The sequence below is a fragment of the Callospermophilus lateralis genome, chromosome 6 (assembly GCF_048772815.1).
Source record: "Callospermophilus lateralis isolate mCalLat2 chromosome 6, mCalLat2.hap1, whole genome shotgun sequence".
Lineage (NCBI taxonomy): Eukaryota > Metazoa > Chordata > Mammalia > Rodentia > Sciuridae > Callospermophilus > Callospermophilus lateralis.
Window position 1 is genome coordinate 59,569,017 of NC_135310.1, and position 61,193 is coordinate 59,630,209.

General features: G+C 40.1%; 1 protein-coding gene and 1 pseudogene across 2 annotated transcripts; one reads left to right on the plus strand and one right to left on the minus strand.

Moving 5' to 3' along the window:
• Window positions 1–10,849: 10,849 nt before the first annotated feature.
• On the plus strand, window positions 10,850–43,308 carry Popdc1 (popeye domain cAMP effector 1). Of its 2 annotated transcripts, none has more exons than XM_076858386.2 (8): window positions 10,850–10,905; window positions 14,891–15,127; window positions 17,564–17,688; window positions 20,469–20,656; window positions 21,383–21,491; window positions 28,055–28,222; window positions 29,107–29,248; window positions 42,461–43,308. In XM_076858386.2, exons 2-8 carry the CDS (start codon window positions 14,902–14,904, stop codon window positions 42,583–42,585), a joined length of 1,083 nt encoding a protein of 360 aa, XP_076714501.1. In that variant the 5' UTR covers window positions 10,850–10,905; window positions 14,891–14,901; the 3' UTR covers window positions 42,586–43,308. The 2 variants fall into 2 exon arrangements, with proteins under 2 accessions (XP_076714501.1, XP_076714500.1); XM_076858385.2 differs by lacking the exon at window positions 10,850–10,905 and adding an exon at window positions 11,251–11,462.
• Window positions 43,309–53,036: 9,728 nt separating this feature from the next.
• Window positions 53,037–53,513, minus strand: LOC143402427 (ATP synthase F(0) complex subunit C3, mitochondrial pseudogene; annotated as a pseudogene).
• Between the last annotated feature and the right edge of the window lie 7,680 nt (window positions 53,514–61,193).

The following is a 61,193-nucleotide window of genomic DNA, read 5'->3' on the forward strand; positions in this document are numbered from 1 at the left end:
CGACACTCCCGCGCAAAATGATTGTTTTTCCCACAAACGTAACATTTTCCGCGGGGTTTTCGCCCTAAATCCTGTGGCTTTAAGGTTTCTTTTAGGGCTGCGGCTAAAGCTACAGTCTGTAAATGTGTAGAGTCCACATCAGAACACAAGCGAATGAACTCAGAAACTGTGCCTTTCTTACGGTGCGGTCGGAGAATATCTTGACAGTACTTATTTGCGTTTTCAAATGCTAGTTGTCTGACTATGAATTCACTGGCTCCTGGATCTCCGATCGACCTGTTTGCAGCCTGGTACAATCGGGCTACAAAATCTGAATAATGTTCATTGGCACCTTGCCTGATTTTGGTAAGGACTAAGTTGGATTGGTCCTTAGAGACTATTTGTCTCCAGGCACGCTTTGCACAATCAGTTATTTGATTGTATATTACAAAGTCATAATTTAACTGCCTTTCTAAATCAGCAAATTCACCTGTCCCTAAAAACATTTCGACTGGTGTTTCTATATTACGTTTCCTATTCAGTTCTGCCTGTTCAGTACAAAAATCAGTCCAATAAGTTCTCCAGAGCAAGAAATCTCCCCCGCTCAGACAGGATCTGGCTACAGAAATCCAGTCGCTAGGAGGAAGGGGCTGGGAGCAAATATTATCTATCAGACTCTGTACGAAAGGCGAATTTGGACCGTACGTCTCACATGCACTTTTTAGTTCCTTAATGGTTTTAAAAGGAATTACAGCATGAACTCTAACTCTCTGATCTTGCTCATTAACTTGCTCAAAAACGGGAAAAAGTTGAAAGCCACTAGTATCCTCCCCCAATTCCTGAGCCTTCTTAATACCTCGCTGGAATGGGGTAAGAAAAGTCATCGTTAATCCAGCGTACCTGTTAAACTTTGTTCTTTTAGCGGGTATGGGCCGAATTTGAGTAGCCTGGGCAGGCGGTGTTAAACGCAGCCTGTCGAAATTTCTCTGTAAATCCCGAATTTCAACATCTGATTCTTCTCCCTCTGACTCTGAGACAAGGTCGGATTCTGCGCTATCACCATTTTGAATTTGGGCTTCTAAGTCACGTGGCTGAGAGGAACTCTGAGCCCCTCTAGGAATCTCTTCCGGATTTTCCTCTCCAGGAAGATTGTCTACCTCCCTTGGAGGGCTCTCTAGGACCTCGGAGGTATCTCCTTTCTGATGTTGCTCTCCATAATCTCCCTGCCGAGTAACCTGACTTTGCAAGTTTAAATTTACATTTTTAACTTTGGGCCTGGCCCCTAGCGCCTTCGTTTTTAAGCGGCTTAAAGGAAAAGGAATTAACGTAGCCTCAGGCGGATTTTCCATTTGAATAGACTTAATGGCCCGTTGAATGCCTTTTAGCAGGTCTTCAGGGGGCCACGAATTCTGGCCCATATATTCAAAAAGACAAACTTCCAAGGCCGTCCAGGTTCTCTGAATATTATCTATGCCTCCAGGTAATTCATTTGAAAGACAGACCTTTTGTAACTTTCTTCCTAATTTCTCCCAAGTAAGTAAATTTGGAGACTCTTGTTCACAAAACCAAGGACAATATTTACCTACAATCTCTAAGAATTGTAATAACTGAGCTTTCTTTATCTGTTTTCCTTTCTGATTAATTATACTGTCTAAAATAGTCAGATACATTTCCTTATCCGTAGAAGTTGAATTTCCCATTTTAATTAATTTAACGTCTCTTTCCTTCAATATCTTAAGGTACTTTTGTGAACCAAATTGTCACCACTTCCTTTTGTGACCCAAATTGTCACCACTTCCTTTATCTTTACTTTTTTCTTTATCTTTATAGCGCGCTCCCACTCAATCTAGCTAATCTAGAATGCCCCCCTCGTGGGCGCCAATTCTACCACGCGGCCAGCGCAATGGTTTCATTAATGAGGTTCTTGGCATAAAAGTTAGCTAGCGAGATCGAAATAAACACACAGACTCAGTTACCTTTTTCTATGACCAGGTCCGAGACGGCTCCCCTCTCTGGTTCCCTCCTCTAACCGCCCGGCAGGGCAGCAAGGATTACTCAGGGCTAGCAGGAGAGAGAGAGAGAGAGCACGCCAGGGAGTAGCCTTTTATTGGGGAGCAAGAAATTCAGGGGATAATTCCATCCAATGAAGGTTGAAGGGGGAGCCGCACTCCAAGGTCAGGGTCAGTGATTGGGCCTCCGGGGTCAGTGGTCAGTTACACCCCCACACGGACAGGTTCTCTCATCAGGAGAGGGCCGGGAAAGCTCCGACACAGCCAGAGCGCCTCAGACCCTAACCGGGAGTCACCCAGTCACGTGTGAGAATGGCTTCCGACACAGCATATTGTTGGGTCTTTTTTTTTTTTTTTTTTTTATCCATTCTACTAGTCTGTGTCTCTTAATTGGTGAGTTTAAGCCATTAACATTTAGGGTTATTATTGAGATATGGATTGTTCTTCCAGCCATATTTGTTTATTTATGTTACTTAACATGGTTTGTTTTTCCTCTTTGATTATTTTTGCCCCTTTACTGTACTACCTCCCACTGTTGGTTTTTATTGTTATTTTCCATTTCCTCTTCCTGTAATGTTTTGCCGAGGATGTTTTGATTAGATGGTTTTCTAGCTGAAAATTCTTTTAACTTTTGTTTATCGTAGAAGGTTTTAATTTCATCTTCCAACCTGAAACTTAATTTCGCTGGATACACAAATCTTGGTTGGAACCCATTTTCTTTCAGTGTTTGAAATATGATGTTCCAGGATCTTCTAGCTTTCAGAGTCTGTGTTGAAAGATCAGCTGTTATCCTGATTGGTTTACCCCTAAATGTAATCTGCTTCCTTTCTCTTGTAGCTTTTAAAATTCTCCCCTTATTCTTTATGTTGGGCATCTTCATTATAACGTGTCTAGGTGTGGATCTCTTATGATTTTGCACATTCGGCGTCCTGTAGGCTTCTAGGATTTGGGATTCTGTCTCATTCTTCAAGTCTGGGAAGTTTTCTCATATTATTTCATTGAACAGATTGCTCATTTCTTTGATTTGGACCTCTATACCTTCCTGTATCCCAATGACTCTTAAGTTTGGTCTCTTTATGTTGTCCCATATTTCTTGGATGTTCTGCTCATGGTTTCTTAACAGTTTTGCTGAACTGTCTATGTTCTTTTCAAGTTGAAATACTTTGTCTTCGTTGTCTGATGTTCTATCTACTAGGTGTTCTACTCTGCTGGTAGTATTCTTATTTGAGTTTTTAAGTTGGTTTATTGCTTTCTGCATTTCTAGGATTTCTGTTTGTTTGTTTTTTATAACCTCTATCTCCCTGTATAGTTGATCTTTTGCTTCTTGGATTTGTTTATGTAATTCATTGTCAAAGTGGTCGAAGTGGTCTTTCATTGTCTGATTTTGCTGTCTAATGTCTTCCTTGAGACTCCAGATCATCTGAAGCATGTATATCCTGAATTCTTTATCTGACATTCCATCTGCTGCAGATATTACCTCTTCTAACGTTGAGTTGACCTGCATTGCTTGTGGTCCTTTCTTTCCTTGTCTTTTCATACTATTCGCATTTCTTTCTGCTTGGTGAAACTGTTGTGTTATTGAATTTTCCCCCTATATATTTATATTGCTCTTGTATAGTTGCAAAGTCTCCTTCGCAGGCGCAGGCGGCAGCTCTGCCCCTCCTCCAATTGGGGTGATGTGTCTACCATGCCGGCGGGCCACTGGGCCTGTTCTGCTGGTTGGTCACAGGTCTGCCTACCTTGCAGGCGCTGGCGGCGGCTCTGCCCCTCCCCCAATTGTGGTGATGTGTCTACCACGCCAGTGGGCCGCTGGGCCTGTTCTGCTGGTCGGTCACAGGTCCACCTACCTTGCAGGCGCGGGCGGCAGCTCTGGAACTTTTTATTTTAAGACAGGTTCTCCCTAAGTTGTTTAGGGCCTTGCTAAATTGCTGAGGCTTGACTTGAACTTGCAATCCTCCTGCCTCAGTCTCTGAGCCACTGGGTTTACAGTGAGCTTTTAAAAGTAATTGTAGAGTCTTATCTGACTCCATAGCAAACAAGCTAAAATACATTATTCCTATTTTATAGATAAGCAATTTGCATAGTTTTTAGTCTTAGGGCCCCTTTATATTTTTAAAAGTTATTGAGCAAAAAAAAAGAAAAAACTTCTATTTTTATCAGTATTTAAGATCTTAAAAATTATAGGTAAGAAATTATAAAATCATGTTTACTTTAAAATAACAAACTCATTACATGTTAACATAGATATTTTAACAAAAAATAATATATTTTTCAAAACAAAATAATATGTAGAGAGAAAAGATACAGCCCATGGAAAACACTGTACACCCACAGGAAAATGAGAATGACAAACAGAAAATAACATTTTATTATTATTATTACAATGAAAATATTTCTGGCCTGTGGACCCCTGAAGAACCTTGGGACCTCACTCTGAGAAACACTGTAAAAGTGACGGCACTGAGGCTTGGAGAGGTAAAGCATATGCTTAAGATTATCCAGCAGGTTAATAACAGAGGTGGAACTAGAATCCTGTACCTTCTTGCTCCTTTGAGGAACACTTTTCATACTATAATATTAATCATTTATTTCATCAAATATTTATTTTATACCTATTTATTTATCACCAAGCATAGTGACTGGCATCACCATTTATTTATCTGACCCTGCAAGGCAAAAAAAAAAAAAAAAAATCAGTATTGGGCTGGAGCTGGAACTCAGTGGTACATGAAATATCAGTGTAATCCTTAATTCATACATTTGTCACCCATTCCAAACTGGTTGACAAAATGCTTTATGAATCAGAGCTGGGAGCTCAGTGGTAGAGCACCTGCTCAGCCAATGCTGATCCCAGTACCATAGGGAAAAAAAAAATAGAAAGGACAAAAACATCATATCTGGCCTTATTTTCATGTCTACTGCCACTGCCTTAGAATAAACCACTAATATTTTTTATCTGGGTTGTTCAAACAGTTTAACTGCTCTTTGTCTTTCAATTCGACTCATCTTCCTCTTTGCATCTATCTAGAAAACTAATCCTATTAATGCACTAGCCTGCTTATATTCCTCTTAGGGCTCTTAATTGACTAAAGGATAAAGTCCAAATTAGAAATGCTCCATTTCTTTTAGATGCCATCTTCTGAGCTTATAATATATTCATATATTTCCCATCAGATAAAATGGTGGATGTAAAAAATCATAAGAAATCCCTAAATTGAGATATGCAGTAAAAATGCACACAAGCAGTGTTGTATATAAGCCAAAATTATCTTCTGTCAGAAACTTTTACCCAAAGTATTTTCATTCCTTTCATATATTAAAAGGAGATTTGAAGACTAAAATCCCACTTTTGAAAGCACTTCTGTTTTTCTTCTTTCATAGAAGTGTGTGAGGGTGTTTGTAATTGTCAAACCGAATATCATCATGATTATTGTGTGGAGCTCTAGATTGTGCTAAATTGATCTTAGATTAAAGAAATGTTTCATCTTGTTTACTATTTTTTATGCAAAATGATGAAACTGCAAGTATGTGGCTTATAAATATTTTATCAGGTATTATATATGTATTTAGCTAGAGAGGTGTCTTATTCTCATGAATTTATTACAACAATTTAAGTAGTAGTAATAATAAAATTTTGCATTTAAATAATTCTTTTCTCCTGGGAATTCTGAGTGCTTTTGCACATCAATTAATGTTGGATGGCAGTATCATCCTTCCCAATTTTATTATTCCATCTTTCTAATGTGTTGCTTTGGGTTTTGTTTCAGCCCTATGTCAGTTACTTGGCTGGCTATTATCCGGCCTCCCATTTACCTCCAAAACCAGCCAGTTTTGAGAATTGATTTGTAAAACAATGATTTTATACAATAGAAACTCCATGATTGAAAATTCTGCTTTCACCAGATACAGTTTAAAAGTCATTCCATGGCTTTACTTTCAATGATAGTCTCATCTATACCATCGTATTAAGAATTGTAATTAAGAACTGCCAAAAAGGAATTTTTCTACCATTTATATCTTTTCCTTTCTAACCATTAAGTACCTCATATAAACAAGTTACTTACATATGGGGAAAAAAAAGTACCTTAACAATTCCATCCTTAGGGACTCAATGGCTGCCACATTTCTCTTCCCAGAAAGTAGAGGTGCAAGTTGATACTGAGATTGTCTTCCGGGATCTGTGGATTCATAGGAAGTCACAAAAGGGAAAGAACAAGAAACAAGAGAGGTTGTCACTACAGTTGCTGCCAAACCTTTTTAGTCTGCCTTTTGGGGATAGCTGACTGGGCCTAGATCAGGTTTTGTTTTGAAGATCCAACTTGGCTCCCTGCCTTTGGGGCTTCTTTGGGAATCAAATGGAATTCAGAGCAACTTCTCTGATCTTTTTAAAAAAAAATTTTTTTTAAACATGATTCTGTTCTGCCTGGTTACTTATAATTAATTTCTTCATCTTGAAATAATGTCCTAAAGGATTAGGAAAGCCTGTTAAATGCTTCACCTGGGGCCTTTGTAATTATTAACATTTAAAATTTAAAAATTCACAAATAGAACTCCTTTGTTTTAGAAGAAAAGCCACGTAAGAAAGAATAGACAGAGGGAATTTCAACGCTCTAATCTTTGACATTAAGTCACTGTATGCACATTTCTGCCAACCCAAAGATGGGTGAATTACTGTAACTTAGCTCTGCCAATGCCCAGTCTCCAGGATCTATATTCTTGCATATTTCATAAGTTTGCCTTTGAAGTCAATATCTCATTTCTGACTACTCCAGGGAAATTCCAAACCACTGGAAATTTTAGCATGCAGCAAAGTCTTGTAATTTATAGCAAGTTTTGTTTGAAATGTCTTGTGTGTGCTGTATTTCATGTATTTAAAATAGTCAAATGCATAGAAAATGAAGCTACACCTTAACTATTCCACGTGTTCACAGGACAGTTTAATTAGTTCTTCAGACCAGGGAATTTTGATGACTGAGATTCATTTCAATTAAACAAGTAAACTGAAATGCAAATAATATTCATTGATTGTATACTATTGTGTACGCTGTGTACTATGTGCAGAGTACCTCAGGAGGGATAGAAAAGATACCCTATGGTTAGAGTAGGTAGCTAGACAGACATGAGCAGGGGAGGTGGGGAAAGGAAATTCAGGTGGTGCCCCTGGGCCGTGTCCCATGGCAGTTACACTGCCTGGGAATTGCCTTCCTTTGGTCAAACAGCTCCCTGTCAATCTGGAGAAAATGGATTAGTCAGAGTTTCAGGGACCGGAGCATGCTCAGAAGCACAGAGACGCAGTCCTTGGGTGATCCAGGGTTCATTGTAATATCACTACATCATGGTCCCCTCCCTGAGACCTGACACCCCCGCCACACACACACACACACACACACTGGGTTTCACTACAAAAACCCATAAGACAGCCCCCTTTCTCTTGGGCAGATCAACTCCACATTCGCATGCTTCTCTCCTTGATGTTCTGCCTCACCACAAGCCCAGAATCAATGATGTCCAAGTGACCGTGGACTGAAACCTCTGAAACCACGAGCCAGAATAAATCTTTCATCCTTTAAGTTTATTTCCTCAGCTATTTTGTCACAGTGATGGAAAGCTAACTAACACATGTATCATTGTTGGCTTTCTAATTGTGACAAATGAGCCACACTAACATAAAATGTTATCAGGGTAATAATGAGCAGGTGAGAGAGTAGGTATATGGGAACTTTCTCTACTATCTACTCAATCATCACTAAACTTAAACTGATCTAAGAGAAGTCTACTCATATTTTTTAAACGCAAAAGAAATTGAAGAGTAAGCAATGAGGTTAGTTGTCAAACTGGTCAATGAAAAAGTTAATGCAACATTTAATGAGAACCTGGAGCTGGGTATATTGGAATATGATGATAATATTAGCTAAGGAGGCTTAGGCAGGAAGATTGCTTCAACCCAGGAGTTCAAGGCCAGCCTAGACAGTGTACCAAAAATGTGCCCCCAGTCACAGAAAGAAAGAAGGAAAGAGAAAAGAGAGAAACTTGAGTTCAGAAAGAATCTAATTAAATTGTTTACTGATCCATCTTTGAATAGCATTGTCTATAGACTGTATCAGAAGAAGCTATGGTCTCCATGAAATTAGGAGTGACAATTGAAATAAAGCCTCCACTGATGTAACCCATGGGCATGTACTGGCTAAGAAAATACTTCTATTTGACATTACATACATACCACTAAGACCAGTGTCTCTTTCAGGTCTTGTTTTACTTCCACAAAACTATCTGTCTGAACTTTGAAGTCTCATCAGGATTTTGTCCAACTGGTAGAGGTAGACTAGAATAACCATAGAGAAATAAAGGCAGAGGGGCCGGGATATAGTTCTCACAAGCACAAGACCCTTGGTCTCAATCCTCAGCACCACAAAAAAAAAAAAAAAAAAAGAGAAATAAAGGTAGAAATAACTGTCTATGCCAATCCAAACTATGGTGGCCAGAGTTTTTACAAAATAGACAGGCTGCCCTATATTGTGTTCTTTATGCATCTTGCTCTTTTCATTGTACACATCTGTGTGAGACACCTCCTTGCTTCACATAATTCTCAAGTAATGCTCAGATCCTTTCAATTTGGCCTTTCTATGGCTAGCAGGAGGAGACCAGGGAGGCAAACCCAGGGTTTTTTGTCCAGAATTTTTATTTTGAATTTATATTATAGAGTTGGTATTCATGTATCTACGATAAGTAATTAAAACACGGTAAGATACTTGTTATAAACTATGGTTTTAGTCCTAAAAGAGGGTGTGAGCCAGCTTTCCATTACAGTAAAAAAATACATGAGACAAATCAACTTTAGAAGTGAAAAGGTTTGTTTTGGTTCATAGTTTAAAGGGGTTTCACTCTATAGTAGTTGGCCCAGATACTGTGGGACCTGTGGTGAGAAGCAGCATATCATGGCATAACTGTGAGTTGGAAGCAGCTGCTCACCTCATGGTAGGTGGGAAGCAAAAAAAAGAGGGGTGGGGCAGAGTTGTGGCTCAGTGGTAGAGCTCTTGCCAGGCATGCTAGAGGCACTGGGTTTGATCCTCAGCAACACATAAAAATAAAATAAAGGTATTGTATCCACCTCCAACTAAAAACTAAATGTTAAAAAAAAAAAAAGTTTTAAAAAAGTGTCTTGTTTTAAAAAAGAACAAAGAAAGAGGGAGGAGGGAGTCTCAATATCCTCTTCAAAGGTATACCCCCAATAACCTAGCTTCCTCCAACTATACCTATCTCTCCTAAAGATTCTACTATAGGCTGGAGACCAAGTCTTTGACACAGAAGCCTTTGAGGGACATTTCAGATCCAAACTATGACAAATAGGTTACAGAAAGAGGATGAGTTTGTTTCAAAACTTCCCTTTCATCAAAAGTCTACCAACCAAGAAAAGTCCGGGACCAAACGGATTCTCAGCCAAATTCTACAAGACCTTCAGAGAAGAATGAATACCAATACTCCTCAAATTAGTCCATGAAATAGGAAAGGAGGGAACCCTTCCAAACTCATTCTATAAATCTAGTTTCACTCTAATGCCAAAATCAGACAAAGACAAGGAAAGAAAACTTCAAATTCCCTGATGAACATAGACAGAATAATATACTAAACAATGTATATGTGAGCTTGCCATCACTGTTACAAAATACCTGAGAAAATCAGCTTAAAACGATGAGATGTTTATTTTGACTCACAGTTTCAGACGTTTCAGTTCATGGCCACTTGATCAGGTTGCTTACCTGTCTGTGACCATACAGTACATAAAGGTGGGAGCAGGAGGAGGAGGTGAGGAGGGAAGCTTCTTACCACATAGCAGCCCTAGCAGCCCACAAGCAAAAGGTCAGGGTCCTAATAACTCCTTCAAGGGCATGCCAGTTTTTGGACAGCAACTATGGTAACTTCATCCCACTAGGCCACACCACCTCCTAATAGTATCACAGGCAGGGAACCAAGCCTTCAACATAGGGGCTTTTGGGGGTTCTCCAGATCCAAATTATCCCACACACTAAGCTAGTACTGGGGACAGAATTCACACCTTGTTGGTACCACAGTCCATATTCATGAAGGCCAGGCTGCATGCCTCTTCGCTAGAGACTTGGCCAGTGTCTTCCAGAACTCTCTCTCTTTCTTTGAGAGAGAAAGAGAGAGAGAGAGAGAATTTCAATATTTATTTTTCAGTTTTCTGCGGACACAACATCTTTGTTTGTATGTGGTGCTGAGGATCAGCCCTGGCCGCAAGCATGCCAGACGAGCGGGCTACCGCTTGAGCCACATTCCCAGCCCCAGAACTCTCTTTACAATGTACACGTAGTGGTCTTTTTTATACTTGGATCAATTATATTTGGCACGCATGAATGACCTCATATTCCAATAACTGGGGAAAATTCTATAATATAATGGGACACTTCTGGTGGAAACTGGATCCCTGTCTCACAGTTCTCATTTGTCCTACAACTCTTCCCAACCAATGTCAACTCTTAATTTCTGTAATTTTTCCTGCATTTCTTACCTAATATTGTTGTCCAGTAAACAGTCAAGATTGATTGGAGCATAATTTCATATCTTACTTTTCTGTCCCAACTCTATGTGGCAAAAATGCAAGGTGGGACTTTGCCCACAACCAAGGGCCCTGCAGCACCTCGGGAAGGCCAATTTCGGATAAGTACCCTTCTTGGAAAAAGAAAATAATAATAATAATAATAAATAAGGTGGCATGTGTCAAAAGTCTGTGTTGTGTGGCTTCTAGAGCCACAGCAGCAGGGCGGGGCACTCGCTGGAAGGCGGTGTCCTGCGTCTTTGTGAAATCAATGTCCAGCCTCCACCGCCAGACTCCGAAGCTCAGTTGCGCGCTCTGGGGACCATTCCCTGCTTGTGGGCGAGTGTCCTAGAAAAGAGTTATGTGAGTGGGTCGTTCAACTTTGGGGGGAAATGAAGAACGAGTTTTCCTATCTTGTCCCTAGTTCTCGAATTATCCTCATGGGGATGGGAGACCAAGACCCCTAGCCCCAAAAGGCCGTCCGCCCCCATTCATGCCCAAACAAGGGCAGAATTCAGAAGTAGAAAGGAAGTGAGGAAGAAACAAGCGGGCGTTTCAAACTGATAACACGTGTGTGCAGAAAGGCCGCGGAGCTGGTGCTGGAGCTGGCACAGCCGCGCTGGGAGTCCGGGTCCGGCGCTGTGCTCCGCCTGCCTGGGGAGAGCCGGCGGCCGGCGCGTGCGCGGTGCGGCCCCAGCCCCGGCTGCCGCCGCCGCCGCCGCCGCCGCGATGCCTATTTTAGTCAAAGCCGCGGCGGGAGCTGGGACCTGCCCGGGGCGACCCTGTCTCCGAAACCGCCTGCCGGCCGAGGCTCGTGCTTTGGGCGCCCGTCGAGCGCTGCGTCGCTGTTCCGCTGCCCTGCCTTTCCATCGCCAAACTTTGGCCAGCGACGCCCGGGCTCCGTGCCGGGGACAAACCAGGTAAGGAGCGGGAGGGAGGCACAGCTGCCGCCGGCTCTCCCTGGGCGCCGCTCTTTTGCAGCCCCGAGCTCCGCGAGCTAAATCGGGAAGCGAAAGTTGTACCCAGCTCCGCTGGGAGCAACTTTGTTGGCCTCCGGGGCAGCTGCCAGTGTTTCGCGCCCCGGCCAACAAGAGCGCCGCCCTCTGCCCTGATCGCTGTCCGCGCCCTCGCGACGCTCCCTCTCCTTGGAGGCCACCCATCTGCTCTGATCTGGGCATCGCGACCACCGACCCTTCGATGTCAGCTGCCAAAGCTCGGGTCAGACAGTGCCCGCGTCCCCAGACGCTTGACCCACCGGGTGCCGGCTCCCGCTCTCTGCAGCGGGCAAATCCCTTGGCGAGCTCGGAGTCTCTCTCCATGGGGATCCCGGGGCTCCCGGTCCCTGAGCACTCCACGGCTGCCCCGACCGCGGAGACTGCGTGCAGCCAGGTGCAGGGTGTCGCCCATCCCGGGGCCGCGGGAGAAGTGCGAGGTGGGGCACTGTGCTAGCACCGCACTTCTCGCGGCACAGGATCGTTTAGTCCCAGAGATCAATTGACCCCGACCGTTCTTTAAAGAGCAAGGTGAGCGGGGCCTCAGGGGAGCAAATGACTCGGTCCTCGCCACTTACTCCGCTTAGTTCCCGAGCCTTTGGGAATTGGGTTCTTGGCCAGACAAGTCTCAGAAACTGCCGGCTTTGGAGCATGAATAACTGCGTAAAGACTCTCAGCCATAATGCCATTTGCCATTCCGGAGATGTTTGAAGATTCAGTTAGAATAACAAAATTAATTAAATCTATTAGCAAGGTTTTACTCTATGCTGTTTATCTTAATTTTTGTAGTTTGGTTAAGGTTTAACATTAGCTTCACCATTTAGCTATTTAGCCTTGCCAATACCTACTTGAAAAACAAGTTATATAGGATTTTACTAGAACAGGTAATTTAAGGAATTAGACTTTGAGGATCTGATGAGAAAAAGATAACTCTTCTTGATTTAGTCAAAATTAATATGAAAGTTTACCAATTTACCGGTCTAACCTTCCTCATTACACCCATTCATTCTCTGTTTAGGGGCAGTTCAACATAAGACATTTAAGTCCACTCAGTATTAATCAAAATAAGCTGAAACCCATAAGATCCCATCAATATTTAATGACAAGTGGTAAGTGGCATTTCACAATGGATATATATTATATCTGTATATCTAGCTGTATCTCCATATCTTTAATAAGGTGTGGTGCACCAAAATATGTTTTAGGATAATCCTAAATTTTTAAATTTGCCATTGATATTTTTTGGTTCCTGTGTCCTGGATTGTAGTTTTCCCGGGCCAGAAATTGGGACTTTTAATGCCACTTTAAGAACTTTCAAATGCCTAAAATTGAATCACAGTGGACTTAGTAGGCAATATTAGTATAATGCAGTGGCTGCAAGGGGGAATGTGATTAAGTCGTTACATAAACCATAGACCTTTAAAACTTGAAGGAATTTCAAAGACCATCTAGTCCAGCTGCCTCTATTCTAAGGCAGAAACAGACTGAGGAACAGCAGTAACTTTGCCTGGCTTATGTGGCTTCCTGGTGGCTTGTGCAGAAGCTGACTGTCAGCCTAGGAAAGCTAGGCACTCTCTTGTCTTCACCAGTGAAAAGTGATTTCTAAAAGTATGTGTCATGTTTATATCCCTTCCATGTGGCTTTCATCTCTGTCTCAGTGGCATTCTTTATAGAGGCTAGGCCTTGTCATGGATGAATAAGCATTACCCCTTCTTCATAGAAGACATAGAATAGTTGGAACAAATGGGACAATGGAGATGCAGATACGTTCTCGAGTACCATAGAAATGGTACTTGTTATTCATTTATGTAATGCTAGGGGACCTGACTTTAGCTTATGAGTAGTAAGGGGACACTTAATATCATCCACTCTCCTGCAGAAATTATGAGATGAATTTTGATTTAGCTCTCAAAAGCAAACTTGGTATAGAGTAATTAAAATAATGATTCCTCTCCATCCCAATAGTCTTTTTCTTCATTTAGACATTTCAAAAGTAGTTGAATTTTTGTTTTTTTCCTTTTGTAGCAAATCAACATTTAAGACAATTATTTCTATTTGTGAGCTATTTCATAATTACACGAAGAGATCTTTAATTTGACTATCATTTCATTGACAGTTCATAAATTTGTATATTTCATGTATGTGTGTGTTTTGTCATCTTAAGAAATGTCAAATTCATTCATGTTTGTCTGTTAATATCCTTTCAAAATGCCCAACCTATTTCAATTATTTTACCACCTAAAATCTTTAATATGTTAAAAAAAACAATGAATGGAAAAGTAATGTTAATTGTGTGGCATTATTTTGAAAAAAAAAGTATATATTTCTAAATTAGAATTAAAGGTATTCTGGGTGCCCACTTGTCATTCTTTTCCTAAACAGATTAATTCATGTGTTCCATAAACCTATATAGTTTTGGTCAAGGACCAAATTTGTATAATTAATAATAAAGTTTAAGGACCAGACATCAAAGATAGGTAATATAGTCAGGAAAGAGTGCTATTTTGTGTTAAGTTTTATATAAGCAGGCATAAAATATATGTTCCTTGAAATGTATTTAAATGAATCTTAATATTAGTCAAATATGTATCCATGACCCTCCTGCATATAAATAAATTGTAAGTTTACAATTTTTTAATTTGTGAGATGCCATCAACTAGAATTATTACTTCTTTATGTATTATATCTTTACATATATATAAATAATGTATCTGATAATATTATATGCATATATAATTACTTAGTATGAATATAATGTTATATAATGATTTAATGATGTTATAAAAATAGAGAATTCAAATATCCCAAGCCTTCTAAATAGCCTAAGATTCCAAATAGCAAATTTGGGGGTATCAATTATCTTTGAAAGTATTCAAAAAATCAGTTTTCCAGTTATTTTTCCTGTGTTTAGATTTAGTATCATCATTGTGAATATGATGAAACACTGTACTGAATAAAGTTGGAACTGCTGTGGTTTATGAACATTGGTGATTTTCTTATAGACTTGTTAATTCCCTTCACTCCTCCCCATCAAGTACATATATATATATACATACAAATACATAAAATATGCACATACACATCGAAATACATGGAGAACAGTTGCGCACTATGTGTAGTATTTTATATATTTCATTTAATTTGAGCATAAAACAAATGAGGTATTATTAACATCATTTAACAGATAAGCAAAGAGGTGTATTTAATATTTGAGCCTATCTAATTCTTAAGCACTGAAACAGACTGTTTACCAACATTCAATTCACAGAAATAATTTTGGCATAGCCCCTCTCACAGGGGTGATGTGATATAGTTGCTATTTATATGATTTTTCTTTTGTTTATTTGTTTTTACAGGAATTTTCAACATGAATTTTACAGAGTCCAGCCCTCTGGCAGAATCAACTGCAATAGGTTTTACACCTGGGTTAGAAAGTCTCACACCTGTGCCTTCCAATGAGACCACTTGTGAAAACTGGAGAGAGATACATCATCTAGTTTTTCATGTGGCAAATATTTGTTTTGCAGTTGGTTTGGTTATTCCAACTACTCTTCACCTTCATATGATATTTCTTAGAGGGATGTTAACTATAGGTGAGCTGCCATCAGATTTTATATAAATGGGCTTGACCGGGGCTTCAGAGTATTCCTTGTCAGGTCTATAGCATACCCCAAACTCTAAATCTTTATCATCAAATCAGTTCTGTATCAGGTAACTTAGAACATAGGCCTTCACATACTGTATCTCCCTTTTTAATTTGAAAGACAATTGTGTTTTCCTATATTTAGATTTTCCAGATATCAGAAAATTTATGCATATGCAAAAGTGTACACGATTGTGTGATTCTTACCTTATTTCCACTGCTTGCTAACTGTGTTATTTGGGCAAATAATTTAGTTTTTCTGTCACCTCAGTTTCCTTACATGTCAAGGGTTAAAAATAAAACTATTTCCTGGGGTTGTTTTAGAGAGTTAAATGAGGTGTGTCTGTGAGACATATATTTGCCTTAGAATAGTACCTGGCACATAGTAGGTACTATACAATCTCAATCATTATTATTTGAAAAGATATTTGCTATGGCCAGTAAAGCAACATTGGGAATAAAAACAATTACCCACATACAATAGTTTCTAGTAAAAATTATTCTAGGTATGTATATGGTATAGATAGATGGGTAGATAGGTAGGAAGATTTGGCCTAGTAACCTTGATAAAACAGGTTAAGTTGATTCACATCAAAATATTGAAACAATTGAGTCTATTATTTTAGCCAGTAATTCTTGAAAAATTATTCTCTATGAAATTATTTCTGTGATTATCCATTTATTCAGGTGTATTTTTGACACCTGTAATGTGTCCGATCAAGATTGAGGAAGGCAATCTCCATCCTTCTAAAGACTGTCTTGAGGACCAGGAGAAAAATGATGGGCAGTTACAGTAGGAGGGGTCGGAGTCTGTGACGCAGGTGTTTTCCCAGTGTCTGGATGAGGGGGAGTGTGGGGAAGATGTCAGCATTAGTAGGAGGTTGGAGCAAGGTCCCACTGAAGGGGTCACACAACAGCTGGCTTTTAAGATGAACAGGACTTCTTTGAGAGTACAGGGTCCCTATTAAGGGGCACAGAAGAGAGGAAAGGAATTTCAGCATATCAGGGTGAATGAGGAGTAGCTCTTGTCCCTGAAGTATATGAGAAATGACAAGAGGAGGCTGGAAGGGTAGCTAGAAAGTAGCTTGAGTGTCTTCTGTGGCTGTGTGATTCAGACAAGGTAGAAATAGTAGCAGAAGGAGCAGGATGTTAGGTTGAAAAAGAAAAAGCAAAACCCACAATTTTTTTTTAAAAATCTAATTATGAATCTTAAAATCAGAGTTTAGAGATGGAATGGACCAAAGGGATCATGTAGTCCAATACTTTATAAAGAGATAAGTGAAGACACAGACAGTAAAGTGATAGGCTTTATTCAGATGCTCTCAAAAGTGAAGTTAAAAATTGATGAAGTTAAAAGTTGCAAATAAATGACTTTTTAATGTCCACGCTTAGCTTTTGTGTGCACATACTGATATATTTGTCTCTTAGTGATTGTTTCATATTAGATTTAAAATATTCACTCTCCCACCATAAAATTGAAAGAAACTGAGGATATTTTATATAAGAAACAAGAATTGATAAGAAAAAAATGGGAAGATTCCAGCAATTGAATAGATAATTGCTGAGGTAAATTCAGATGACTAAAACATTTTGTAAAACACTTGGGTTCCCCAGTAATCACAAAAATACAAAATAAAATATTTAATTCCTCACTATTAAGAATTTTCAAATTTTACAATATTAACAACTTGATACTGATATTCCCAACTAGTAGGTTCATTCCCTAGATTCAGCTTCCACTAATTAATCACAAGCATGAAGTTGTCTACTAATTAATCACAACTTTATACTGACATTCCCGACTAGTAGGTTTATAAATTTGTACAAATGTTTTGAAAAACAGTTCTTCAATATTATCCAAAACTAAGCAGTTCATTCCTAGTCACAAATAAAAGATATGGTTTTATATATAAAGTTGCTTTTGCTACTTATCAAAAATTATAACCCCCCAAAATATCTGTCAATAAATATCTGTCAATAAAATATCTGTTAAATAAATTGTGTTTTAATCAGTTACAGCCATTAAAAACTACATTTACAAAGAGTTTTAAAGATGGGAAATCATTATAATAAGTTTTAAAAATAGGATTTAAAATTGTCTGCTCAAAAAAAAAGTATCTGTACCATAAGTTTTCCATCAGGTAGAACTACATGAAAGTTTTAAGGCAGTATTAAATATCAGCTGTGATTTTCTTTAAGTTGTAGAATTATGAAGTTTGTCCCCTTTTAACAAATATTTTTTAATAGAAAACCCAAAGGAAACTTAATGCAATATTCAGTATAAATACTTCTAAAATGTGTTCATTTACATAGAGAGGGTAAATTTGTCAAGCCACTTGCGGAAGTCGTTCTAGATATCTAACATGATAACTTTGTTGTCCAACAGGTTGCACCCTTTATATCGTCTGGGCCACTCTCTACCGATGTGCCTTGGATATAATGATCTGGAACTCTGTGTTCTTGGGCGTCAACATTTTGCATCTTTCATATCTTTTATACAAGAAAAGACCGGTAATTACTAAAATTATCTAAAAGGAAATATTTTAAAGATAAAAGCTTTTAAAAGTACTTTCATTCAGACTTGAAAGTGAACATCTAACACATTTATTCCCTTTAATATCATTTCTCTGAAGATTAGACTTTCTGTTTATATATTGCCTGAAAGTAAAACATTCTAGAACTGTGAAATTTGTCCTACAAATGAGTTTTTAAAACTTTTTAAATCATTAAAACATGAAAAAACATGAATAATATTATCTTTTTTAAAATCTATTACTTGATTATATCTTTATCTATTGGTACTCAAATGTCACTTGGGAATATCTTTGCCTATTTTTAAAATGGCTAACTAATAGCCATTAGTGATAATTTCATATTAGATCTAAAATATTTATGGCAGCTTCCATAAATCTACTAATGATTTCCTGAGTTCATACTTTTTAAAAAAAAATTTTAGTATTTATTTTTTAGTTGTACACAATACCTTTATTTTATTTATTTATTTTTATGTGGTGCTGAGGATCGAACCCAGGACCTCGCACGTGCAAGGCGAACGTTGGACCCCTGAGCCACAACCCCAGCCCCATGAGTTTATACTATTTTCTTAGTGTAGTGGTTATGTATTTTTTTCATATGCCCAAATTGTTCATTTTGGGTGAATAGTTGCCAAAACACCCCTATTTAGCTGTTTATTTTCAGTTCTGATTTATCTTGTGTTTTCTTGGTCATACCCAAACAAAAATAGACTAGGAAAACAGCAGGGCTCCTAGAAACTACTTGAGGATGATTCCTAACGGTCCTATGCACAAACATTCAGTGAAGGATGTAGCCCTTGCTCTAATCATGTCCAAGTTCAGACCTGCTCCTAGAGAGCTGCTAGGAAACACAGTGATTTACAGGAAGCCACAATTTGAATGATACATTAGATGTATACAGTAGGCATTCCAGTTTGTAACCTCCTCAAACATAGTAACTCAGTTTGTTACTTTACTGCATTACTCAGTTTTCTCTAGGTCATGCTGGCTAATAAGTAACCTGAAAATCTCAGTGATATATAATAGCCATGGGCTTTTTTCCTCATTCATCTAATGTGTTGACTCACAGCGGTGTGCAGCTGTGATTCTGTCTCATTATCATATTCATTTCAGGGTCTCTGAAGAAGCAGGTTCTGTTTGGGCCATGCATTCTCATGGCAGAGGGAAAAGTTCAAGAAAATAAAAAAAGAAAATACCCATTGTTTCCTAGAATGTTTGCTCAGAAGAGACACATGTCACTTCTGCTCATATTTCATTAGCCAAAGCAAATGACATGGCCATGCTTGACAATGGGTGGATGCAGTAAGGGCAAGTATAATCCTTTTACAGGGGTTGGGAACAATAATATAATCTAACACACTTAACTGTTGTAGCTTGTTTCTGTCAAGCATGATTGGCACACAGTAGGTGCTAGGAAAAACCTTGAGGAGTGGATGCTTTCAAAGAGGAGCAGAATTAAGAAGGCTTCGTAAAGAAATCTGGTTATGAGCTGAGACTTGTAGGATAAGCAGAATATGAGTATGTGCCTCTAGACTTCAGATCTGACTGTGCCATATTGGAGAATGTGCATGCTAGAAGAAAGACATGTGCAAATTGACTTAGATGCTCATTACTAGAGCTCTGGAGTTGGGGGAGGTAAGTGATTGTAACAATGAGGATAACAGTTCCTGAATACCGGAACTTATTGGAACCCCAAAATACAAGGTTCAGGAGTTGCTGATGTGATTGAAGCACCAAAAAGGTAAAGTACTTCACATCTGTGCTTTTGTTTCTTCTTTGGGCTATCAGCCTATATTCTGAAAAATATAAATTCTGGTTCTTCATCAAAATGAAACAGAGGACAAGTAAGATCACTGAAAATGTTGGAGCAATGACAGGTTGGAGCAGCTCTTGTGAACTGGTCTGTAAGCTTCCAAGTGCATCTGCCAGAGCTTTAACTGGGACAGAGTTCATTCACAGAGCAGTGCAGCTTTCCATCCACCCAATTAGTGTGGCTTCCAGAGACATTGCTGGGCCCAGAGATGGGGCAGGACCTGGGCCTGGGAGAATCTGAAAAAAGGCGATTAAGCTGTTTTGCTTTTCTCTTCCTCCAGTAGCCAGCCTTATTCACCAGTGGACTTTCTCCATTCTGCAGAGTTCATTTTAGTTTAGGATGAGATCCCTGCACTGAAACTGAAACCCCTTTTTGCCCTTCAGTTTGCTGGAGAAGACATAAATGTGAAGCAGTGATTGCAGTTATAGATGTTTATTTTCCTATATTGGTACATTAAGTAATCGTTACAAGGTGATTAAGTGCTTAGAGTATCTGACTATTATTTTTGTCAATTTGTTTTCACATTGATTCTTATTTTTATATAATGTATTTTCTTGCTATAATATTTAAAAGTTAATGTAATTTCTTTTAGTGAGACAAAGGTTTTGTGTTATTCGTAGAACGTTCTGGGGTTGGGAAGGTGCATGTCCTGATAATATTCAGAACCTTAACAGCTGCATCAGGGTCCATAAAAAGAGGTGTGATCAGTACTGTCAGTCTTCCCCTTGTGCTCTCAGAGTTGTGTTTACTGCAAAAGTGCTGTTTTAGCACATAAAGTATAAACTCGCATCACTACTTACTCTCTAAAACTCCATTGACCTACATGCAGAAGAGTGATGGTGTTTACTGCAGATTTGTTTATTTTCCAACCACATTTAGACCACAGAAGTGAGTGTTTGGAGGTTGTTGCTTTAGTGCAGCATCTGGTCATTGCTCCATTTCAGGTCAAGATTGAAAGGGAACTCACTGGCATCTACCGGCGATTATTTGAACCACTCCATGTGCCTCCAGATTTGTTCAGAAGATTGACTGGACAGTTTTGCATGATCCAAACCTTGAAAAAGGGGCAGACTTATGCTGCAGAGGATAAAACCTCAGTTGATGACCGTCTGAGTATTCTCCTGAAGGGAAAGTAAGTGCTAAATGGAAGCAGGAATTCTTAACTTGCCTTGAAATCTTTCCATGACCCTTGGCAAGGAAAGGAGTAGAAGGACATATTGCCAACTAATGCAGGAAGCAGTCTCAGAGTATGGTGTTGATGCAATTTTGTTTTACAAGTCAATTCTGGCACTCAGTGGAGCACCATGTTAAGGCTAAGTAGACTTTACTACTCTGAATCTTGTAGATGTCAAAGTTTTCAATTGCAAACATTTTTAACTATTTTCAAATTTTGTTAAGTTAATGAGTCAAAATCAAAATAGGTTTAAATTTGGCTCTAACATTTAAAAAGCTTATATGTGCTATAGAGGTGATTTGCTTATTTTTGAATATCACAAAAATATATCTTCCAGGGATGTCAGTCTTCTGGGGAAAAAGTCAGTTTGTGTCATACGGGTGTAATTATTAATAGCATCCCTTTTCCTCTTAAAAGTCTCCCAGTTTGAGTAACAAATTAAATAGTCACTCCAGCCATAAGCGCAATGATAACCTGTTTAATAGTGAAAGCTAGGGTTTTTTTCCTTCCATTATTTTTTAAATGATGATGTGCCTCAGGAAGAGCTTTTAATCATGTCTATCATTTGTGTAATCTTTAAAACTTTTGCACAAAATATAATCCTATAAACGTATATGGTAATTTGAAGGATTGTCATGTTATTTTGTGAAATATATGTATATTAACATTGATTTCTGTTATCAGAATGAAGGTCTCCTATCGAGGACATTTTCTGCATAACATTTACCCCTGTGCCTTTATAGATTCTCCTGAATTTAGATCAACTCAGATGCACAAAGGTGAAAAATTCCAGGTATGTTTGACATGGTTTTTAAAAAGATAAACACTAATTCATATATCATCAAAATCTAATGAATATTAATAGAAAAGTGACCATGGTTTATTTTTTTTAAAAAAGAGATCATCACGTAGCATATATAGTATAATCCCATCTTTTTAAAAAAAGGTTTAAAATATTGTATGTATATGTACAAATAGAGGGCTAAAAAGATATCCAGTGTTAGCCAGGGTGTTAACACTGTTATTTCTGTGTTGTGAGTTTACTTGCTTTTTAAGTATTTTTTCCTTTTTGCTTATTTGAATTTCTATAGTTTTCCTATAGAAAACATTGAATATTTTTATTATAGGAAAATGTGAGTTGTAGATAATCGGTGTTCCTGAAGCATGTAATTGATTACTTTTATTAGGGAAAAATGGAAAACCAGTTTTGCCCTAGAGAATTTATTTTGTTGATACTTGTGGGAGAAAAAAAAAACAACTAATCACTACCCTTTTATACTCAGTGAATATGTTTAATGGCAAAGAATAAAATCCTTCACAGTAGCAATAATTTGAACATGGCCTGTTCAGTGTCATTCCTTCTGTGTGTATGTGTGTTTCATTGCACCCTTTCATGACCCTTTGTTCTGATTTGTTTCTGTAAGTGCCCAGCCCTCCTCTTGTATTTTTTATTAGTAGGACCAAGAACATGGTTGAGGATGTCCTTTAGTCTCAGCCTCAGGAAAAACAGCAGTAAGAAACACCCTGAGAATAGGATTGCTTATGAACAAGATGATACAAATATTCAGGTGGGAAGTGGAATTGAAGGGCATGTTCCCAGCTAAGGGAGAGGAAATGGCAGTATTTCTTGAGGGCAAGATCTTAAAGTCTTGTTTTGAGATGCCACAGAGTGAAGATAAGAGAGAAAATTTGGAGTTATATACTTAAGTTTATTTCATTTACAACGACTTCTGCCCTTCCCTACTCCCATCTGGCCTAAGTAATCACACAGCTTGTTAAATTTAGGTGCATGTACTAGGAGGTCTCATTTAAGTTCCCCAACTGTGTGTGTCAGTGTTCCCATGCTAACGCCACTTAAGATACAGAAAGAGAATGCTGGTGCTGTATCCTGGCCCCTCTGGTTGACGCTATCACTCTTGTTATTGTGGGGGTCGGCTGTGGGCTGAGATTTATGTTCTTCTTATATCTTTTATCACCACCATCTGCATACTGGAGCAGGGCCACTTCTTTCTCCTCTCCTTTCCTCTGTCCTCCTTATAGCTGCTTTTTTCAAAGCACAATATTTATCTCCTGCATCTGTTTTTGTATATAGTTGCAGGTGGTTTTATGAGATAACCCAGTCTCATCCTGAGGAGACTGGGATTGAGGACTAAACCTTTGTTTCCAGAAGCAAGTGTTGCCTGAGAGGCCAGGCATACAAACATTATCACCGTTTTTTCCACTGGATTTCAAATTATATTATAAGTGAGTTAAAAAGAAAGAAAGAGAAAAAGAAAACTCATTTCTACTTATAGCTGTAATTTTCTTTCTTCTTGGGGACTAGGGTTGGATTTTGGTAGTTGAGAATTTTTCCTGATAAATAATGTGGAGATTCTAAGAACATGACCAAAACTGAGATATAGTAGCTTGAGGAAAGACACTGATTTGTCCTTGGCTAATCCCAGTCAGCTTTTCTCTGCATAGAACCTGGGTGGCATTTCATGATTGGCCAGTGGGTAAAAATTACTCTAGTATCAACCAGCCTGTGCCTGTACAGTCAGAGCCAACTCCAACAGGGTAAGTTTTGGGAGAGATGGCGCTTTGTTTATAAAATGTTCCTGTTGACAGATATTCAAGAATAAGAATTAACTGGTGCACATTTGTGTAGGAGTACTCTGTATATGGCCTCTTACTGAAGCAAGTTTACAAATGAAAAATACAATGTGCTTCCAGGGTCAACTTCTTACTCCCTGTGCCAATCACAGAGGACACTTGAAGTGTTCACTGGTCAAACTTCTTTCCCCATATGCTTTTTACCTCTGATCTCATCTCCTTCCCTAACTCTATTTAGGGAGTTTTCTAAAAAGGAGCTTCAGGGGCTGGGGCTGTTTCTCAGTGGTTAGCGCACTTGCCTGGCATGTGTGAGGCCCTGGGTTCAATCCTCAGCATCACATAAAAATAAATAAATAAAGTTATTGTGTCCAACTACAACTAAAAAAAAAAATAGACATTTTTATTAAAAAAGGAGCTTCATCCTTTGAATTTTTATATCTTTAAATTCATTCTGTGGCCAGAGTGCTGATGAATTATATAATAGGACAAAAAGGAGAAAAGAAAAAGCAAGTCCCTAAGCAGCACAGAGTATTGCTCAGATAAATGTGTAGTAATTATAATGACAATACACATGGTGATGGGGGTGAGCAAACAGACTCTGAACTTGCAATTCATTCTCCCTAGGTACTGGTAGGTACATACAGATCAAAGCTGCCACTTACATTTGTTGATAGAATCTTGAGTATCACAGCCATGTATCGGTGGTACATGCCTGTAATCCCAGCAGCTCAGGAGATTGCAGCAAGAGGATCGTGAGTTCAAAGCCAGCCTCAGCAACTTAGCAAGGTGCTAAGCAACTCAGTGAGACCCTGTCTCTAAATAAAATGCAAAATAGGACTGGGGATGTGGCTTGGTGGTAGAGTATCGCTGGGTTCAATCCCCAGACCAAGAATAATAATAAGAAGAAGAAGAAGAAGAATCATCATCTTGAGTATCATCCTTACACCTTAAATGGTGTTTTGTGTTTGGTTTCTTTTTCTTCATGCAGTTGTCTTATCTGAAATGAGCATTCTCATTTGCACATTTTTTTTTTTTTTTGCATTCTATCTCATACTTTTGCCTTCCCATAGCCAATAGCATGTCCTGGTGCTGCAAAGCCTGGAAATCGATTTTATTCACTTAAAGAGAAGAGGAAGATCTTGGAGGCATAGGTGAATATGTATATGTGAAATAAATGAATTGTGAAATAAGTTAATGCTAAGTTTTAATTGGTATTTAAAAAAAAGAGTATCTTAATACTAAGTAGATATTTCAGTGACGCTGACTAATAATTTGCCAGTTTTAACTCTGCTGTATTTTACTGCCCATGAGAACTCAATGAGCATCAATTGAATAGAACAATTCTAGAATGTTTTCATTTTCCTGGTATGTAAAATGCTGTATGATGCATTAAAAAAAGTAATAAATTCTTCCCTTAGGACAGTTGAATAATCCTTTCAGACAGCTCTTTCTCTTCTTCTTTTCAGACAGCTCTTTCTGATACTAGCTCATTCAGCACATCTCCCAGATGCCCTCTTTCCCCACAGGATAGAGTCCACTACCTTTTCTTTATGGCAGGTGTAGAACTGGTTTGGAATCTAAAGTCAGGGACTCATCCGGTCAGTGCCTTCAAATAATCAGGGCAAACCCAGTTGCAAACAGTCTACTTCTCCATCTGAAAGATTTTTTGTATCTTGCTTTGCTGTGTTTCTTGCTTTTATTGCTTTGCTTTTATTTCTTCAGTAAAATTCTTCACAAGAATTCAGACATGGTACTGCTGAAGTACCCTAATAAGAAGTAAATTTATTTTATGGAAGCTTTAAAATTTCTTATGTTGCTTTATTTGAATTTTTCATTAAAATACACTTGACTGTTGTGACAGGAAATCATTAAATTTAACTATTTATTTGGCAGAAGTGAAACATTAGCTATCAAGCAAAATAGCCTCCGTGAATGCACTAGCCACTGTCTCCCAAATACTATAGGTATGGTTTGTTATATGCATGCTGTTATTAAATATTCAATAATAATTTAAATAGGTATAAAGTAATTTTCAACTGTAAGTAATAGATTTGCTAGACAAATTATAGTGTCATGATAAAAAGTATCATGCCTCAGAGGAGACTTGAGGTAATTCACATGGTTGAAGAAAAATTAAATACATTACATGTATTGTCCAAGTCAAATTTCTACTCCTGGAAGATTTCCAACTTCTCCTGTAACTCTTGCCCCACTGCAGGTGAATTGTATTTTCCAGATCTCAGATGACATCTACATAATGAAAGGACCTTAGGTCCCCTTACCCTCTCTTCAGTGCTTATGTGTGTGGCTGTGCCACCATGAGTACCCAGTGCTCACCTTTCCGTTATTTCTACTATTGAACATTTGCCTTTCATTTACTTATCCACCACTTACTCTTTCTGGGAATTCCCTATGGCTGGTCCTTATACTTCTCTTCCAATAAGTCTTTTCATATTTTAGTCATACTACTTTATTATCAGCTTCCTTCACTAAAACACAGAAATAGTGATCCTGTGTTTAGCTGTTCTTTATATGAAGGGCTCTTGATGCACTATACAGCCCACCTTGTGGTCACTTAGCTGAATTACTATTATGTGATTGTCTATGAACATGGGAAGCATTGAATTGGATTTGGCATGGTGGGGAAATGTCTGGGCTAGCAATGAAAAGTACTCACACCACCCCCTAACTAACATGTGTTCATGAGTAAGTTTTTTGGTCTTTCTCATTTAGCATCTGACAAATGAGAAATATCGCCTGCCTTATTTTAAAGGCAATGTTAAGGATACATTTACATGATAGATGTAAAGGCATCTTAAGTGTTTAAAAGAACCAATACATATATAAAATAAGTGACATTATATTCAACTATCATCCCCTGGTTATTCTCTATCACTTTCCCCTGTTCTGTATTTGTCAGACACTTACTGTCACCTGAGGTTGTCATATTTCTTCATTTATGATCAGCCTTCTCCAGTAGAACATAAGCTTCATGGAGCAAGGATCTTGTCTTGTTTACTTTGCAACTTCTGTGCCTTGAAAAGTATCTGGCATTAAGTAAGTCTGTATTAATGTATTGAAAGAATGAATGGAGTTTAGTGTTTTATGGAGTTTTACAGCTGCTGGTTAATTTCTTAAATTCAAACATGTTTGGTTTTGGAGACACTGACTTTTTCTTTTAATATTTTCTTTTAGTTGTTGATGAACCTTTATTTTATTTATTTATATGTGGTGCTGAAAATCAAATCCATTGCCTCACACATGCTAGGCAGGTGCTCTACCACTGAGCTACAACCCCAGCCCCAACACTGACTTTTAACATTAAAAAAAGTCTGAACTTTCTTTTTTCTAGGAACATTGACCCACTTTTTAAAATAGCTGAACCCTGTAATTTGCTAAAGATTGCAGATTTCAGCCTATTGATGTAAAAGAGAGAAGCTGGGTTTTTTTTTTTTTTCATTTTTTCTCTTGGTACACTTAAATACACTCTTAGCCATCTGAAATGTGTGTAATTTTTGTGCCTTATGAAGGGGAAAAACTTCTTTGAAAATATTTGCTCTGAGGCTCAGATAAGACTTCATGTTAGTTTACAAACCTTTATTAATCTCATACTGGGGCAGGCATTGGGTTTAATGTGGAGGATGTAAAAATGGTTTTTGCCTTCAACAGTATCTGCATTCATTTGTTAATTCCTTTATATAATAATCATGCATGAGCACCACTGTGTGTCAGAAGCTTGGCATTCAGACCTGAAAACTCAGGATCCCTGCCATCAGTGTGCTTAGGAGACACATGTGTTAACAGATAAGTTTGGAGGTAGTGGCATGAGTGACGTTTGAAAAGGAGTACTCAGTGCTGGAAGAGGACCTGCACGGGAGAGTGGCTTCTGGACACTGAGCTGTGAGAAGGTGGTCCTCACTCTGGAGAAAGGATTTATTCCAGGGATTCTTGAATTCTGGGTGATGCATCTACAGTGTCCCCTCCACTTCTTGTGCATCATACTTAGCAGAAAGGGTATGGCTTCACAGTCTGAGAAAATCGAGGCATCTCTGTGTGTATCCCCAGTGGGCTACCATGGAGCTAGCCTTGAAAGGCCAAGGACGCTCACCAGCTGTACTCATTGGTAACAGCCTAAGGCCTTAAAGTTTCTCAGTCTCAAGTCTGTATTTGTTGGGTCAGCTTGGCAGAAGGTCTTTTTTTGCACTGTGCCTGACAAATCTTAACTCATTTCATTTGTTTGAAGCTCTGTTCTTAAAGCTTATTATCTTCAATAGGATATAAAGAAATATTCACCTGTAAATGACAGGTCCAATTGTAATACCAGTCTAGCACACTCTATGGCAGTGTGTTGACAGTGGCCATTCTTCTGTCCCCAGACCTCACAAAACAACAGAACTCAAGAGATTTGCTTCTGTTTAGTCTGCAGAATGGAACTCAGGGGCACTCAACCACTTCAACCACCCAGCTATATCCTCAGCCCTATTTTGTATTTTATTTAGAGATAGGGTCTCACTGAGTTGCTTAGTGCCTTGCCATTGCTGAGGCTAGCTTTGAACTTGAGATCATCCTGACTCAGCCTCCAATGCAAAATGTTTTGAAACAGAATTTTATACATGATTATAGAAACTTCGATTCTATAATATGACAGAATCATTGCTATGATAATATCTGCTAAATGTACTCTTCCCTTCTCCCAAATTACTATAGTCATAATTCATATTGGTAGATGTGTTTTTTTCCTTTGTGCGCTTGTGTCTTTGGCAGGTCACCATTATTGCAGATGATAACTGCAGATTTTTATGCTGGTCAAGAGAAAGATTAACTTACTTTCTGGAATCAGAGCCTTTCCTGTATGAGATATTTAGATATCTTATAGGAAAAGACATTACAAATAAGCTGTATTCATTGAATGATCCCACCATAAACGATAAAGTAAGTGCTTTTCTGATTTTTTTCTAAAATAAATATGTAGGGTGGGGTATTATTCACTTGACCCAATGTTTTCCTGAATTTTTATTAAGTAGTCTATGCTCAGAGCAAAGGGATACTTGTAAGGGAGAAATCTTTCAGCAAATTGTTTCTTAAGAGCAAGAAAGTATTTCACAATTATTTAATTTGAATCACTTAGTGAGGAGACTCTAAGTGTCAGAGACCAGCATTTATGGGTATGAGATACTGTCCTCTCTAAGAGACTTTTAAACAAGGACTCAGGTTAGAGGGGGCCCGGGGTGATGTGGCAGTGGGAGGCAGCAGACAGGGAAGGGCTGACAGACAAGGCCCTAAGTGCAGGAGGTTGGCATTTTTAGCCCTGCTGTCTTCTAGTCTTGCACATCTTCCTGGCCACTCCATCTCCCGGGAATCCCACAGGTAAAGGGAGAGTATAAACTTGCAAAGCTGCAAAGATCAACAGTTTGCAATTTGATCATAATCTCCCACGTTTGTTTAGAAGGAAATTGAACTTATTACGGAAGAGAACTTGCAAAACACTGGTTCTGTGAAATGTACCGTTCTCCAGGAACATAGACTATGGCACGCGTCTCTTAACTCATCTAGTCTAGGCTATTTATCACATTGAGTTTGAGCTTATTATTTCAAATTAGTAAATAGGCTATTGAGTATATTAAATTTTTATAATGTGTTTATAGTAACAGCTAATAATAAAAATCATAGCTGACATTTTATAGGGCACTAAATGTGTCCCAGGTCCTTTTTTTCTTTTTGCATTAACTTATTTCAAGGAAAAGTACTTGCTGCTTACAGGGAATAGGTGATTCAAGTTCCATAAGTCTCTGAAATATTAAAACTTTGCTTTGTAGAAGGCCAAAAAGTTGGAGCACCAGCTCAGCCTTTGCGCACAGATCTCCATGCTGGAAATGAGGAACAGCATAGCCAGCTCTAGCGACGGGGAAGACGGTTTACACCAGTTTCTGCGGGGCTCCTCCAGCTTGTCTTCTCTTCGTAAGTTACCTCGAAACATAATACTCCAGGGTGCTGATGGATGTTCACAGGAACAGGCAATTGACAACTTTAGTCAGAAAAATAACTGTGCAAGCAACTATTTAGAAACCGAAAGGAAGCAATGAAAGCACCAAATCTTCCTTAGCTTTTTCTCCCTTTACTTTGTGTCAGCTACAGTCCAACTTTAGAACGCTTATTGCTGTTTCAGAAATCATTCACTTGTTCTGTCAAATACTTTACTTCAATACTGGTTCACTGAAATGGTGTAACAGTTCAAGTGGTCTGGTGGATATTTGAATTTGTTCTTTTCATGATTTTGGAGTGGAAGCTAGACCCAGCAATGTGTGAAAAATGGTAGAAGCTGGGTGCAGTAGCACAGGCCTGTAATCCCAGCAGCTTGGGAGGCTGAGGCAGGAGGATCGTGAGTTCAAAACCAGCCTCAGCAAAAGTGAGGCACCAAGCAACTTAGTGAGACCCTGTCTCTAAAGAAAATACAAAATAGGGCTGGGGATGTGGCCAAGTGCCCTTGAGTTCAATCCCTAGTACTCCCCTGCACCTCCCAAAAATATAGGAAAACTATTGCTGGATGTTTTATTGCTACTGATCATCTCACCCTGAGCACTGAGATTTAAAAAGTGATGGGGTAATGGGATATTCCTGAAGGTGAAAATCATTCCCCCCCTGTGAGTTACCTCATTCACCTATTACCGGGAGGTAAATTTTTCAATACTCATTTATAGTTTAGATTGCTTTACATCATTTTAAGTGACACTAATGACACAGATGTGGAAAAATTGTAAGGAAAATGAGAGGAACTAAATTATTTTAATAATTCGGTGCTAAAAATTTAAGAATTATTCTGAGAGCAAAAGGACTTGGAAGAAATTCATGTGAAATTGAAAAAAAAGGCAAATTCTTTCATTGCATGAACTAAAAACTCTTTACATTTCCAATTGTATTCTAAACCAAATTTTTTAAAAAATGCCATCATTCTGAATACTATTTATGTAAACGACCTTGTAACTTTGTATGTTTTAGATAAATTGGATTAAGGATTTTAAGTATTACGTAGTCACGAGGGGTTGGAATTTACAAGGCTGTATAATGGGTGAAGCAGGGAGGCAAAACTTCACCTCTTCCCTTTTAGGGTTTTTGGCTGTGCCGAAGAAGTAAATTGACATAAGACAGATCAACAAGAGAAAAGCAGATGTATTTTGTGTAAATTTTTCATGGCCCAGGAGCCCTCATAAGGATATGAAGACCCAAAGAAGGAGTTGGAGTCAAGCACTGTACATACTGAGTTGGACAAAGATAGGAAGTTGTAAAAATAGCAACTAAATTATGTTGGAAGATACAGCTCGGGTTATTTAAACAAAGTTTGTACAGAATTCTATCTCAACTTCCTGTCCTTGATGAAAATGCTGTTTTCCTTCTAGTACATGGAGGGTACCTTTCACCTGGGAATTTCTTCTCCTGTTTATAGAAACAGAAGGAAGGTCAGAGTGATCCTCTTTTACCTACTGTTTGTTTTTTTAAGTGCCTTTAACTCAAAACAGTCAATATGCCATAAGAGCATATTGTGTGTATAGAGTGCTACAGATTGAACCCAGGGCCTTATGCATGTGAGGCAAGCACTCTACCAATTGAGCTATATCCCCAGCCCAATAAGAGCATATTCTTAACTCCTATAGATGTAAGCTTCCCAAGCAAAGTCTAGGCATAAAAATATGTTATGGACCTAAATGGGATTTTTATTTTATATTTATTTATTTATTTTGGTACCAGGGATTGAACCCAGGGGCACTTAACTACTGAGCCAGATCCCCAGCCCTTTTCTTATTTTTGAAATAGAAAGTTGCTGAGACTGGCTTTGAACTTTTAATCTTCCTGCCTCAGCCTCCCAAGCTGCTGGGATTATAGGTATGTGAGACCATGCCTGGCCCTAAAGGGGATTTTAAGGACAATATTCATGAGAAATTGGAAATGACTGCATTTTATTCCATGATAACTTTTTGAAAGTATGGACTGAGACTCACACACAGGTTGAGTGTTACCTCAATCCATGTCTTCCCCATTCTAACAAAGGAGTAGTCATCTCAGGGCTGTTGCCATTGTTTTGACAGAGGGAAGATGGTGGTGGCAGATTGTCCTAGCAGCTACTAATGCTCCACAGTGACATGTGCTATGTGCATCCTTTTTCTCTAGACCAGAGACGGTATTTAGCCAGAATTGTCAATGACGGGGGGTTTAAAAGCAACCCAGAAATTGTATTTCTGCCCTGCTGGCAGAAAGGGGTTAATGAGAGAAAGAAAGCAGGTAGTTTGACAGCAAGCCAGTCTACTTCAGTGGCTATTATTTTACTTCACAGATGAGGAAATGGGAAATATGAGATGCTTATTCACGTGTTCCAGTTCCACAAGGGTTTTTTTTTTCCTGGTATATAAACCTAGAGAGCATTTCTGATTGTAAAGCTCATGCTTATAGACCAGATTCATAGCCAGCAAGGGCTCACTGCCCAGTGTACATAGAAGCCAATACTATGGCACTGGGTTTTTGCAAAAAGAAATTTATTGAAGGCCAGCTGAAAAGGAGATGGGAAACAAGCTCAAGTCTGTCTGTCAATCAGCCACTAGCAAAAGAATTTAAGTGGAGAAATCAAAAGAAAACAAGTGGGGTTGTAACTGCAATCTTGCTAGAATAGTCCTTACCCCATAGTCCAGTCAAGGTGAAACTTATGGATAATTGAGAACTGTTGACAGCATCCTTTGCTTCTAATCTAAGTTTTCAAGGCCCTGTTCTCTTTCTCAGGTTCTTCTCAGAAAATTTTGGTTCCAACAGGCTCTCAAAGTCATTTTAGGTCTGCCACTAGGGTTCTGTGCCTGCATCCTGAAAAAACAGCTTGAACAGTTTTTAGGAAGAGAGAAGTTGCCATTTTATGGCTCAGTTTCAAAATTGCCTCTATTTTTCAAAAGAAAATAGATGCAAGTAGCATTTGACTAGTGCTGTATGATTTACAGATCATTTTCACATCCATTCTTGCATTTGAGTTTGACAACTCTGTGAGCTAGTCTCAGCAGCTGTTTTTATTCCAACAGCATGTATACATCGTGTTTGGTGGATATATTTCCAGTCTCTTAATTTATGGGCTCCAGCAGGTATGCTAGTACCTGCATGTAATCTCAGTTACTTGGAAAGCTGAGGCAGGAGGATCACAAGTTTAAGGCCAGCTTGGGCAATACAGCAAGACTGCATCTCAGAAATAATACATTTCTTTTTCTTTTTGGGGGTTACGAGGGATTGAACTCAGAGACACTCGACCACTGAACCACATCCCCAGCCCTAATTTGTATTTTATTTAGAAACAGGTCTCACCAAGTTGCTGAGTGCCTCGCTTTTGCTAAGGCTGGCTTTGAACTTGCGATCCTCCTGCCTCAGCCTCCTGAGCTGCTGGGATTACAGGCATGTGCCACCGTGCCTGGCTTCTCTTATATGTTTCTATATTTTGTTTTGTTTGGTCCTGTAGAACATTGTTTCTTGAATGTACAATTGAATCTCTTAGAGACCCTATTAAAGATCCTGATGCAGCAGGTCTGCAGTGGGGCTGGGAGTCCACATGGTTAAAAAGGACCCTAGTGGTGCTAATATGGTCTGTGAACTACCCTCTGGCAGGCTGCAGAATTCCAGAACAGAGGGAATTCTGCAGATCGAATACTGTGGAGTGATTAGTGTCCTTGTATTTCTCATCTGCTGAGAGTTCAGGCTGGTGCATGGACTCTGGAAGGTACTACTTGCAAAGACCTCAGCCAGTGTGGGACAAAATGCCACAAACATACTTGGTATCACTCCACAGTAGATGTGTCATTAAACAGAAATGCAGTTCACCGAAAGGTGAGGGGAAACTTTATGGCAACTGTTTCATTTGAAGTGACTGCCACTCCACTTCTGACATTGTGCTTTCTTTTTGTACGTGTCACACAGTGCTAAATCTACAGCAAGATCTCTGCTCCCGATCACACAGATTGTGTTCCACTTCAAACTGTCATTTAAAGGGAGAAAGTGAAATAATGAGACAACCTGAGAAAAATGCATTCAATTAACTTTTTTCTCGTTCCCATTCCTTCATGTACCGGGTTCCATGTTTGTTTGCATGATTGTGATACAAAAGGCAGGAACAAGAGGGACAAGAAGTCCAAGATGTGGGAGAAGGGTCTAATGCCATCACATGCTTAGCCTTCCTCTCTGCTCCTGGGCCAACCTGCTTCTCATCAGGAAACCTGGCCACCTCCTCTCCTCATAAGGCTTTATCTCCCTGCAAATAATGTGTAAATGTTCCCCCTCCCCTCCCTCACACACAGATTGCTTTTGCTTGGCAGTTTTCCACTAATAAGTGGGGGTGAGCACAAGCGTTGCCGTGGCAACAGGAGGGCATGTTATGTTTCCTTGAAAGTTGCAAAATTTTATTTTAGTTAATTGGGGACAAATAACCTATTGTCTGGATTGTGTTTTTTAAAAAGGGAGAGAAGCCCGGTGCGGGGGCACATGACTGTAATCCCAGTGGCTCCAGCTCCTTCGGAAGCTGAGGCAGGAGGATAACAAGTTCAAAGCCAGCCTCAGCAATTTAGCGAGGTCCTTAGCAACTTAGCTAGATCCTGTCTCTAAATAAAATATTAAAAAAGGACGGGGGATGTGGCTCATTGGTTAAGCACCCTTGGGTTCAATTCCCAGTACCAAAATATAAATAAATAAATAAAAGTTTTAAGAAGGCAAGAGAAAATATAAGCGTTATATTATAGTCAATTGAAACTCATCTTCGCAAAAATTTGTTAAACTGTTTTCTTCATGAAATAATTAAATTTGTGATGTTGCTGAAGATACTACAAAATGTTTAGAGAGATATTTCTCACTGAGAAGAAAGTCCCTGTGAATATTTTTAATTGTTATTAGTGTCATGATGGTTCTCTGGAATCTACTAATCCCATATGACCTGGTTATACAAATATGCCTAAAACAAGTTAGTTTGCATCTGGTTAGTATTCTAGTCTGTAAAGACTAGCAATGTGCTCTGATATTGAGTTTCTCTCAGATCTCTTAGGTATTCATTTACCTGGAAAGATTAAACAAACAAACAAACAAAAAAGCCAATATAGCATTCTTAGTTTCCAGGCTGGTTTTATAAAATAATCTCTTTAACTCAATCTGTATTTCACTCCCACTGTGAATAGCCATAGACTTGTAAACAACAAGCTTTGCATGAATTATACAGAGTGAAAAGGAGATGTGATCAGGCATCACACACAGGGGGGATGAGCACATGTGTACTTCTTAAATCAACTCAAAGGCCAAGAGAAAAGCAATACTTACATTTTTGCAGATGAATAGCTTGGAGAGATTATATAACCTAGACAAGATCATTCTTGAGCGTTAAAGAAGTGTTTAATATTTTTTAAGGTCTTGCTTTGTATTTTACCTCAGTTGTCCCTATCAATTTGTCAGTTTGGGAATATCAACCACTACTGCAGCAGCTGACACATCCTGAGCCCTTCTGTTTGCATTTCTTTTAATTCTCACAATCACCCTGTGGGTAGGTGTTCACCACCCCTTCTCAGGTTGAGGAGTATGATGCTTCTTCATGCTTGGTCCCTAGCCAGCAGAGGCTGTGCTGACTCTAGAGCCCCATTCTCCCTGTCTAGCAGATGGCCTCTAGCCTCATAGAGTATTTTCTCATCTATAAAGTGACAGAAAAGGGATTTTAAATGAGGGGGGGAGGGAGAGGGCATTTTAAATCAAATATTTAAAAATTATCTATACCAGATAGTTATTTTTGAAAAAGAAATCTTACTTTGAAACACACACACACACACCCCTCTCACTTAATTTTAGTCCTGCTTCCAAGAAACAGTAACTTTGGAAAAAGTTTTGTTCAGAATGCTAAATAATGTGCTTTTAAAAAAATATTTTAGTGTATCCACTTAACCTTTGTTTTCTAAGGTAGCTCACTTCTAACTTCCCTTCCCCTTTCTGCTCCATATGGTAACATCACTGGTTTCTATATTTTTATTGTTTACCTTTGTAACAGTAAGTGATCTTCATAAGCCTCCCCATCTTTTTCTCTGCCATTTTTAAAGCTAAGTGCACTGGCAGCCCTACCCTTCTTTATTTTTTTCCACTTCGACCTTCAGACTGTTGTGGGTCTTTTGTTAACTACCAAGGTTGTTAACCGTTCTCTTTTATAACTATAGTTAAATTGTTCTTGCCTTGTGCATGGGTTGTTTCACAAAGTTTAAAAGAAATAAAAGTTGACATTATTATGGCTTCACCCAGAACCAAATAATGGGCTATGCCTAAGTTTATTGCTTTTCGGTTCCAATGTCATGACTTATTTTGTAAAAGGAAACTATTCCTAACATTGAGTACAGTGTATTCTTTTTTTGTGTACAACATAAAACTCATGCCAGTTTTTTTTTAAATCTGGATACTTTTCAAACTCGTTTTATTTTTAATTGACACATGACTGTCCTTTTTTTGGTACAGTGTGATGTTTTGACACATGTATACATTTGTGTGATTGCTCAAGTCAAGGTAACAGCCTTACCTTAAATATTCATCATTTCTTTGTGATGAGAACATTCGAAATCTTCTGTTTTGAAATATGCAACACATTGTTGTTAATGCCAGTCGCCCAACTGTGCAATAGAACCCCAGTGATGTGTTCCTACTGTCACTTTGTACCCGTCATGCTAGCTTACTTACTACTTACACCCTGGTCTTTCCCCTGAAGTTGTTGTGTGGCCCTGCTTGCATTGGGAGGAAATGTCCTACCCACTGTGTCCCCACCATCTCCCAGCTTCTTTCTTATTCTTTTTGCTGAAAGCCACTTTGTTTCATAACGTATCTGTGGGGTTCTTCTCTGTTTGAACTGTGCCTTTCCATACTGCTTTCTGCTTCTTTTTTCCTTCTCTTCTAGACCTTTTTTCTTCTCTTTGGCTTTTCTGTCTTTATATCCCTACTTTGTCAGTCCACCAATTCCATGTCTTTCTCCCCAGTGACCTCCCTCTCAGAGCCTCCCAGCAGCCTGCCTCTCCCTGGACTGGTGGTCCCCTGGGCTGCTGCAGAGCTGCCATCTTGGAGCCTACCTTCACTTTCCTCCTGGGTTTGTCCTCCTTTCCTTGACTCCATGGCAGGAAGGGGCCGCAGGACTTCCCTTCACCACAACTGCTCGCTCACAGCTGATGCCCTCTAACTGAGAGCTTGCCCACCCACCTGAGTGGTCAGGAAATGACCTGAGGATGACCCCTTGGGCCAGAGAAAACCTGTTTCTAGGAGCCACTTACCTACAGGCCAGTTGCCTCCCACCCCGCTTTTCTTCTTTTGGCAGTACTGGGAACTGAATTCAGGAGGGCTCTACCACTGAGCTATACCCCCAACTGTTTTTTAATTTTACTTTGAAATGGTTCTGCTGAAGCCAGCCCTGAACTTTCAGTCTTCCCACCTCAGCCTCCCAAGTTGCCAGATTACAAGTGTACACCAGTATGCCCAGCCATCTACTCTAATTTTGTACACTTTGCTTGAGTTCCTCAATGCTGGTGCTGAGTCCATTTAAAGGAAAATTAGGAGGAAAGGCAATAGTAACCCTTCAATATTATTGTTCAAAAAGCTTCAATTCAAACTCAATTAAAAAGAAAATAGTCTATGAAGCTCTAACTCAATGGGAGAGCACTTGCCTAGCATGCACAAGACCGTCCCCCACCACACACACAAAAAAAGAAATCTGATAAAAATAGGCAAAGGCAAGAAAAAGGATGATGATTCTAAGAAGTCATTACATTCTTCCCCATCCCCATTCATCAAAAATTGTATAACCTAATTAAAATTCTAAACCCCTTATAAGGTTTTTAATTACTTGCTAAAGTTATTGGCCAGATGGTTAAACATAATAAAAATAATAACACTCTGAGAGGAATGAATAAAATGTTATCCAATTGAACAGGGAAGAGGGAGAGTCATCTGAGAACATTACATTTAGATAGATCGCAAAAGCACTGCTCCTTTTAAAAAAGTGTTTCTTGTAGCAAGAGAAGTCATTTGACAAACTTCATATCATGCTGCTTATTTGCAGCTCTGACTTGAGGTAGGTTACTAAACCTCAGGAATACGCATGACTTTTCACTATGGATTTAAGAATAAAAAATATGTTTGCTTTTACTTCCTAGAAGAGGGACTCAGACCTTCATGCAATTACAAGGCCACTGAAGTAGAAATGAGCTTAGAAGGGACAGAATTATGACAAAGGGAATGTCTCTTGCCTTTGTCCTACTGTGTGTACCAGGGTTTTGACTGTCTGTCTCTCTCTCTCTCTCTCTCTCTCTCTCTCACACACACACACACACACACACACCCCACTCATCTCTGGTTCATGTATAAAAAGGTTTCTGTGGCTCCTAACTCAGGAAGACCGGGAAGGCTGTGCCTGGTGCCTGAGCCCAACCTTCACAGAGGCCTGTATCTGGTTTGCACTTGTGGGCAAGGACCCTGGAGGGCATGCGTTGGTGTCTCACAGTAAGATCCCATCCTCCTCAGCTAGGAGCAGGCAGCAGCCGCTGTCCAAACAGGTCTGCTGAGGAGAGACCCTGATGGGTGCCATGGTGCCATCACCCACTGCCTTCTGTAACAGCAGAGGTTTCTTCTTTTTGATTCAGGGCTTTTACTACTAATTAGATGTTAGTTTTCTACATTTCCTCAAAGCCTGGGCTTTTGATATTTTCTTTCTGACCCTCCGGAGTGCAGCTGGTGCTATGGTTTTCTCCCTCACCTGAACATACTGGGCACATGACATCCAGCTCAGAGACCAGTGCAGCTCCACTGGCTGCACCTTCTCGGCATGCTGGTATCTACAGGAAAGGATGGGGCAGATGTTATTTTTTGCCACTTGGTGTAATATGGAACGTGGCCCAAGCAACAGTAGCTCTTGACATTACTGTTTAACAGTTTCACACCTGACAAGTGTGGAGTACAATTCAGTCTGAAACTGTATATTTCATGTACTTTTATAGTAAACTGTGCTAATTAGAAGCCAGAGTCCAGCAAATTGAAAGATAATTTTAGTTAAAAGCAAAAAATAATTATAATCTCTTCCTGATCATATGCTACAGGATATAGTTAATCATCCCTGTCTTCCCAAATGTAAAAGTGGCTTTAATAGAAGAAGAATTTAATAATCAGTTTTCTGGAAAATTTATGGATATGGAATTGTATGCCCCTCTAAAATTTAGAGTCAATGAAAAGCAAAGCATTATTCAGAGGTTGTGGATATCCTAGTAAGGTCCTTGAAGGGCAAAAGTAATGTAAAAGGCACTTAACTAATGATAAGCTCCATTTCTTCCTCTCTCCTCGCGTTTATGTAAGGTTGTTGGGCCTTCAGGACAAATTTCTGATGATGCTTCAGTGCATAAAATTAATGAAAACCCAGGCAAACCTCTAAAAGGAATGCATTAAGGGCCAGCTTGTGAAATGTAAGCTAGTTCCCTTGCAGTGGGATATTCCCTGATTTTTTTGTTGTTGTTGTTCATACTCCAAATTGCTTTTCTATTATTAGGGGGGCAAGGAAATCATTTCCAGCCATGTAGTGATGACCTGATCTATGCATTGAACAAGGAGATTTCCTGGTGGGGTTGGGGAATAGCACATATCTAGGTGGTGCCAGTTGAGCTCCTTGTACTTCAAAGCCAGCCTTTCTGCTAGCATCACAATCCTGGATTCCTAGATCAGACTCGGGTGATCTTTATTTTGTTGGCTGTTAATATCACAGTTGGCCCCAGTGATGCATGAGGCCCAGAATGACATGGCCATAAGAGTGTGCACCCTGTGTGGCTCTGATTCCTAGTAAGGTGCTGGGAGCCACAGCCAATTAATATGATGCATGGCATTTTTGATTGAAAGGTGACGCCAGCTAGCCATTGAGATGATATGATTATGTTAAAAATTACATTCATATGGATACCGGACTCCTGCTGTTTACCTGGGCCTGCTGCGGGACTCCTGGAGAGTTCCCATTGGTTGGGAAAGTGCAGTAGGAGGGAATTCCGGGGGAAGTGTTTGCGCTGGGGTTCCGGGAAGGAACCGGCAGAACGCCGCGTGGGTGGATCGGGAAGCTTCCCGGGCAAGGACGTGGTGTTGGCGGTTTTTTCAAATAAAGTTTGTTCCTGTTTGAGTGGCTCGTGATCTTGTGCCCAGCCAGACAGCGGCAGTAAGGGGTCAGGCAGCCAAGAGACGGTGGGTAGCTTCTGTTCCTCACATCTGCCACCTTGAGAGAAGCACAGCCAGGCAGAGTTCTTGAGGCCTGGGACTTGTAGGGTTTGTAGACTCTAACCCAACCACAGGGTCTGAAGTAAAAGTGAATCAAGTATTCTCAGAATTTTGTAGAGAAATTAAGTCTTGCCAGGCTCTAGTTTGAGTAGCTCACTCCCCCTCATGAGAAATGAAGTCATCCACAGCAGCTACCCTTCTGTTTCCTTCCTCAGGTTGTCCTTGCTTTAGCTTCTGAGTATAAAACAGAAAGAATAGTGTGGACACAGTGAGGATGAATTGCTCTGAAAAGCATTTTGCGTTCCTGAGAAATAAAGTGAGAGTCAGAAACCAGGTCTGATCCATTTTGGAGATCTGATCCAGGACAATTTAACCCAGAATGTAGCACCTTGCAGTCACTCACTGACTCTTTGCTGATTCGATGAAACGGTTTTAGCAAGTGATGGCACTATTAAGCCTTATTGATGTTTCCTTGAGAAGACAGAGCTCTGGCCATGCTGTAAGAAGTGTGGAATCAGCCAATTATGGTGAAAGTGATTTCCTTCAACTGCAGTGAGGGATAGTTCCTCAGCCTCAAAAATATAGCCCATTCCCTGGCCTCTAGTCCAATGCAGACAGAAGCCACATGCAGAGTGGTTAAAACAAGAGACTCCGAAAATATTTTCAGGGTTCAAATCTCTGCATGAAGGGGGATGAGGTTTCCTAGTGAGATTTTTCCAGGACCTGAGGCCTGCCTGCCATGAGGAAGGTCAGCAGTTTGGGGCTCGGCCTGTCCCAGATTAAACATGTTGGCCATGCATGTTTCCCACATCCTCAGCATCAACTTGTGAAATTCCCCATGTGTTGTTTCAGAGGAGGGATTCCCCACCCCCCCCCACCCCCACATCACTGTGTGCTTAATTCTGATGGTTCTGGCTTTGTTTGGGGAACTTCTGTGAGACTGCAGGAGAGAAGAGCCTACAGCCTCAAGGCGCTTGCTTTCCAGGAAGGAAGTACTGTTACCATAATGTGAAGCAGAATTGATGCTAGAAGCTCCCCCCAGAGGGAGTTGGGATTGTACATGAAGGAAACCTGTCAAGGAGCCCCATCTTGAGGAATATGTGGAGAGGAATTTGGTGTCAAGGATAAGAGGTGGAAAGGAAAGAGGGAAAGCCTGGGGTGGCTTTAGAGAGCAGCAAATTTCCAAGGACTTAGACCAGGAGGAGGAAAGAGGCCCACGTTGGAGAACCCTGGATGTCACCTCTAGAGTTGTTGACTCTTCTTATCCTTTTAATGTTATATAGTAAGTATGATGACTATTTTGCCCAGACAAATATTGTGAGAACAGAATAAATTTTTTTCCCAGAAAAGCTGAAAGTTTTTGTGAAGTCTTCACTTGGGGTTGTGGGGGTATAGCTCAGCGGTAAAGTGCTTGCCTATTATTCCCAAGGCCCTGGGTTCAGTCTCCACCACCACAAATAAAACATAACTGGAAGTTAATTTTTTCTTATTTCTGAAAACAATGCAATGATAAGTGAAGTAGTTGAGAGGGTCCGATACCCTTTTGGCTCCAAGGTGGATACCAGCCTCAGTATACTATAGATTATCACCCCTAGTTTGACAGACAGGCTTAACAACTATAGACCAATTAGTCCAACTTCCTCAGACAAAATAAATGGAGCATGTTTCTGGTATGTGGCTCATCAATTATGTCTAAATGCTCTGTGTTATTGATTTGGCTTAGCAATGCCATCTTATGCCTTAAGGGTTTGTTTTATCTGATCACAAATATTCAGCCTCAGTTAATATTTTATGAAATTTGATCATAATTTGAGGCTAGGAATAGGATGGAAACCATGGCTATGGCAAAGACAATTTTGCTACACTCAGGACAGCTGAGACCAGAAACACAAACCCCTACTGAGCACAAATCCCATTTCCTGTATTGATGTTTCTATGGGCAATAGTGCATTTTGACAGATATTCTCACTATTTATATGATCACTTTCCTCCAAGGACCATATTAATCAATGTTATATTCTCACAGACATTTACAAAGTGATTATTTACATCCCAGGTATGATCTAAGAGCTTTACAAATATTGTCATTTAACCCACATAATCACCATTTGAAGTAGATTCTGTTTTTATTATTCCTGTTTCACAGATAAGGGAATCAAGACACTTAGTGGTCCCAAGGTCACATAGATGGTATTCATTGCCATTTGAATAGACTGGTGAATTAAAGTTGTATCTCATGGGTTGTTTGATGTCTCTGGAGTGGAAATGGATAAAAACTTGCCTGAGAACATTGCATTCTGTACTCTGCGGCAGGATTCTGTTCTTGGACCATTTTAATTGAGCTCATTTTCCATAGTTTATGTCAGTAGTTATCTTTCAAGAAACTCCCCCCCCCCCCCCCCCCCCCGTCTTTCTTCCTGATGGCTTGACTCTCCCTTCCCTTATCAGTCCAGGGAATGGCTGGACCAGAGGTGGCAAGAAACATACATTAGGAGATAGTACAGATGGAGTTAAATTCCATAGCTTAGAAATAGAACTATTCTTTAGGGAAATTAGGAGTCAAATCAACTTTCAAGGGCCAACACTGGATACCAGTCACCATGTATGACATTAAAGTAGGAAATGTATTCTGAGTCCTACATAGCCTTTGGGAAGGCACTATCTATGTTTAAGAAGCTCATATCATCTAAGCACATGTGGTGGAAATCTGTTCCACATATGTTCCATTTTGATTCATTCTTGACTTCATTGTTTGGTTGAAATACTAAATTTAGGGACACTGCACTCCTCCTAGTAGCCATTGATTCCTCCAGAGTTTTATTTTCTAGTGGAGACTCATGTTTGACACATCATACCACTACTGGGGCAGGTTGTGCATTCAGCAGTTTTCCTTTCTGGTTTTCTCCACAGACGTGTCTTCCCCACAGCATCGATCTTCTACCAAGATGAAGCCCATAGAGGAAGGGGTGGAGGATGATGACGAGGTCTTTGAACCAGTGTCTCCAAACACATTGAAAGTTCATCAGCTGCCTTGATCAGAATTCAACTTACCCAGGTGGAAACTGTCCTGAAGAGATCATGAGAAAATACCAGCACTTTTTCATGGCTTTTAGATTATTCTACTTCACTGCACTAAAGCTGGCACAGTCTGAGGGCAGGAAAGTGAGAAATGATCAAAGATAGAAAAGTCATTTTTCCTGTCCTTTTTATTCGTCAGCTTTTTTAAGTTTTATTGAGCCTTCTGTACTAAACCTCATTCTGTTTTGAGATAGATATTTTCACAGTATTTTCTAGATACAGCATAGTATTGTTTTAACTGTTAAAATCTTAGGGCTCCAATGCAAATGCTTTTTCACTTATTTTTCCAAGTTGCATCTTATTTTCCTCATGGAGAATTTTTTTTTTCTCTACCATGGCAATCTGAAATAGGTTGTCCATTTGATAATTTTAATAAATGATATAAGTTGAAATTAAGGGTGAGGTCATGTTAGAAAGCAGGGAATGGTTTGCTTTGCTCAATTGATTTTTTTATGGGAAATTTTAGAGAAAGATGCAATTCGACTGATTTTCTTTTTCTCCCAGGCTAGAAGTGTTCCTTCACTAGATTATATTACTCATTTGAGCACTGTAAATAGCTCCATAATGACCAGACTCATCTGAGTGAACTCACATTGCCCTTATATTATGCCATGTATCTGCTGGTCTGAAACCTGAAGCTGGAATGATAATAAACAGAAGCATTTCTGAGCTCAGCATCATATTCAGCTCAACTCGGCCTCTTTGCAATTAGGAGCCATCTTGCACCAAACCACTGGATGTAGAAATGCTTTACTTGCAGGGAAGTGAGGGAAGCCAAGTGGCTGAGCAAGGTCCACAGGATAAGGTGGTGGAGGTCAGCTTCCTTCTTTGGTCTGCTTCTGGAGTGTCACGTTGTTCTCTAGAGGCCAGATACTCAGTTCCAGAGCTGTGGACTATGAATGCAGCTGTGGGGTACATGGTTCACCTCAGGTCATGGTATGGATGCCCACCCAACCTAGAGGGCCTCTGGGGGCCTTGATTCCACATCTTACCTTTCTGCTAGAATCATATTTCAGCCAACAGTTATATTTGGCGGGTGGGAAATGACTTGCTTAAATAGTCTGGTTATTGTGTCTGTGGCACATGCCCAGGCCACTCAGTTGAATGAGGCCCGTTGATTGGCTCTGTTAGTTGCGTCCCATTCATGTTCATTTTTTTTTTATAAATACTATTACTTATTTTTTTATTATTGGTTGTTCAAAATGTTACAAAGCTCTTGACATATCATATTTCATACATTTGATTCAAGTGGGTTATGAACTCCCATTTTTATCCCTTATACGGACGGCAGAATCACACCGGTTACACATCCACGTTTTTACATATTGCCATACTAGTGACTGTTGTATTCTGCTCCATTCATGTTCATTTTTTTCTCACCTCCTAGAACCATCTGTGAGTTAGTCCCCATCACACTAAATAGCTAAGCAAAGTTCCAAATGAAATTAGCTGCAGGTGAACCAAAACAGTATCTCTTGCCATGAGGTGACTTCTGTTAGAGAACTAAAGGAAATAAGCCAGTCTAGGGCCACCTCATTTTCCTACATCCATTTCTTTGAAGCTAGATATTTTATATTTCACTTGAGTTAAGTTTACATGCTAGGTCACTCCTTGAGGACACTGACAGCTCCAGCTGTGTCCTCTAGCTCCTGACACCTTTATCAAGTACTAGCTCATTCATGTCAGAGTGAAAGGGCCGACTTCTCTTTACTAGTATGGCAGTCTCTTCAGTGTTTTAAGTTAAGAATTTATTTTGGAGAAATGAAGCCATGGTGAATGGTGTACTTGGCCTTGGCTTTAAGATTGGAGCCATCTATTAGACTGAACCATCTCTTTATGATCTGAGAGCACACACACACACACAACCATGATGTGATCATGTGGGCGCTGCTTTCCTTTAACCACTGGAGTGAGGTCAGGTAGTGCATTTAGTTTACACATGCATAAGACCAATTTGCAAAATCATTCTGTAGAGTAATTAGATATGACATCCTTCCCCGAGGACAAAGTAATTTTAGATTCTGCTGCAGCTACATTTTAAATGTTCTATGGATCCATGGAAACTTGGGAGTTTTCTTACCCTGACCCATCTTCTGACTGGCTCATCTCACCTTGCTAACCCCAAGTGGCTGAGAAGGTCATCTCTAGTGAACAGCCTCGTTGTGTTTTGCAGGTTATTTTCTATAGTGCTGGGAGCAAACCTGTTTTTACAGCACACTGCTAAAAGTAGGTGATATAAAAAGAAAAGAAAATTTACTGTTTTGCTAAGATGTGTATGTGTGGAAAGAGAGAGAGGCTCTCTAGATAAGACTGTAATGTCAAGGTAGAAGAGCCACTTAGCCTGAATAGAGAACATGAAACTATTTTTAAATGCACACTGCCAAGGAAGACAATGAGACTCAGAGAAAAGGAGCCTTAAGCAAGCCATTGAATAGGCCTCCCATATGGACTTGACTGCAAGTTAGCAGATAAGAAAACAGAGTATCAAGTGTAAAACCTCCTATGGATGACTTTAAATTCATTCATATAAATGAACAACTGTATCTTTGTGTAGCACATAAATACATAGATAAAAACATGTTTGCTGCCAAAGTCCCCAATAGGATGCTTCCAGTGTTTTTGGCATTTACTTAGCTGTGTGATCAATGTTCTGAAAATGGCCTGAAAAAAATTATTCTATATATAACCCTGAATCTATATTTAAATATAGCATCAAGTCAGTTGTATGAATCTAGAATGTAATTGTACTAGAATCTGTCATTTAAAATACTTTGAGATCCCTCAGAAATATTTATATTTATAAAAAGAATAAGATAGCAAAGATACTATATAAATCTTCTATGATGTTTATCTAATATCTTAAATTAGTAATAATGGGTGCTATATGATTATATTTCAGTCACTCTCCTTGGTTTTTTGGAGTCTTTTCCATTTCTCTCATCACTCAGTTTCATTTTAACCACGGGTCACATTTTGTGCTAGGAGCTACCAGTTTCTGCCTCTTAGGTCCTATCATGGCCCCAAAGACAGTCATTTGACTGCCATCCTTTATGGAAAGCTGATGTAACCTACACACTGCCATGTCCTCAGTGCACCCAGATAAAGAGGCAGGTGCCTGCAGTAAAATTCCATGCTACTGTGTGGTGGCTCCCAGCCAACCACATGGCCTCAGCCTCCACCCTTGGGAAGGTGGTCTCTTCCTCCTTGCAAACCCCAGGGTGCAGCTCCAAGGATTTGATTTTTTTTTCCTTCCCCCTTTAATTTCCCTGGTCATTTTTTAAGCTACTCTATAGAAACCTTTGACCCTGCTACACCTCAGTTTCCTCTCCCTTTTTCCTTCCCAACCCTGGTTTTCCAACCTCATTTTCTAACTGTTACCAACTAGAGCAATTAGAATTCCCACCTACTCAACTCAGAGTAGCAAGAATTCAGTGGGGTGTTATGAGGGGACTGGGGGCCGAGGCATATGCACTGCCCTGATTCTACTCCTCCAAAGACAGCTCTCACTGACGTAGCCATGATTGACCACAGAGCCCCAACACCTTGTGTGTAACACTGGTGTGTCATAAACTTAAGAAGTCTGCATCTAAGTACTCTTTGCAGGGTTTTCTGTTATCCTTACAACAATTTTAAAATACGTGAAGATTTTATGAGTGCTTTATACAGACACATTATAGCAAAGTGTTTTTAGGTACCATTTACATTGATAACATTATAATAAGAATACATTATGTCTGAATACAGACTTATTGTTTAAAATGTCTTCATATATTGCTACTGGATCAAATAAATTTCTTAGAAAATGTGCATATTTTTTATTTCACTCCTCTTACAAATGACTGGTTTAGTGTTTGATTCACTTACCTGCAGAGGTTATGGGAATTGCTCTGATTTAGATAGATGGTCTGAACAGAGTGACAAAAGTGATGCTCTTGGGTCAGTGTCACAATTTCAAGGTGGGTCTGCCCTCTTGGCTGCCTGAAAGGTAGAAGGCCACAGGCAGCAGAGACAGTGTTGACTGGATGCAGCACCTGAGAAGACTTCAAAATTTCACCACATCTGATATTTCCTTATAGTTTCAAAAGACTCAAAAAATATAAGGAGTCACATGAAGGAGTTTCAGAGAAACTTTCCCTGGATCTGTTCTGGGATGGGCAATGGGGAACAGTCTTCTCTTGGAGAAACCCACATTTTCTTCCATGACCTCTCTGAGGTATTGGAATGGAAACTTGACAGACCACCTCTTGGCCTTCAGGAGCCAGTCTCTGGCACCTAAAACACTTGCCTCAGTCAGCTCCAAGGCTAGGCTCAAATGCACCTTATATGATAGGTGACTCAATGATCCATATCACCTAAGCCTGATGTCCAGGTTTTGGGGCCCTGAACTTCTTGCTGAGCCAACTGTAGGGTAGCTTCCCTTACCTGTCTGTGCTAAGGCCTGAGAGTTTCTGTGTGTCCACTTGTGTCTATGGACAGGCATGGATACACTCTACTATCAGGTAATAGTGACAGGCCTTGGCTCTGGGTTTATGGGAACAGAGGTGGTGGTGAGGGAGAGGGACATGTCAAGGGTTTCTGGCTCACATTCCTGCTGATCTTTTCCTGGCTAGTGGCATGGCAGACGACCAGCTTTCAGTGAAAAGCCTGAGTATCTTCATGCTGAGTTTTTGAGGGGCCTTTGGAATAGTGGAGAGATGTCAAGTAGGCAGCTGGATACCCAAGTCTGGAGCTCAGTGGAGAGGTCTTGGCTGAAGATTCAGATTTCAAGCTGAAGATGGCACTATGAGCTTGACAGCTTCCTAATACACAAAGATTATTTTGGGAAGGTGTTTATTTTTCCCCTAGTGAATAAATGAATAATATTTAACGAACAAGTAACTTTTTGATCTTTTATTTTGAAATGTGTTAACATCAAAGATATGCATAACTCAGAGAGCCAACATTTTTAAACAGTTAACACATGATGTTGTAAGGTCATGTAAGAAGGCAAAGGTCTGGTGGTAGCTAGAACAATGTAACAGCACAACCAGGTAGTATGGTTTCAGGTTCCACATTGCAACTGACCTTTCAAAACTCTCACTGGTAGACTTTTCTTGTGGCATTAAGAATATCCACAATTAGCCGGGCACAATGGCACATGCCTGTAATCTCAGCAGGTTGGGAGGCTAAGGCAGGAAGATCACGAGTTCAAAGTCAGCCTTAGCAACTTAGCAAGGCCCTAAGCAACTTAACAAGATCCTGTCTCTAAATAAAATATTAAAAAGGCTGGGGATGTGGCTCAGTGGTTAAGCACCCTGGGTGCAATCCCTGGCACCTCCCCGCCAAAAAAGGAATATCCACAATTGCCTGTAAGGTTTACTAAAGTCTCCTCCCTTTCCAAAGTCTATTTCAGGCCATATTTTCTTCATACACTTCAACCAGAACACCATACTGCATCATACTGAATGCAAAGCAGATGTGAGAATCCAGTTCTGTCTTCTATTAAGACAGACTTTTTAAAGAGTTGTAAAAATATAACACAAAGTCACTCTATAAAAATATAACACAAAGTTTTTCTTTAGTTTTCTATAATATTTTTCAAGACAAATGTTCTTTAGTATATTCTTTTTTAAATGAAATAATATCATTCTCTAAGCACCTCCAATTCTGGCCTCTGTCACCCTCACCTGGTTCCCGCAATAGAACCCCAACTTTTCCCTCAGCCTCTGACTTCATGTTTGCCAGTCAACCTTTGTGCAGCTCCCAGAGTAATCTGAAAATTTGCAAGAAGGCCGGGTGCAATGGTGCACACACATAATCCCAGCAGCTCAGGAGGCTGAGACAGGAGGATCTCAAGTTCAAGGCCAGCCTCAGCAACAGCGAGGCACAAAGCAACTCAGGGAGACTCCGTCTCTAAATAAAATACAAAATAGGTCTGGCGATGTGGCTCAGTGGTCAAGTGCCCCTAAGTTCAATCCCTGGTACCGCCCCCCCCCCGCCCCGCAAAAAAAGAAAATTTGCAAGAGATGAAAACCTTTTGATGGGGCCTCCTTACATAAGAGAAAAGCCTATGGTTTAGGCACTTCCCGTATCCATCATCCCTCTCCTTGCACACCAGGCAAGCAAGCAGTGACTTTAGGCTCCGAGTTCAACACACTCCAGCCCACCTCTGCTGGAAATGCCTGCTCTTCCCCCTCCAGCAGGATCCATGATAAGCTCCTGTGTCTCCTGATTCTCCCAGTTACATGCTGCACTTCTGGAGAGTTAGCCTCCCCCCACTTCCCCCTCTGCTGCCACAGGTGCCCACCCACAGCGTGGCTGGTTATGTTATAGCTGGTTCTTATCAGAACTTTCCACACCTACAGATTTAACCCACCCTAAATCAAGATATTGGGGGGGAGATTGTGTTTCTACCGAGCATGTATAGATTTTTTCTTGTTATAATACCCTAAACAACACAGTATAATCGCGTTCATAACATTTCATTGTATTAGATACAATAAGTAATCTAGAGACGATTTAAAGTATACAGAAGGCAAAAGTAGGTTGTATGCAAAATAGGGATGCAGTTTGCATAAGGCACTTGGGCATCTGGTGGGACCCTGGAACTAATCCACCACAGGCACTGGGGTGACTGCATAGCCACAGCAGGGCCACACCCGCTTAGGTTCTAAAGGTCACTTCAGCTCCTTGTTGAATTTAACAAAACTTTCTTTCACTTAAGCCCTCTATTTGAACATACAACAGTACTGAAAAAGTGGCTGAGCAGGCATTGATGTCTCCTTTCTAGAAGGGAGAGAAGTACAGAGAAAATAAATGGCCTAAGGTCACATGGCTCCAGGTGACACAAGTAGGACCCAACACCTGGTTGGTCTGGACCCTTTCCCACTTCCACCTTACAACTTGGAAATCCTTGTTTGTTCCAATGGTGTTTTTACTTTAAGGCCTGATTCTCATTGCATTTGGGGGTCATTTTCATTTTCACAGTTCAGCACTGTGTGTGCCCACTTCCTCTTGGTTCCTGTGTCACTGGATCCTGGATGGTTGATGCTGCATTAATTATTAACTTGCTATTTACTGGGACAAACTTATCCTCAATGACTTTCAAGGTCTCCCAGCTCTCTTCTTCATCCTGTCATGAAAAAATTCACCTCCTTCTGTTGCTAAAAGCGTGGTCCTTGTCCCCGATGCCAATCCAATAGTGGGGACAGAGTTTTGAGAAAAAGGAAAAAGATGGTTTATTGTTTTGCTAGCAAAGGAGAAACACAGGGGACTCCTGTCCCAAAGGCTATGATTCCGCCCATCAGCAGGAACAGGGGATTTTTATAGAGGTGTTTCAGAGAAAATGAAATTCGGGAGGAGAGATCAGGGAAAAGTTCCGAGAAAAGAAGATCAGGGAGGAGAAGGTCATGGAGAAGGAGGTTGGGAAAAAAGAAAATAAAACATGAAAGTTTCAAAGCCACAAGGGATACAGTCAAGGCATCAAGTGAACCCCTGTTACATGTCCGGTATCCAGCAATGCCTGTCAAACTTCTTACCTGCCATTCATTCATCAAGCAAAACAATGCTATGGTACTTAGCATTGCTGGGCCAGCACCAGGCCTGCTCCCTAGAGAAGGCAGCATCACAACTCCATATTTTTATGCTATTTTAAAACAACTCATACAGGAAGGGTACCTTGTGCCTTAAATGATTATAGCCATTTAATTCTACATATAATTACGCCATTCGTGCAGAGACTGGCTGAGGTGAAAACTCAGAAATATACAGACGTGGAAAAACCTCTAGCCCAGTCTCCCAATGGGCCAGCTCCATTCTACACAAACCACCCAAACTGAACTAAACTGAAGCACAAACGGATCATGTTCACAAATGCAACCCAGCTAGGACCCCACCTTTTTCTCAAAACTCTGTCCTCATTATTGGATTGGCATTGAGGACAAGGACCCCACTTCTCTGCTTTCCTCCTCTCCAGTTTTCTTAGATGGTACAAAGCTACCACCACATCTTGGTCTCAGATTCTTTCCTGAGGTTATCAAGGGTTTTGCATGCTGAAATGCACACATATTTCTATAGTGGCCTTTTCTTAGAAAAAATTAAACTATTGGCCTATGATTTGTCAGCTCATGTGAAAATGTGGGGTCCTAGTTACATTTTGCCCAACAGCTTTCTCATCTATGTGGTTCACCCCCACCTTGCTTTTAGATCAAAGCGGCTCTAAAGCACAAAGATAAAAGAGACAGAATCGTGCCTCAGACTTGGCTCTAAGGTCAGATGTGTCTCTGGACACCAGCTGTCAAAATCTCTGGGGGCCACAGTATCCTATATGTACACTTTAAACTTCCCTAACATATACTTGGCTCTCAGTAAGGTTAGTCCTCATCCCCTTTCTGATTGTCAAGTTGAATCCTTAAGCCTTCTGGAATCTTGGCAACCACATCCTTATAAAGAGCCAAAGGGACAGGGAACCCTTACAAGGCCACTTGGGCTTACTGCAGAAATGGCTGAAAGCTGGGTACCTCAGCACTCCCTCACTTCTCTGGACATGTTTGACTGGGGCAGAAGAAGAGCCAATCCTCCACATCAGGCTGTGGAGACGCACTGAGGTGGTAGAAAACACAAACACTTGATTCAATCACCTCCACGAGGTGGCAAGAAGGAAGAATGTGTTCAGCTGTGGCTAGCATTTAGCACATTTTGAACTAATTCCCTTGCTTATCTCCAAGGCAAGTACCTATAAACTGGGAGCAGGTAGAATGGATCTGCATGGAACACCTGACGGGTATGTTTTGCCCTTAAGAAGGATGGAGAGCTGGGCATAGTGGTACGTGCCTGTAAACCCAGCAACTCAGGAGGCTGAGACAGGAGGGGGGAATTTCTGGCTGTTCTCGAAATAAAAAATAAGAAGAGCTGCGTGTGTAGCTCAGTGGCAAAGCACCCCTGGGTTCAATCCCCAGCACCAAAAAAAAAAAAAAAAAAAAAAAAAAGAAGAAGAAAATAAAAGGATGGAGAGAAGTTCTTGTAGAAGCAGATTTTCAAAAATTCACAGACTTGTATTTGGCCATTAGTTTACGTTGGGAGATTGGGCAAGTCATATCTCCTATTCAGGCCTCAGTTTCACCTGTACAATAAGATTAGGCCAGGTGAGAGCTCTTCCACCTCTGTGTCCCTGGTTCCAAATGTGCACACTTTAAGCCTGCAACGATCTTTCTTTGCTCCATGTGTCTCTTGTTGTCCAACTGGATGAAGGTGAGAATCATTTTTTTTTTTTTTTTTAATGAGAATGATCTGGGTGATTAGACAAAGTCTCCCCAGCTGCCCCACCCACTATCCTGCCTATCCAAAAGAGCATTTACAACCTTGTCCTGTCCTTCACTAACGCTGTGTTGGCTTAAAGTCACATCATTATTACTATTCAGAAATGTATTGGATCCTTTCATCACCAATATTCAATATTTTTCCTTTTAAACCATTCAAAAGAGTTTTTCAAAAGTTATCCTCAAAGCAGCTGAAAAAAAAAATCCTCCAGAATAATGTTAATCAAGACTTTCCTCTGGAGAAGACAGAATTGTTGAATTTTAGAGCAAATTGAGTATGTAAATTATAACTAGTGCAAAAGTCTCAAACTGAAGTATGCATCAGAACAATCTGGATGCTCCCAGTTTGCTGGGCCCTGCCTCCAGAGTCTGATTCAGTCCATCTGAGGTAGGGATCATAGATCTACATTTCTAAATTCTGATGATACTGTCATTCAGGGAGATGTTATGATTTAAACATGAGGTGTCCCCCCAAAACTCATGTGTAAGACAATACAAGAAAGTTTGGAGGTGAAATGATCCAGTTATGACAGCCTTAATCTAATCAGTGCAAAATCCACTTGAATGGATTAACTGGGTGGTGACTATAGGCAGATAGGGTGTGGCTGAAGAAGGTGTGTCACTGGGGGCACGCCTTTGGGGAATATGTTTGGTGAGGGGAGCTCTGTTTCCTGATTGCTATGCACTGAGCTGCTTTCCTCCACCACACCCTTCCACCATGATGTTCTGCCTCACCTTGAGCCCAGAGTTCTAAAGCTAGTCTATGGACTGAGACCTCTGAAACCATGAGCCAAATAAACACTTCCTCCTCTAGTTGTTTTTGTCAGGTCTTTTGGTCACAGTAACAAAAAAGCTGACTAAAGCAGGAGACCACACTTTGATGGCTCTTAACTAATCAATCCCATCCCCTTACTTGACAGGTGAGGAAACTATGGTTAGAACAATTAAATGCAAGTATCTTATTCTTTCTGTTCCTATGATGAAATACCTGAGGTTGAGTTAATTCTTTTTTTTTTAAATTTTTCATCTTTAATGAAATGACTTTGGAAATAATGTGCATTTCCATGACACTAATACTACAGTTTTTGGAGTCACATAGTAAGATACACAGAATTACATCCATAATTACTATGAATGCCAACATTTCAAGTAGTAATTTCTGTTACATGGCAAACAAGATCAAGAAAGCGACCATCAAACAAAAGAGACCCATAGCTTCAGACAAGGCAAATCCCAGGATAGCATATGAGAACAGCTGCTGCTTCAGCAAAGGATTTCTGGCATAACCAATGATAAGGCTGCCAAAGACTGTTCCAATACCAGCACCAGAACCAGCCATTCCTACTGTTGCAGCACCTGAACCAATAAATTTGGCAGCGGTATCAATGTCTCCGCTGATTGCACTGGTCTGAAACTCCCTTCGGATTAGCTGACATTCACCATTCTGGGCCCCATTAAAAACTGTAGAGCGCTCTCCAGGTCTAGTCCTCTGGTCAAGATAACACGGATACAGAAATTGGTCTGTAAGCAACTCTGGATCCAGCTCGGATCAGAGCAGGGGTGCAGGTGAGCTTGGTGCAGGAAAACATCTTAGACTCCTTGGGGCGGTGGGGTTGGAGGATCTAGGTGACAGGCAACGTGACGTGGGCTCCTCTCCTGCTTTCTCTCTGCCCGGGAAGTGGCGGCGGAGGCGGCAGAGGTTAAAGGAGTGGGGCCTGAGTAAGTTCTTTTTAAAAAGGTTAATTCAACTCACAGTTTTGGAGTTCCAAGGGTCATAGGACCACATCTGGTAAGGGTCTCCTTACTGGTGGGGATTCTGCAGCACAGGGCAGCACATGGCAAGACAGAGCCAACTTGCTAGCTCAGGCCTCTCTGCTTGTAGAGGAACTAATGCAATCCTGGAGGCCCATCTCAGGCCCCATCTAGTTTTACTCACCTCCCAAAGGCCCTACCTCCAAATACTATTAAGGGATGAGCAGGTGGATCAAGTTGACTTCCCACAGACACGTCCAAACCAGAGCTCCAACTAAGGCTCGAACCCAAAGATTTCCTATTCACAGACCAGTGCTTTTCTTGGCACTGTTACCAAAACCTCAGCCCTTGTCCCTGACGCCAATCCAATAACAAGGACACGGTTTGGAGAAAAAGGAAGACGTTTTATTGCTTTGCTAGCAAAGGAGAAACACAGGGGACTCCAAAGTTGGAGTCTCCAGATGCCCCACCCCGCTATCCTGCCTACCCAGAAAAACATTTACAAGCTTGTTCTGTCCTTCACTAATGCTGTGTGGGCTTAAGTCATATCATTACCACTATTCAGAAATGTATTGGGTCCTTTCATCACCAATATTCAATGTTTTCTTTTAAACCATTTAGAGTTTCTCAAAAGTTATTCTCACGTGATCGTGTTATCCTGTTCATGGAATGTGATTTGCCCATCAGCAAGAACACGGGGCTTTTAAAGGGGTGATTCAAAGGCTACATTGTCACGGGCCAGCCATAGGCTGTGTGTGTGAACTATGAGCATTTGAGCATATGGGAGGACTGGTCTGGTGTTGCGTGCTCTTTGAGCCGTGCAACACACGTGTGCACTTTCCTCTTACTCTGCCTGTGTTCCCACACAGCACCTGAGATGAGTGTCAGTCTTGCCAAGATGTCAATCAGTCTACTAACCACAAGACATCATGAAGCTAGACTCAACCCCCAGAAACCTGACCCTTTGCCTTATTTGGAAAGAACATTCCATGGAACCTCCCTCTGTGTCCCCACTCTTTCCAACAGATGCCTAAGGTTGTGAGCCGTCACTGGACCCCAAGAAAAAGGTACTTCCAGTGTCTGTGTAGTTATTTCATGCCAACCCAAATTCACCTGGAGTGACCCTGAATGATTTAGTTACATGTTGCAGCACTACATTCCACCTGTTATGTGTTAGAGTTGTAATTCACTTGTTAATTTGGAGCTAGATAATTCTGAGGTCTTCTGGTGCCATCCCAAAAGTCTGGCTTACTTTGTTCCTTTGTGTGTGCTCCAGGACAGATAATTCTGCCTAAATAGGGGAAGAAAGGTAATCCTCTTCCCCTGAGATTAGGGAGGGGGAGAGAATAGGGAGGAGCAGGGAGACAGGAAGAGAAAGAAATATATGTCTATTTTAAAAATATGTTGCAGTTAGTGGCTCCGGAGGCTGAGGCGGGAGGATTACGAGTTTCAAAGCCAGCCTCAGCAAAAGCGAGGAGCTAAGCAACTCAGTGAGACCCTGTCTCTAAATAAAATACAAAATAGGGCTGGGGATGTGGCTCAGTGGTCAAGTGCCCCTGAATTCAATTCCCGGTACCCACCTCCCAAATAAGTTGCAGTGACAGAGCAGCAAGGGCTACATTCAAATCATAAAGTGGACCACTGTTACAACACTAGGTCAGGGGGTCCCCAAACTTTTCATAGAAGAATTACTCAAGGAACCAGTTAAACTTCTAGCTCCAGGAACTCATGCTGGGAATAGTGTTTCTTAACTCTGGTTGCATGTTGAGATCAGATTCTGATGCAATTTATCTGGGCATCAGGAGCCCTAAAGGCTTCCCAGGTGATTCAGATGGGTAGTGAATGTGAGACGCTCTGGTCTGGAGTAGCGTGCAGGAGCCTCCCCTCATCTAGGCACACCAGGTGATGTGAGTGAAGCTGCTGGCCAGCCTGGACTAGGCAGGCTAGTGCAGTCAGGGACGGTCCTACCTCCCCCAGGGGAAGCACAATGGAGCAGGAGTGTTAGAGTGAGTTTGCAGAATGACTAGGAGTGAGTGGCATGGATGCAAACATTTGGACCAAAGCAAATGTAGGCAGTCTCATTGGCGGGAAATTTTTATCTTTTTAACTCTCATAGTTACTTTTTTTGGCTCTCTTTAGCTTTCCCCCCACCCCTCAGTACTGGGGATTGAACCTTTGAATCCAAGGTGCTCACCACCAAGCCACATCCTCTGTCCTTTTCTTTTATTTTGAGACAGGGTCTTGCTAAATTGCTGAAGCTGGCCTTGAATTTGTATTTCACCCCTTCAGCCTCCCCAGTCACTGGAATTATAGGCTTATGTCCTTATACCCGGCTTCCCTGTACTGTAGCTTCTTAGAGTCAAAAAGGCTTGGTGTGGCTGGGTGTGGTGGTGCATTCCTCTAACCCTAGAAGCTCAGGAGGCTGAGGCAGGAGGGTTGCAAGTTCAAAGTCACCCTCAGCTAAAGTGAAACACTAAGCAACTCAGTGAGACCCTGTCTCTGAATAAAATACAAAATAGGGCTGGGGATGTGGCTCTGTAGTCAAGTGCCCCTGAGCCCTGGGTTCAATTCCCAGTGCTCAAAAAAGGAAAAAAAGAAAAGAAAAGCACCTGTAAAGCAAATTGTGAGGCTGAGGCAGAAGATTGGTAAAGTTCAAGGCCAGGCTGGCAACTTAGCAACACCCTGTCTCAAAAAAAAAAAAAAAAAAAAAAAAGTCAGAAAGATGCTTATTTTACTGATTCTGGTATCTGGGAATAAAGAATATTCAAATCAGAATTCTAAGTGTCTTTTCCAGCTCTGAGCTTGGTTATGTAACCTAAACGATAAATACAATCCCCCCGAGCCCAGTCATACATGCTTTTATAACCTAAGAATATTAATATCTTCCATCTTTAACTTCACAAGGTTTTAGGAGAACCAAATCTCAAAGAACCATGTAGACTATAAATCACTATAAAAGTGAATGCTATTAGTATATTAATCAGTGACACATAGCTGAAAACATAAGGTGAAATATCTCCTAGCTAGGAGTTATACTTGAAAATGCCTTTCATAACTCATATCTGATTTGTCCTTGCTTCTTGGTGTACATAAACATTTAAATCCAATACACAGAACACCTGGGTGTGATAGCATTGCTACCTTAACAAGATATTGTTTCTCCTAAGATAATGGGGGCAGGGATGGACCTCTAAGAAGTCTGTGTGAGAAGAATAACACCAAAGTTTTAAGTAATACAATCCCAATCAAGAAGTCTTTTATTTCTTATAGCTGGAAAATTGAAGGATAAATTTATGGTTTAGTAATGTGATATGTGTTTAATGCAATATGGGCAATGACCATTTAATTCTCTTATTACAATAAGACCTAGAAATACTCAGATAAGATTTTTTTTTTTTTGCCCTAGAGCTGGGGGTATAGCTTAGTGGTAAAGCACTTGCCTAGCATGCTTGAGGTCCTAAATTAAATCCCAGCAGCCCACAAAAAAGTGTCCTGGACATTTACCAATATTGATATTTTATCAGAATCATGAATTCCACATTGATTTCTTTTACATAAGAGCCCACAAAATCCATATAATTACACATTTTCCCAGTTAGAAGTCCTCCTAGATAAATTTATCAATCACCAAGGGTAACTGAGGTGGTAAACTCAGAAAGCAAGTGAAGAGCACCCTCTGGTGGTTTCGAGCAACAACGGGAATGAATTAGTTCAATCTTATTTTTTTCTTAAACAATGTTATTATATTTTTCAATCAGAATATGAAAATCTAGTTCTTCTAGTTTCTTAAAGTCAGACACCCCCCTTATCCATAAGGAATTTTAAAAACTATGCTTAACTGATACACAAAATATTGTACATATTGATGGAGTACCATGTGATGTTTCAATACATGACACAATGTGTAATGTTTAAATCAGATTAAACATACCTATATAATTTTTTATCTATAGTTATCCTAATATGCAATAGCACAGTGGAACTTCTTACACCTATCTAACTGTAACTTAGTACCCATTGATCAACCTTTCCCGGTCTGCCTCAGCCCATGTCCACCCTAATAAGGAGTTTTTGTATTTCCAAACACTCATTGTATAATGGAATACATTAGGATACACTATTTATATTGTCATATATTATTTAAGATATCTTTTACATAAGCCTCAAGGAAAATTTTAGCGGGGGAAGTGTTTCATTAAGAAATAATTTTTAACTAAAAACAAGTCAATATGGCACTTGTAAATAGAACCTCTTATTCTAAACTTTTTTAAAATTTTTTTTTCTTAATTGTTGATAGACCTTTATTTTATTTATTTACATGTGGTGCTGAGAATTGAACCCAGTGCCTCACACATACCAGGTAAGTGCACTATGGCTGAGGCTTAGCCCCAGCCACTTAATCTAAACTTGCCTCACAATTTACTGTGTATTTGTTTTGTTTTAGGGTGGGGTTGGGGATTGCCTTGGGACAGTTGGAGATTATGATGAGGTTCCAAAGTAATTTACAGTAATTCCTGTTATCAGGCATATGAGCAGAGAACTCCTTCTCTAGAACCTCCCAGCTTTACTCATTTTTGTTTTGAGAGCTCGACACAGATGGCTCCATTTTGATCCTAACAACTTTCACATTACATGGGAGGTGCAAATTGGGGTAGGTAAAACAAATGCAATGCTCTGCCTTTCCAGGAGGGCAGGATAGGGTTCTGGGTCTTCCTGTGATTCTAAATGGGCCTTACTTACATTTGTTCTTTAATAGAAAAAAAGAAAAGAGACATTCATTAGAGAGCCATCTTGGACTGGATCACTGATACTTTAGTTATCAAGTTCTTCTATCATTTATATACTACAATGTCCTACCTTTCCCCAGCATAGCTTCCTGGGAGGCAAATGTGGTAAACTAGGCTTTACAAAGTCAGCATGAGGTGCAAGTTCAATACCATTGTGTATTTTCAAACATTTATAAAACTTCAGATTGTCCAAGCCCCTACTTTTCAATGATGGTATAGGGAATTTTATTATTAAAACACCCAAATTTGGGCTGGGGCTGGGGCTCAGTTGTAGAGTGCTTGCCTAGCATGTGTGTGGCACTGGGTTCAATCCTCAGCACCACATAAAAATAAACAAATAAAATAAAGATATTCTGTCCAACTTTAACTACACAACACCCAACTTCTTTCTCAGAACCAGTGTATACACACAAACTGATAATTCCATTGTGTTCTTAAATGTCCACTTAAAACAGAAACAAAAGGAAGTGATGAGAAGCCCCTTCACCCTTGACTTTCCACGAAACTAGTTTCACAATCTGCCTCTCTTGTAGAACCTTCCAACTCACTCCACTGGTTCCATTTCTCTCTGCCTTCAATCTAGGGGATCCTTGAAATGTGAAGAACAAGTCATGAGAAGACACTATTGAGGAATGGAGCAAGTGTCGTTTTAAAATCTGACATTTAAATCCACCTTCTCTATTCTTTGTTTTATTGTCACATTGACTAGTTTCAAATACACAATGAGGAATGGTAAAGATATCTACTTTCAAGCATAAAAGCAAAGAACTGAAGCCCAATGGGGCTTCTATTTATCATTTTAGCAAGAAAACTGTGAAGAAATTTTCTTGCAATATAATAATGTTGTTAAGGAACCAGCTGTTCAATTGTAATAACATTGCATTTCTGCTATTTTATGTATTTTCTCTGATAACTAAATAAAACAGTAAACAAAAGAGTGGATCAATTCTTTTCATCTTGAAAAATCAACATACCTTTTCTAGTTGCTGTATTATATTCTTTTTATTCCTGTTCAAATGAATAATATAGGCCATGTTGCTATTCCCCCCCCCACCCCCGCAAGATTCTGCTATTAATTTCATACATATTGCACCAAAATTTTCTGTCCATCAATCTGGATACTTTCTATTGAATGTTCTTCCTATTTAGCAATCTTCTGTTGCTTCTAGCCTGTTAACCTCATCTGTTGAATTCTTAATTTCAGGCATTTTAAGTTTTAGTCCTAGAATTTGTTTCATTTCTGGAACTTCTCCTATATTTATGACATTTATTTTTAAAGTCCTTGTACAATATCTGCAGTATCTTTGTGTGGTCTGTAGGTTTTGTTTCCAGCATGCTACATATGATTGGATATGACCTTACAGATGGAAATCCATTGAGGTGCTGGATGAGAGCACGTTCTCTCTCAAGAAGGTCTAAGATTGCTTTTGCAAGTAGACAGCTAATGTCCAGCTAGCCACCTTGGTTCCATTAAGTGTTAGTTTTAGGCTCTGTTAGGATTGGTCTGTTTCCGTTTTGCTTTTTCCAGGTGTGTGACCCTCAGTTCTAGGGCCTGACCTTTATTCCTAGCTGAGCCCTCCCTCTTGTAGGATAACACAAAAAACTCAGGATGTTGCCTAGACGCATCTTAGTTGCTGAGGAACCCTGTGCTGAGGAAATCTCTAAGTCCTTTAGCTTCTCAGGGGTGGGATTCAGGAGAGATAAGGAAGGTGTCTAAGGCAAGACACCACCATGAAAATGAGCACTTGTACTCCTGAGGGGCCTCTGGCCTCACCCTAGTCCTTGATGCTGCTCTCTGCTACTGTTTCCTGCTGAGTTTTAGGATTCATTGCCTTGAAATGACCCCACGTGTTTGGGGGCCTGCCTTCTCTGTGCACTCTCCTCTTTTGAATTTGTCCTTTAAATTTCTAGCTTTTTGTCTGTTTTCTCCGCTCAGTAAGACTGCCACTTTTGCATTCTCTCCCCTAGTGTCAAGTGTTCTTAGGGAAAAGATGGGGGTGAAGGTGGTGCTGGTCCCAATGTTTGCCATTTTCCACGGTTGAGAGTCCTTCATGTTTCTGGCTACCCTGGTTACCCTCCAACACCAACAATGGGTATTTATGCTTTTGTCTAGACAGATTAATCTCTTTTACTGATTGCTGGCATGTGCAATAGACCATACTTTGGTTCTGGTTCTTTGGGGATGCTGTTTCTGTCTCTTCTCCCTTTGTCCTACATCCAAACCAGGCCATCCTTTGGCCTCAACCAAATGCGCATTTATTGTGTTGTTTCTGAATATTTTTTATTGATATGACAAAATGTTGTTTGGTGCTGGAGATCGAACCCAGGGCCTTGTGTATGCAAGGCAAGCGCTCTACCAACTGAGTTATATCCTCAGCCCTGATATGACAAAACATCATATCATAAATGTTAAGGAAAAAGCATAAGCTCCAAACCATATATAATGTAACCTAACTTTAAAAATCATCCTCATCTGTATGTGTATACACACCTGTTTATCTGGCCAGATGAAAAATAAATAAAATGTAAGTTATTTCTAGGTAACAGAACTATGTGTTATTTTTACTTTTAAAGGGTTTCCATGTTTTAAAAGGACCAATTAAAGTATTACTAGCTACTTTCAGGTGAAAGGATTGTGTTTTTTAAAAGGTTTTCCATATTCTCTAAAGGTACAATACTATTTTTTTTTTTTTTTTTGGATACTGGGGATTGAACCCAGGGTTTCTTAAC

What these genes read in the sequence shown, in the direction of transcription:
- Popdc1 (XM_076858386.2), top strand. Translation starts at nt 14,902, where the DNA reads ATGAATTTTACAGAGTCCAGCCCTCTGGCAGAATCAACTGCAATAGGT. An exon ending in TAGAGGGATGTTAACTATAG is followed by an intron (nt 15,128 to 17,563) that starts GTGAGCTGCCAT and finishes GTTGTCCAACAG; the next exon opens with GTTGCACCCTTTATATCGTC. An exon ending in CTCCAGCTTGTCTTCTCTTC is followed by an intron (nt 29,249 to 42,460) that starts GTAAGTTACCTC and finishes TTTTCTCCACAG; the next exon opens with ACGTGTCTTCCCCACAGCAT.